A 60515-nucleotide genomic window follows, 5' to 3' on the forward strand; every position below is an offset into this window, starting at 1 on the left:
TACGAGCGATGTATCTCTTGGAGACATCATGGCACAGCTACAGCGCATGGATGCTCGCCTCGATACACTCTCCTCTGAGTTGTATCAGGTGAATGTTCGTGTTGGTCGTATTACACGACGACAGGCGACCAATAGTGGTTTTGCTCCTGAGGCTACTCCTTCACCACCTTCTCTAGCGGCTTCAGACTTTGAGGATGATGGTGATAACGATGATGCTTCGGATGATGATGATGGAGATGTTAGCTCTACTGATGAGATGTCTACATGACAATCTACCCTTTATCACTCGTGACAAAAAGGGGGGAGTAGTTTTAGGTTATGAGAGTAGTCATCTTAGGGGGAGAGTTAGTATATAACATTTTTTATAGGAGGAGTGTTGATATTTTGAGGGATGTAGTGAGGTTTTGATGTATCTTTTTCTTTTCTATTCTTTATAGATACATTGATCTTGTATATGAGGTCTTGTGACTAGTTTTACATACATTGTACTTATTTTCTCTATATGTGGATGTATGTTTCTTTCACCTCTCTTTCTTCATGTGTTGTTTCTTTTCTATCTTTATACACATGTTCATTATACTTGTATGCAATCTATTATTTCTGTTTCACACAAGATGCCTTGATGAGTTTTGTTTAAAGTGTTTCAGAAATACAGGTTGTCAAAATCTACTTGCCATAAACTCTTTTCTTGCAAAGTTTTTCAAGAGTTTGTGTTCGGATAGATTTTATTGTATTCAACAAGTGAGTATGAGTTGAGTGACTTATGACTTCTCTCATATATTCATTTGTTTGTTGTGGTTTTGTCACGGATTGCCAAAGGGGGAGATTGTTAGGACATATGTGTTTTTACTTGTCAAGAACATATGTCACTTATCTATGTAAATTGGCTAATCTTTTGACAAAACGCACTCTACTTGTAATTGGGTAGTTCTAGGTGTTTTTAATACTTCAAGAAACAAGGTTTCAAGATCAAGTGTTGAAATCATCAAGTCTGTCCAAGAAAAACAAGCTAAAGTGCAAATTCATTAAATCTCGACACTTGCTTGATAACTCCTCGACACCTGCTATCTGTCGAGAATTATAAAATCAGATTTTTTTATCTAATTTTCTTGGGATCCGTGAATATGCTTTTGGACCTTCTTTTCTCCAAACCCTAAACATATAAAAGGATTATTTGAAGAGCCGTCAAATTGGACACAAGTTGCAAAAGCATTGAGAAATCTCTGTTCAAGCAAATTATGATCAAAGACGAAGTTCTTGACCTAGTTCATCTTCTCTGAAGAAGTTGCTGTGTATTTTGCACCAAAGGGTTTTGTGACCAAGCATCTTCCTGATCTTCATCGTGTAGGATGAACTGAAAAACTTTGCAGCCAACCTCTTCTTCTAAGTTGGTGTTTGAAGTTGCGTACTAGAATCCACGCATTGGTTAGTCACGTACTTAGGAGCCGTGCATCAAAGGTGGGAACTGTCACTACAGATCAAGTCCGATTGGGTATTAGGGTGAGGGTTCAACTGTAAGTTGGTAAGGTACTTGGGATTCTTTTACTTGTAACTGCTTGATTTGATAATAATGGAGTTTTGGAAGTGGTAACCTGAAAATCACCCAGTGGGGTTTTTGCCGCAAGGGTTTTCCCCATTCGTAAACAAATCACCGTGTCTTTTAATTTCCGCTGCATATTTAGTTTTTGGTGATTTGTTTATGCTTCCACACGTTTGCATGATAAATTGATTAATTAATAACTTGGCTAATTAATTAATTGGTTTAATCACAAGGGGTCATTCAGTTTGTGGCCTATCAATATATATAATTTGTAGGCCTTAACCGGTAGGGAATACTCATGAAATTCCTAGATTTTTGAGATGCAAAATAAAGAAAAAATATGTGCCAAAGAAATAAATCACACAAGACAATATTTACATGATTCGTAAAATCCTAAAAAAAGCTGTAACACTTTTATATCGAGTCGGGTCATAATCTGAATCAAATACAATTAGGCTCTACACAGCTTAACACAACCAGTCTTGGTGTCCTTTCAAGATGTCTAATCATTTGAATCTCATTACATTTATATACAAAGAACAAATTCAATTATTTCTTGCATCTTTCATAATTTTTCTGCATTTTTTGTATGAACAATTTTTCTATATATCACACTTTCTTTTAAAGTTCTTTGAGTATTTGCAGATACCAAATCTACAAATACTTAGGTTTTGTTATGTCCTGGAGACTATTGGCGAAACCCTTAACAAACTAATTGGAGTGGGGACAAATATAATCTTGAAAAAAACATTTTACGTGCCTCACTCAAAACCTTCAATTTGTTCTTTCCTTACCAACTATATATTCCTAACATGTATTATTTTTTATAGTATTGGGGTGAACATGAGGTATTCTATCTAAGATAAAAGCTAGGACTACAAAAAATTACACAATTTTTGTCCTACTACAAAAAATGCGTGTTGTAAACGCGGCTTATTCTACAAGACAATAGCCCCCTGCGGGTGTATAGTCGCGTTTTTTTTTTTAATCGCAGCTACAAGTCTGAGCCTATAGCTGTGTTTTTCCACTCGCGGCCATAGGCTGAGACCCGTAGCTGCATTTGTACAAAACGCGGCTATAAACCCGCTTTGGGCTGCGTTTAAAACACAGTTATAGCCTGGCCCTATAGCTATGTTTTTCAAAACGTGGCTATAGACCATCTTTGGGCTGCGTTTATAAATGCAGCTAAAGCCCCCTACATTGGGTTTACCTATAGCTACGTTTTTAAAAACGCAGCTATAGGTGCTTTTTTTTTTTTTCTCTCTTTTTTTCCTGCTACATACAATTCCTACCCAAATAATTTACACTATGTTCTCAACAAACAAATTCTTGCCCAAATAATTTACAATTCTGCAAGCACTCAACAATTGCCAAAACCTAACAAGTTCCCAACAAATTGCAAGCAAACAAAACAAAACAAGTTCATTGCCAAAAGATTTCATTGCCCAAATAATTACATAAACAGATAATTTCATTGCCAAAAACCAAACAAGCTCCCAACAAAAGATTTTTACATCACAAAATGCATATATCCCTCAAGGATTTTTTACATCACAAAAAATGGTTAGCAAGCATCATGGTAATTGATCAGTCAGTCCAATGCCCGTAACTACAACCAATTACCTGTGAGAATGAGAAAACTGGAAATTAGGTTGAATTGGGCTTGCAAAAATCCCTAAGGTTTGACTAGGACAGAAAGCAAGATTAAATATATTCATTCTTCATTATGTGGACGAAGCCTACACAATTGAGAATGAGTCAGCAAAGGAAAAAACGGCCATATTTTGCATCAACTTGAGCCCACCCAAAATTGCACAAATAAGCTTGGAACATTTTTAAGACCATGTGTAATGTTAGGAATGTATACATACAGTGCAAACACTTGAAAACACTCATGCATCGTGGAACTATCAGCTACATTTAGCAAGTGTAAAAGGCATGTATATGTTCACTTGAAAGGTTTTTGGAACAAGGATACTTTGAAATTTTCTAATTTGATTTTATGTCTTATAGTACATCTCATTCCCTGCTTCTTGCTTCATATATACTGATGTGAGACCTTCAAATTGGAATAAAACCAACAAAGGCAGGAACATATCTGATTTTTTTTTTTTTTCCCAATATAGTTGTATTTGTTTTACCTGAGGATTCACAGTTTCATTCCCATGGAGAGTCCCCATCAAACATTGCCATGCTGAATATATTAAAGGCATCGTATTAATATCACATAACAATGCATTGTAAAAAGTAGTGTTTTGATAGATAACATTTGTTTGGTACCTGAGAAAGGCATAAATCACGCATACAAGGGCTATGTTGGGCAAACATTTCTCTCATATGCGTCATCACTTCGGCCATTTGCTGTTGGTGCCTTGCTTCTACTTAGGAAAGTTGTTCTTGATGCCTTGCTTCTACTTGGGAGAGTTGTTCTTGATGCCTTGCTTCTGATTAGGCTAGTTCCTCCCTAAGGGAAGTCTCCAACTTTAAAATCCTTTAGGTCGTTCTGCTTGACGACGATGGAGTCGAGGTAAATTGTGAAAGGTTTGTGTCACTTCTTCCGGATGGGGTGATTCCAAATCCCACCCCATGTACACGTCCAGGGTGCTCTGTACCAAACACCCGAGCATACGCATCATCTTTGGACCAGAGGACTCCACTACCAAGCTCTCCTTGTAGTCGCATGCGCTCTTAAGTCAAAAGTTCTTACATCCTATCATGTATGTTTTCCCATGAGAACCAAATAACATATTACACACCATAACAATACAAACACAAAATACACTAAAATTTGATTCAAATTGTGCTTACCATATTCTCATACGCATAGGGAGTAACAGCAACCCCATCTTTCCTAGAGTATACTTTTCGATACACATCTGCGCGCTCGCCTAGAATCCCATTAGCTTTCGCTTACACAATGAACAAAATTTCATACAATAAACACAATTGCTCTCATAATTGTCATGTTGTTTATCATTTGCATTGACTAAGGCATTCATGAATTCTATTTTATATCTACCACTAGCAAGAAAGTAAAAGACTATTTTCAACATTTAGTGTGATTCTAAAGAATAAAATCAGCTTATGTGGTACACGAATACAGTAGCACTTGTAATGCATTTCTTACCATGTCATTAGAAATTTGTGCAAAACTTTTGGGCCCAGACCTTGCTATCTCCTTCTATTTACCTCGACTCACCTTGTTCTTGTTATTTAATATCTGCAACCACATTACCATTAAAGTATATGAAAACAAAACATCTCTTGACTAAATTACCATTAAGATGAGATAAACGAATAAAGTAGCAGTACCTGTGTTTTGTCCAAAAACCAATAGTTAACCATCTCCGTCCACTGCACTTTGTCAACCGTCAATAATTTGTTGGCCAATACTTGTTCCTTTGTCATCCCACGTTTATAGTGATCCTTCTTCAACTTTGTCCTCCGATTTGTCCTTAGGAACCCGAGTTGATGCATTGCCCAAGCCATTTGATTGGGTGGTGTGACAATATCGAGGTCAATTAGATACCGTTTTTAAAATGTAAAAGTGGAGTTAGCAAAACACAAGCATGGACCCTACTGAATATGACATTTAATTAGGATAGCGGCTGTAAATGACTATTACTTATACTTTATTTTCATTTTTCCTCAATCTCAATCCAACAATCCTATTTAAATTTTTCAAGGACACTTGGCCACCCAGCAGGCGTAAGCGGGCATAATAAGCCATTCTCGCTAGGACATATGTGAATCAATGTTAGGAACATATGTCAATATTGAATTGGCTAAACCTTTGACAAAATGCACTTTACTTATAATTTGGTAGATCTAGGATGTGTTTAATGCTTCAGGGAATAAGGTTTCAAGTTCAAGTATTAAAGCCTTGCAAGTTTGTCCAAGAAACAAGTGAAGAAGTGCTAGACTTTAAAACTCGACAGCTAGTATCTATTGAGGTTTAAAAGGCTGTTGAAGCCCGATGCTCAACAGCTTCTCGATAGATAGGTTATCTGTTGAGGTTTATGAAAATCAGTTTTTCAGAGCTGATTTCACTTCAATCTGTGAATACATGTTTGAGCTTTCTTTTCTTATAATCCTAAACATATATAAGAATTGTTTTAAGGGCCGTAAAAGGTTGCACAAGTGTGAAGCAAAGTTGTGTTCATGCAAATTATGACCGAAGACAAAATTTGCCCTAGTTCATCTTTCTCTTGAAGAAGTTGCTGTGTTTGTACACCGTAAGGTTTTGTAACCTAGGAGTTTCATGATCTTCATTGTGTAATGAACTGAAAAACTTTGTAGCCAATATCTTTCTCAAATTGGTGAGTAAGCTGCATACTGGGATCTGCACATCGAATTGGTTAGTCACATACTAGGAGTCATGCATTAAAAGGAGAGATTATCATTACATAATAAGTCCAATTGGGTATTGGGGTAAGGGTTCAATTATAGGTTGGTATAAGGTACTAGGATTCCTTTACTTGTAATCGCTTGTTGTGATAATAGTGAATTCTCAGAAGTGGTGACCTTAAAATTACCCAGTGGGGTTTTCGCCATATAAGTTTTCCCCATTTGTAAACAAATCACTGTGTCAATTTATTTTCCGCTACACTTTAACTTAGTTGGTGATTTGTTTGTGCTACCACGCGTATTGCATGCTAATTGAATTGATTAATTAACTTGACTAATTAATTGTTTAATTCATCACAAGGGGTCAATACATTCTTGGCCTATCAAGTTCCCAACCACCGAACGAATATGCCACCGTCTACACCAATCGGTTGGCCTTGATCATTTAATGACAATGGGATTTTGTAATCACCATTCAATGCCCATATGTTAGGTAGCCTTGTAGGACCATGTGTTTTAGGCCTATTTTCCATTGCTGGGGTTTGTTGATAATCATCTGTATATACAAAACTACCAATATTATGACTGAATTATCAAATCTCACAAGTAGTGAAACATATCACACCACGAAAAAATTATTCATCTAGTAAATTTAATAATCAAAGTTTTATAATTTCATTTAAACAAAACATCAGTACATTTAGGCCTTTCTCCCACGCATTCATATAACCAAAAGGATGAACATGTTAGGCTACCCCTAGGCCCTCCCCTGATCCCTTATTCGATATAAATTAGATATCATTGAAATAGCAAAAACTACTGAAGTAGTGACACAATAGAAGATGTAATGTGAACTGTAAAGCCATTGAAGAAAGTACATAAAATTACGGAAGTCAAATTCTTACAATTATATTTTGCTTCAGGTATAAGTTGGTAGGTATTTCATAAAGCACATTAATTTTTGTTGTTTGGGATAATAAATGTAAACCTCTACTTTATGGTATACATAAATGAATGTTCAAATAGCATATAAAACACTATGAATGTTTAGATCCCCAATTACAAAATTATCAATTCAAGCTTAATGTCAAACAATATATGTGCAAAAAATGAACATAAACTTATAATAGAATTGATAAACAATCTAAACTAAATAAAATCACATCCACAGCAGAAATTAAATGGCAAAGATTAAGGGAAGAGAGATGTAAACACAAGGACAATACAACGATGTGTTATTGAAGAGGAAATCGAAGTCCTGGCGAAAAACCTCTTCGCCGCCCTCCAAGCGGTCAATAATCTACTAGAAAATGTAGTTGGGATACATGAACAGTAATAGACCCTCCAAGCCTAATCTACTCAATGTACCTAAGTCCTCCAAGCTTTTTGCTCCAACGAGGTTATGCTGAATCTTTTTCTTTTCTAGCTTACTAGATTCTGCTATAACCTATAGCATCAACCAATAACTATTGGTCCTTTTCTAACTGCTTCCCAAAGCACCAAAAAGTCTTCTCACAGATATGGGTATGGTGAGAAAAGGATTTGGGTAATGAACCTCTCAAGGATGTAACAATGAAGAAGAGTGGGAGTAGAGGAATTTGAAGAGTCTCTATGTAAAGATTGTGGATGAGTCAATCTTGTTTTTCTCTAGGGTTTCCCTCTCAAAATTCTCTCTAGAATCTCTCTACATTTCATAGGTATAAAAGATATTTATACTAGGGTGAGAAAGGAATACGAAGAATCAGTTTTTCCAAAATAGAACTGGCTAGCGACTTGATTGAGTTGCGAGTTTAAGCCGTGAGCTAACTGAATGGCCAATTTAGACTTTTTGTCCTGTAGTGCAACAGCTGGCATGACGGTTCAGCTTCTCTGCATGCTTTGCTTGTGTGAATCATCTGGCGGCTTGCCACTCGCGAGCCACTCGCGAGATCCAATCGCAAGTCCCTGCTTCACTACACATTCTTGAGCATTTCTTCACACCCTCTTACACACTACCCTTACATGATTCCCACCTAAATACAGGGTTTTTACGTGCTGAATTACAAGAAAATTGGCACAGAATAAAGCCAACAAGATGGTTGATTAAATTCAACATTACAATCTCCCCATTTGGCTATTCCGTGACAAAACTCTACAACAAACTCTAGACCTAATGCATAAGTTGGGAACAATTGAACAAAACTCACTCACACCTAACTCTAGAATCTGTGAAGCTCTTGAACCATAAGAACAAGTATCTCATGAAGCACAACAACACAGTATGATAATTGTATGCAGAAAACTTGTAATGCATATGGAGCAAGCACAATACGATCAAGCAAAAAGAATAAAGCAATAGACCATGGCTTGACCAAAAACGAACAATCACTATAAAAAGTGACCATAATGCTCATTCACACATGGAATGAACATTCGGACATGCAAGCTAATAAGCTCAATTGCAAAGTATCATTTGCATGTCTAACACTCAACCAATGCATAAACACTAGGTAAATGCATAAAGGATAAAAATCCAACAAGAGCACAAGAGTGATGTACTTAAAGAAAATGCATGACATTTAACAACAAGTACGAAAGCTACAAAGCATGGGTACAAATCCTAAAAGCTTACAGAAGCAAAAGGTACAAAATAAAAAGTACTTCCCCTATCATATCACTCCCACTATCAAGAATCATAGAAGCTGTGATGAACTTGGAACATATATACCTGTAACTTGAAACACTTGCACAAAACACATTAGACCCTCAAGGTAAAGCAAGTAATAAAAGGATAAGTATAATGTAACAAATAAATTGCAATCAAGTAAACATGATGTGAAACATGTGAGCAACTTGATCATACATCATACACCAAAACAAATTTTTCTTGTTAACATAATGTCTTCTCCCCCTTGGTATATGCATCTCCCCTATGGAATATCTCTTCCCCTACAAATGTGCATGAGAAATAGAATTTCTCCCCCTAAAGATGTGCACAAGAGTCATATAAAAATGACAAAACTCTTCGGTATACTCTCTAGAGTATACTCTCCCCCTTTTTGTCAAGAATGGACAAAGGGTCAAGGAAAAACAAGGGCAAGAGATGAAGGTACGAAAAATGATAACGATGCATAAGGGTTGCAAGACGAATAAGAAATGAAGCTTAAACCTAAGACAAAAAAAAAATGCTACAAAGCATAAGGTAAATATAACATGCTAGGATGAAGAAACAAGGTATAGACCAATACATGATAAGGGTAGCAAAGGTGTGTGCAAGAGGTGACTAAGTGCAATGCATGACCAATGCATGCAAATGTCAAGCAATGTGTGTTAAATATACAACCAATGAACCAAACATGTTCCTAATGAGGAACCATGAGAAACTCCAAAGTTTGATACTCATTAGAGTCCAAAAAAGTGAGAAAATGCCTAAGAGGCATTTTATCAAACACCTAGCATGCACACTATGAACAACAATGTGAAACAATGCATGAATAACATGAAATCCACCCTTAATACATGTTATTTATGCCACAAGGGGCCAACAACCAAAAGAAATCATCAAAAGAAATCAATCCCATACAAAAATTTGACAAAAATTAAGTTTTTCTCAACCCCTATGATGGAAATCCCAACCAAGAGCACAAAACTCACCAAAACATAATCCAATGATCCAAATCAATGAAAAGAGTTTAAAACTACCTTAGAGATGTTAATGGAATGAAAAACCATTTAAATTGGTTGGGTTTTGATGTAAAAATATTGAAAGAGGGGTTTTAGAGTGGATGGGAGAGGTTTAAAAACAAGTTTCCCGCGAAAAAGCTCTTTAAAAAGCTGTTTCTAAGCGTTTCACAACTGACGAGTTACGACCTGAGTCACGAGTGAATCGCGAAACCATTCTGTGTAAGCTCGTGACTGTGTCTCATGGCTTGCAAGTTGCCAATACGAGTAGCCAAAACTCGTGACTGGGTCTCGCGACTTGCAAGTTGCCAGAATGAATAGCCAAAAATTTTGACACTTGTTTTTCAACACAGAACATATTTAAACAATGAAAAACAAAGTAAGCATTAAACATAAACACAAAGAGTGATAAAAATCACTTCAAAAAACATATAAAATGATCAAAAATCTTTTTGGATTGATCCATATATAGTTGAGCACATACACATCACATTTAAACAAGTACAATCGAACAAATGAATAAGACATTCACTGAACATTAGGCATGCATGTTGTGTGTATGTATCAAGTGTGGAATAGTCCATAGTCTAGAGTGAAACTTCAATGATCAATTCAATCAAGTCATACACAACTAGTACTAAGTCAAATGGTTGATCTCAATTATAGAAATGAACGTATATGACCTCCCATAAGAAAATAATTACATATCTTTGAAACTTTTCATTTGGCTTCGCATCTGGATTCTTCAAAAAATTCCATTTTACCATCTCAAAAGCTACTTTATTAATTATACCATACCATTTTACAACACACCTAACATTTCAACTTTTATTTTTCTATTCAACTCATTAAAATAATATATACTACCCAATAAAAAAATACTAATCCAATCTCTCTCCCACCCTTCTCCTCCATCACTGTTTATCTTTTTATCTTTTTCTCACGGTCTCTCTCTTTCAACCACCCATCACCACCACCATGAAAAAACCCATCAGATACACCACCACAACAACATCCCACCCCTCCACCACCATGCATAGAAACCCACAAAAAAATCAAAGTAAAAATCCACAACTAAAACCCACATTTGCCACCATAACTAAAGACACCACCACAGCAACAACATACCTACCACCACCACACAGAAACCCACAAAAAATCAAAGAAAAATCCACATCAGAAGTTCAAAACCCATTTGAAGCTAATCTCCATGCCTCCACCGGCATTGTCTCCACGCCTCCCCGCCATCGGCTCCACACCTCCACACAAACCCAAATCAACCCACAACCTAGATCAACCTAGACCAAGCAAACTCACACAAACCTAGACCAACCCACACCATAAACCCAAATTAACCCACCATCACAGACCACCCCAAAACCACCAACTCAGACCCAGGTGCTCGGCAGTTGGTGTGTTGCTCTGTGGTGGTGGGTTGCCTGCCAATATAGGCGTGGGTTTGTCAGATGTTACTTTGATTAGTTTATTTCAGAGGAAGAGATAGTAACACACACACACACACAGAGAAATGATAAATAAATGGTGGTGGTGGTGGTGGTGGTGGTGGGCGTTAGAGAAGTTGTTCCAGGTTTGGGTTTGTGTGATGGGTGGTTGAGAAAGAGAGAGAGAAAGAAAGGGAAAGAGAGAAAAGAGATGGGAGAAGAGAGATAGGTTAGTTTTATATTTATTTTATTAGGTAGTTTATATTTGTGTATTATAAAATGAGTTGGTAAAATAGATAAAGTATTGTTTGATGATGTAAAATAGCTATTTTTTTTTAATTCTCAGATGTGAATGCTCTTATAGCATTTTCTATCAATGGAGGTGGTGATCAATTCCCTATAAGTGAGATTAATTTTTTTTTTTTTTTTTTTTTGGGATAAGCAAAGTGGGATGAAATTATCAGCACAACATCACCTCTTGTTGACTAAAGCGGTAGGCGTGATCTTATGATACTCGCCCGATACCACAGAGTGTTTCATGCCTTCTATAATTTAATACTAAAGAGTGATAAGTTAAACAAATAATGTTGATGAAATAGGATAGGGAACTTTTTTCATATACACCTTAAGAAGTGGGTCCACTTAATGACCAAGTGCAGTGCGACTTGTATGCACTTAGCTTGAAATACCTACACTAGTGACCTCCATTTTGGACCATGTTTAGTTGATGACCTAAAGGCTCTCCATTTGGATTGAGGGTGTTAGGACATATGTGAATCATGTTAGGAACATATGTCAATATTTTATGTAATTGGCTAATCATTTGACAAAACACACTTTACTTGTAATTGGGTAGATCTAGGATGTGTTTAATACTTCAAGAAACAAAGTTTCAAGTTCAAGTGTTAAAACCATGCAAATCTGTCCAAGAAACAAGTGAAGAAGTGCTGGATTTTAAAGCTCGACAACTAGCATCTATCGAGGTTTAAAAAGCTGCTGAAGCCCAAAATTTGACAGTTAGCTCAATAGATATCCTATCTATCGAAATTTATGAAATTCAGTTTTTCAGAGCTGATTTTCATCCAATCCGTGTGTATATGTTTGGGCTTACTTTTCTCAAAACCTAAACATATATATGGATTATTTTAAGGGCCATAAAGGTTGCACAAGTGTGAAGCAAAATTTTGTTCATGCAAATTGTGACAAGAGACAAAATTTGTCATAGTTCATATTTCTCTTGAAGAAGCTGCTATGTTTGTACACCTTAGGGTTTGTAACTAAGAAACTTCATGATCTTCATCATTTGATGAACTGAAGAACCTTACAGCTAACATCTATCTCAAGTTGTGATTAAGTCGCGTACTAAGATCTGTGCATCTATTGGTTAGTCACGTACTAAGAGTCGTGCATTGAAGAGGACAAATTGTCACTACAGAATAAGTCCAATTGAGTATTGGAGTAAGGGTTCAACTGTAGGTTGGTATAAGATACTATAATTCCTTTACTTGTACCACTTGTTTCAATAATAGTGGATTCTCGGGAGTGGTGACCTTAAAATCACCCAGTAGGGTTTTTGCCGTGTAGGTTTTCTCCATTCGTAAACAAATCACTGTGTCAATTTAATCTTCACTGCATTTATATTAATTGGTGATTTGTTTGTGCTACCACACGTATTGCATGCAAATTGAATTAATTAATCAACTTGGCTAATTAATTTGTTAATTCATCACAATGAGTCAATACATTCTTGGCCTATCATATAGTATCAAAGCAGGCACACTCTGATTAGGTTTTGATCTTTACTATGTGATCTATTGACCCTGTTTGTCATGGATAGAGGACAGTCTCTTATTATACCTACTTTGTTTGATGGCACTAACTGTGCATACTGGAAAGTATGCATGAAAGCTTTCTTGCAATCATTAGATAAAAAGGAGTGGCAAGCTATGGAGATAGGATGGACCAAGCCTACTGAAGCGCTGGCCGACTAGGATGATGCTAAGATCAAGCGACAAACTTCAACAGCAGGGCATTGAATGCTCTATTCAGTGCAGTCACAAATAAGGAGTTCAAAAAGATATCCTCTACTGAAACTGCTAAGGAAGCATGGACCATTCTCTAGACAACCTATGAAGAAACCAAGGCTATCAAGGATTCAAAGCTTTAGAGGCATACTTCAAGCTTTGAAGAGATTAAGATGAAGGAGGATGAGTCATTTGATGAGTTTTATACCAAGCTCAAGGACATAGTGAACTCAGCCTTTAATTTTAGGGAAACCATTCCTGAACCCAAGATTGTGAGAAATGTGCTCAGATCTCTACCCGAGAGATTTCATGCCAAGATCACCGTGATTGAGGAATCAAAGGATATTGATAAAATTCCTTTGACAGAGTTGGTTGGCAATTTGCAGACCTATGAGTTGGGTTTGAAGGATCGGGAAATCAAGCAAAAGCAAGAGCATGGCATTGAAGGCCAAGAGCAGTGACACTAATAAGTCTTCAGACGATGAAGATTCTAAGATGAAATCCTAAATCATGAGGCAGTTCAAGAAATTTATGAAGAATACCAACACGAAAGGATTTGACAAGGATCGAAAGCAATCCAGTTCTTCGTAGCTCAAAAGCCAAGACAAAGGGAAGGAGGATGCTAGGGATGGTGGTCAGTACACTGTTCCCTTAGGACCAAAATGCTTTGGTGTCAGGGTTTCAATCACATGAAACAAGAGTGCCCTACGTATCTCAAGACTATTGGGAAGAGCAAGGCACATACTGCTACGTTGAGCAACACTAAGCCTAAGGATGATTCTGATAATAAGGATGATGGAATCCTAAATGCCTTCACTGCCACGGTAAATCCTACTGGAAGTTTTGTTAAAGATGTGGATGAAGAAGAGGAATTGGTAGAGTCTGAGTTTGAATAGATGGATAAGCAAGATGACATCCATACAGCTTATGCAAAGTTATACAAGGTCTCGAAAAAGCATGAGAAACTGTATAGGTTGGCCACCAAGAAGCTTAACGAAGTGAAGCTTGAACAAGAAGAAATCTCCACAAAGTTTGATGAAGCAAATCAGACCATTGGAGCACTGAGATTTAAGAATAATTTCTTGGTTGAGAAGACCAAGAAGCTTAAGGCAAAACTGTTCCAAGTTAGAGCCCTGTTGGAAAGGACTTCAAATGCAAAGCTCGATAAGATGCTCAGTCTTCAGAAATATGCTTCCAATCGAACCAAGTTAGGGTATGATTTCTCTTCTCCTAGTATTGCTTCTACTAGTACTACTGTTTTTTTTCCTCTTGCTGATAATATTGAAACTGAGAACAATGATGTTAAAAATGAATTAGCTAGTGAGAACATAGACAAGGGTAAATCTATCTTAGGAGCACCCTCCCCCCCCCCCAAGCTTGATAAGAAAGAGATTAAAAACCTTAAGGCTAACAAGGGAAATACTCAAAAGCTCAAACAGAAAAAGCAACATTTCTACCGTCACTATGGCGCAGCTAGACATACTCGACCTAATTACTATAAGTGGTTAGCCACTCAATAGAGTAACAGCATGATTTCGTTGGGAAGCCAGAATCAATTTCCATCCTTTTTTGCTCCTCTTGGAGATCTTCTTAAATCCCTCATGTTCCTTTTGAACTTGAAAGGTTTCAACTCTTCCCTCTCACCGTCGATCAAGGGTTTGCTAAATAGAAAGGTTTTTCCAAAGTGTGGATGGAAAAATGCTCCAAGTGATTCTGTCACTTTTTCTCTCTCACCCCTTCTTATTTTTGTTTTTGCATTACTTGTGTGTTTTACTTTCGTGTTTTGAGTCAATCTAGTTTTATACATTGCTTTGTTTAATATGTTTTTGTTTGTTTACTTTTCAATTTTTCTTTATTTTTTTTCATATAAAATTAAATTAAATTAAAAATCAGAAAAATACAAAAACAGTGTATGATTGTGTACATNTGCTGCCACCATCGAGACCACCCACATCATGTCATCGATCACCGACCCAGACCACACCCACACCACCACCATCGAGACCACCCTACCTTAACATCGATCACCAACCTAGCATCCCAGCTCTGGTGGCATGCTTTGAACAAAAGAGAGAGATGTGAGAGAGGGAGTGAGAACTAAGGATGAAGAAAGAGAGAATCAGAGAAAAAAATAGAAAGTAAGAAGAGAACTAGAGAGAAGAGAGAGAGAGAGAGAGAGAGAGAAGAGAAGAAAACTATATACAAGATGCTATAGTACCGTCATAAAAGTAAGACAGTATTGTAGCGCTATTGTTAAAAAAATTTACAAGTACAAGACAAGTAATGGTCTTATTTTGTGCTTTGATGCTAAAATTTGCCTACATATACCATTTGCAATACCATATGTGAATGCTCTAATTGGTGTGTATAGGCTTTTGAAATCATAGCTCATTTGTGGAGGTAAAAGATGTATTTAGAGCATTAGCATTGGGGGGTTTTACAACACCCCCCCCCCCCAGTTGCTATTTTACATCCTCACATGCTCAAAACCTGGTTTAACCGGATTGCTATTGCTAACAAATTTTAGCAATTGTGAAAAATGGTTTCTTATATATACAATCCACTATAGCTTAAGATGTAAATTTTTTTGCAATATTTTATTCTCTCTTTTCCCAAAATAATCTTCTCTCTCATCTATCAATCTCTACTTTCCATCTCACTCTCATCAATTCTCTCTCAAGTCACACCAAACTCAAACTTTCCTCTCTCAACCTAGCTCCCAATCTCTCTTGTTTCTCTTCTCTCTTGGCTGGACCAAAATCATGACCTCTCTGTTAGTGGTAGCAACAATGACAGCTTTATGTGTTTAAATCAGTGGATTAGATTTGAATCAATGGATGGGTTTTTTTTTGAATCGGTTGCTGCTGAGGTTTGTTTGAGTTTTGGCATGCTAGGGGTTTTGGGTTTGTTTGCGGTGATGGTGTGGTGGTGGCTAGTTTTGGGTACCAATTTGAGTTTGAATTAGCAGTTTTGGTGCTGAGTGGCGTGTTTGGGTTGCTCGGCAGTGGTGTGTTGCTCTGTGGTGGGTTGCCTGCCAATATAGGCGTGGGTTTGTCAGATGTTACTTTGATTAGTTTATTTCAGAGGAAGAGATAGTAACACACACACAACACACAAGAAATGATAAATAAAGTGGTGGTGGTGGTGGTGGTGGTGGGCGTTAGAGAAGTTGTTCCAGGTTTGGTTTGTGTGATGGGTGGTTGAGAAAGAGAGAGAGAAAGAAAGGGAAAGAGAGAAAAAAGATGGGAGAAGAGAGATAGGTTAGTTTTATATTTATTTTATTAGGTAGTTTATATTTGTGTATTATAAAATGAGTTGGTAAAATAGATAAAGTATTGTTTGATGATGTAAAATAGCTATTTTTTTTTAATTCTCAGATGTGAATGCTCTTATAGCATTTTCTATCAATGGAGGTGGTGATCAATTCCCTATAAGTGAGATTAATTTTTTTTTTTTTTTTTTTTTGGGATAAGCAAAGTGGGATGAAATTATCAGCACAACATCACCTCTTGTTGACTAAAGCGGTAGGCGTGATCTTATGATACTCGCCCGATACCACAGAGTGTTTCATGCCTTCTATAATTTAATACTAAAGAGTGATAAGTTAAACAAATAATGTTGATGAAATAGGATAAGGAACTTTTTTCATATACACCTTAAGAATGGGTCCACTTAATGACCAAGTGCAGTGCGACTTGTATGCACTTAGCTTGAAATACCTACACTAGTGACCTCCATTTTGGACCATGTTTAGTTGATGACCTAAAGGCTCTCCATTTGGATTGAGGGTGTTAGGACATATGTGAATCATGTTAGGAACATATGTCAATATTTATGTAATTGGCTAATCTTTGACAAAACACACTTTACTTGTAATTGGTAGATCTAGGATGTGTTTAATACTTCAAGAAACAAAGTTTCAAGTTCAAGTGTTAAAACCATGCAAATCTGTCCAAGAAACAAGTGAAGAAGTGCTGGATTTTAAAGCTCACAACTAGCATCTATCGAGGTTTAAAAAGCTGCTGAAGCCCAAAACTTGACAGTTAGCTCATAGATATCCTATCTATCGAATTTATGAAATTCAGTTTTTCAGAGCTGATTTTCATCCAATCCTGTGTATATGTTTGGGCTTACTTTTCTCAAAACCCTAAACATATATATGATTATTTTAAGGGCCATAAAGGTTGCACAAGTGTGAAGCAAAATTTTGTTCATGCAAATTGTGACAAGAGACAAAATTTGTCATAGTTCATATTTCTCTTGAAGAAGCTGCTATGTTTGTACACCTTAGGGTTTGTAACTAAGAAACTTCAGATCTTCATCATTTGATGAACTGAAGAACCTTACAGCTAACATCATCTCAAGTTGTGATTAAGACAAAAACAGTGTATGATTGTGTACATTGGTACTTGTGTACCTTGGATGGCCATTGAAACAAAATTTTCTAAACTTTGTATCATTTATAGCTTAGATGAGCATCTCTATACACAACTAAGCAAGTGATGAGTAAGGTTAAGTAATCTCTTGTGCTTAACACTCATATCACTCTTTTTGACGGGAAGGACTAGAAAATCCTAAAAGAAATGCATAAATAACCATCTCACCACTATTACCCGCCAATCATGAAATGACATTTGTATGCTTCGGCATAGTAAAAGTGGAATGTCAAATGCTTAACATCATTGGGTATTTCTTTTCTATCTCTTATATGCCCATGCATGGTTTGCTTAAAAGAAAAATATGCAAAGAACAACAAAAAGCAAAAAGAATCAAAATGCTTTATACATAATTGCAAGTGTGTATTCTAAGAGATGTAGGAGTTATAGGATGTACCTCGAAGGTAATAGTCCCCATCAAACAGTTATGATTGTGTGTGAGTTAAAGTGATTTTCTCATATCTCAAATCGTCATAACATGAAGACACTTATGCAATCTTGCGATATTTTTCACACACAACACGCAAAATTCTTTACTACTTTTGATACATATGCAGGTACAATGTGATTTGGCCATCACAAGTGTCGAACTGTGTGCCTTACCGATCCATCCAACGACCAATTAGTGAAGGATGAGGTGGCACAAATCTTTTATAGCATTCGATCGCAGACCAAGCCCATTGGTATTAGAGTGAATTGTGAAATCCCTCACAATCCCTTCCTCACAATGCGGTTCCAACGACTCGAACCTATGACCTTGGCTTTGATACCACTTGTCAAACCGTGTGCCTTACCAATCCATCCAACGACCAATTGGTAAAGGATGAGGGGGCACAAATCTTTTATAGCATTCGATCGCAAACCAAGCCCATTGGTGTTGGAGCAAATGTGAAATCCCTCACAACAAGGAATATATGTGTTAATGTATGCTCACTAAACTGTCTTATGTTGTTTTTGAAATATAAAATTAGTTAGAATTGTTTTTTGTGTGTGTGTGTGTGAGTGTGTTTTGGATCTATGTGCTTGATATTTTTCTTATTGAGAGATGTTTTTAAGAGCTTAAAAAGCTATTTGGATTTTTGGTTGTGTAGCATGCTTAATTGCATTCATGTCTTTGTTTTTCTTTTCTTGAAAAACTGTTTTTAAGCAATCTAGATAGCTTCTTGATACCTCTCGACAGCTAGGTATCTATCGAGACCCTTCAGCTTCTTTTTATCGCATTCTCGATAGCTACTTCGATCCATCAAGAAACCTTCTAGATGCTCAATATCTTCTCAATAGCTACCTCGATCCATCGAGCCCCTCTTGCTGTGGACACCTCTCAACAGATCTTTGTTAGCTATCTCGATAGCTATTTCTCGCTTTTTAATTCTCAATAGCTCTCGATCCATCAAGAACTATGAACTTCTATTTAAAGGGTCAACGCGATTTTAGATTCACTTTTCTCGATCTCTCTCGATCCTTTCAGTCTCTTCACCTCCTAAAACCTCTCTCTTTCACTCCAAACCTCCAACCCAAGTGTTCTTCGGCCTTTGTGTGCTTTTTCAACTTCTGGTATGTCTCTTTTTCACTCATTCATCATGCATTACACGTTTTTTACCTAACTTTTTGGGTTTTTTGTTGAAAATTTGGGGTTTTTCAAAATTGTTGAGTTTTTCACAAAATTTTTGGGTTGGTTTTTGTGAAAATGTTTTAAAATCATCATGCATTGCATCTTATTTGCATTATAACAATGTTTCATGCATTTTAAATGTGTGTTTACTTTGTTGCAATGATTGTGTGCTGTTAACTTTGGATTAGGCTGAGCCCATGATGTATTTCAGTTTGCATGTCACATGTTCATGCATTTTCATGCATACATACCTTCAAGTTTTTATATTCTTATATATTTTTTCTTGTTGGTGCTTTTCTGATTGTCTCTCTATCTCTCCCTTTCTCTCTTTCTTGCGTTAGTCTGCACTATGGCACCCAAATGCAAATCCACTTCATCCCATAACCCTCTTCATTCTAGGGGATTTACTTCTTCTTTTGACCCTACACCTTCTCATGTACGGTTTTGTGATGATAAAGCCCAAAAGGACTTTTCAGAGAACTTCTCTAGACGAGATGTTCATTCAAAACGCTAATTCATCTTATCGAATTTTTCAATACTGACCTACCCACTGTCATCTACAGTAGGGTTTAGAAGTCACTGTGTGATGCCTCAGTCACATGTTGTTCCGTGATCATACGGGAGTTTTACTCCAATATGCACAAATTTGATACTTTTGTACCTCATTTCATCTCTCACATTCGAGATAAGCGCATCGTACTTACTCCGGAGATTGTCTCCGAGGTACTACACGTTCCTAAGGTAGCGCATCCTGACTACCTTGGCTGCGATCGTCTAAGGACTTTGTCCAAAGATGAACTCTCATCTCTCTTTTGTGAGACACCTTCTTCTTGGAGTGACCGTCAAAACACCTCTTGCTCGGCCTTTGCAAAAGGTCCGAGATTTCTTAACATGGTGATGACATTCATTCTTCATCCTTTGGCTCACTATAACACTATTACAGAGCCTCGTGCTCAATTTTTGCTATCCCTCTTAGAGGATATCTCTATCGACTTTCCTTCTCACTTCATTCTATCCCTCATAGATGTCTATAGGGATAAACTCATTTTTCCTTTGGCTATCACGCGGCTTCTTCACCACTTTTCTATCTCCTTTCCCAAGTCTCCTCATTTTCCAGTTATGAGTGCCATAGATGCAGCTACCGTTCAATGAAGCGAGGCATAGCTCAAACTGAGGCGGCCTCAGACAGAGACAACGACTCCTCCTGCTTCCACCTCTGCATCCACCTCTGCTCCTTCGTCTTCTGTAGGTGGAGTGACACTTGAGACCATCATGGCACAGCTTGTACGCACGGATGCTTACCTTGACACACTTAGTGATGAGTTGTGTTGGTGAACACCTGTGTTAGTCATATTGCACGACGACAGGCTGTCATGGGTGGTTTCACTATTGCTTCTTCTCCATCTCCACCAACTTCTGAGGATGAGAGTGACGATGGCTCCGGCAGTGATGATGATGATGAGGACGATGGTGCTAACTCACCCAGTGATGATGAGATGTCTACTTGATGTACTTACCCTTTGTCACTCGTGACAAAAAGGGGAAGTAGTTTTGAGATGAAAGTAGTCATACTTATAAGGGGGTTAGTATAGGAGATTTTGTGATAGGGGGAGTGTTTATGAGGGATGTAGTGAGGATTTTTGTATCTTTTCTTTACTTTCTTTTTAGATACATTATCTTTTGTACATTGGTCTTATGACCATATAGTGATAGCAAACATTGTATTATCTTTGATATATATATATATATATATATTTGATGATGTTATCACATTTCACCTATCTTTCCATGTGTTGTTTCTTTTCTCTCTTTATACACATGTTTCTTATTTAATGTATGCAATCTTATATTTCTGTTTCACACTAAGATGCTTTGATGAATTTTGTTTAAAGTGTTTTAGAAATACAGGTTGTCAAAGTCTTCTTGCCACAAACTCTCTTCTTGCCATAAACTCTCTTCTTGTAAAGTTTTTCAAGAGTTTGTGTTAGGATAGATTTTATTGTATTCAACAAGTGCATATTAATTGAGTAATTTATGACTTCTCTCATATGTTTATTTGTTTGTTTTGGTTTTGTCACAAATTGCCAAAGGGGAAGATTGTTAGGACATATGTGAATCATGTTAGGAACATATGTCAATATTGTATGTAATTGGCTAATCCTTTGACAAAACGCACTTTACTTGTAATTAAGTAGATCTAGGATGTGTTTAATACTTCAAGAAACAAGGTTTCAAGTTCAAGTGTTAAAGCCATGCAAATCTATCCAAGAAACAAATGAAGAAGTGCTAGATTTTAAAGCTCAACATCTAGCATTTATCAAGGTTTAAAAAGCTGCTAAAGCTTGAAGCTCAATAGCTAGCTTGATAGATACCATATCTGTCGAGGTTTATGAAATTCAATTTTTTAGAGCTGATTTTCATCCAATCCATGTGTATATGTTTGGGCTTACTTTTCTCAAAACCCTAAACATATATAAGAATTATTTTAAGGGCCATCAAAGGTTATGCAAGTGTGAAGCAAAGTTTTGTTCATGCAATTGGGTATTGGAGTAAGGGCTCAACTATAGGTTGATATAAGGTACTCGAATTCCTTTACTTGTAACTATTTGTTTTGATAATAGTAGATTCTCAGGAGTGGTTGCCTTAAAATCACCCGGTGGAGTTTTTGCCGTGTAGGTTTTCCCTATTCATAAACAAATCATTATGTCAATTTAATTTTCGCTGCATTTAGATTAGTTGGTGATTTGTTTATGCTATCATGCGTATTGCATGCAAATTGAATTAATTAATTAACTTGGCTAATTAATTTGTTAATTCATCACAATGGGTCAATACATTCTTGGCCTATCAAAGGGGAAGAAAAGTAGAGTTTGTTGGAGATTAGCCTAATTTTTAGACAACTCTACTATATTCCCCTTCGCTCTCCCTCAATCCAAACAAGCACTAAAAGATGCCTTTGGAAAGTCTATGGTGTTTTTTCTTGGATTGTTATAATTTGGGTTAATTTTTTGTAAGTAGATTTGCTATATGTTGGCTTAGTGGGCCTATTATGATTTTTTTCTCGTGGTTCTCACACTATTTGGGCCTCTCACATTTCTTCAACCGTAAGTATTTTCATTCCGGCCTGTTTTGCCTTATTTTTTTGTACGTTAATTTTCTTTAGAGTTTGTAGAGGAGATTTTTAATTGTCGTTCTCGTTCGTTTAATCATGGGTAAGTTTTTGATATCCCCAATTTGGTTGAATATTGATTAAGTGTATATTGTGTGGGTGTGTGATGAGTCCCAAATTGAGCATATAGTCGGTTGATATGGACTTAGCGTACATTTGCCTAAAAATTATTTTTTTCGTTTTGCATTTTTGGCTGGGTCCCACGGCACTGTTCACGACCTAGCCAAGTTTGTGAAAAATGTGCATAAGCAATAAATCTGGGTCCCTCGGCACTATTCATAATTTAAAAATTATTTTGCTATAATGTTTTCAGTAATAAGTTTTCAGTTTTCAACAAAATAAGCAGTATCCAAACAGACCCTTATTGTGACTAGACTAGTCTTTTGGGGATATAGGTATAGCGTAAATGTGGTAGCACTTTTCTTTGGGTTGTTACAAATGGTATTAGAGCTAGATCAGTAATCTCGTGTGGGCTAGGATACACTACCCTCACAAAGTGGCTCTTAACAAGGATATTAGGGATTTAAGTGGTGGAGATTGTGATGTCCCCAATTTAATTGAATATTAATTAAGTGTACATTGTGTAGGTGTGTAATAAGTCTCACATCGAGCATATACTAAATTGATCTGAATTTTATTAACAACTACTAGGAGTCTCATTATAACTAAATTAGCTCCTTTGGCAGATATAGTCTCACTTGGGTCATTAGAAAGCTAGTTAGGCTAGTTAATAGTTAATAGTTAATGCTGATGAGGTAATTCCTGCCTTTTGGTGCTTGATGATATGCACCCAAGGTGGGAATCCATAAATGTACACGTCATCCCTTGTTGTGGTGAGGTGGTGAGGAGAGAAGAGGCGAGGAAGTAGTAGGTAAAAAAGGCCAAGAGAAAAAAAAATTATAACTATTGGTGTAGTAAATTTTAATTTAAAAATGTTTTAGTAAATGCTATGACATGCATGACACACGATTTCATTTCCATTAAAAGAACTAGTGGAATGATAACTTAAGAATTAATTTGGGAGAAGGTATTTGGTATCAAATGATATCACGTTAGCAATATCAAAATCCAATAAGTGAGAGATATGCCTATAAAAAATAACTATCCCACTAAGAAATGAAAGACATGTGTTAGTGGATAATTATTTTTGCACACGTCTCTTGTTTATTGAATTTTGATACAGATGAAGATGTATCATTTGATACAAAATACTTTTTCTTGATTTAGGCACTTCTCATGCTTTGTGGATTTTAATTTTATATTAGAAATGTACTCTTATGAGCAGTTTTATCAGCAGATCTCAATGTATGAATAGGAGATCTACCGTCTGAGCTAGATGTTGTACTCCAAACTGATTTAGCTCATCTTTATTGTTGAGTCTTTCTTACCGATTCCTCAAAAATATATACATACATATATATATATACACACACACACACTCTTCTAGGGACATACAATTTGCCACAACTTGCACATTTGTCAATTTATGGTTGGATTTCATCATTTACACATGGGACCATTACTTAAACTTGGTGAAGAGAAATTCAATCAATACTTGACATATGCACAAATTATGGTAATGTGTGTGGTAAACATATGTCCATAGACTTTTTTTTTTTTTTTTAATTTCAATCTTCCTTTTGCTACACCTAAAAATAAAAATAAAAATAAAAATCTCCCTTTTGCTAGTCTAACCTTCATCAAGCGGCACTGTGGATTTTTTTTATTAACCAAAAAATTTCACAAATTCGAGATAAGAATCATGATACATAAATGATAAATATGAAGGATTTTATAACAATTGGTTTAGTAAATTTTAATTTAAAAATATTTTATTAAAATGCTATGAGATGCATGACACATGATTTCGTTTTCATTTAAAAACTAGTGGAATGGTAACATAAGTGTTGATTTGAGCTTTTCTCATAGTTCAAGGGTTTTAATTTTAAATTAGAAATATAAGTTTAGTTTGATTTTGACCCAAAGTTCATACTTTTTTTTCTTTTTCTTTTTCTTTTTTTGCTTTTGCTTTTGCTTTTCTCCATCATTTGAACAACTCTTCTAAGGACACACAATTTACCACATCTTGCATATTTGTCAATTTGTGATTGGATTACATCATTTACACATGGGGTCATTACTTGTACTTGGTGATGAGCAATCCAATCAATACTTGACACATGCACAAATTATGGTAATATGTGTGGTAAAGTGTGTGTCCATAGACTTTTTGTTATTTCAATGTTTCTGTAAGAGTCATATATGTATTGGAATATCCGAGACAAAATGCACTTTTCTTATGTTTGAGTCTTAAGTTCTAGTGCGCTCAATAAAATCATGAAGTGGTTTAACAGGTGTTATTATTGAAGACACAAGACTGCTCAAGAAATTTGAATTTGCAAATCCCGATACCTTCTAGAAATCTGTCGATCTATCAAGAATTAATAAAACTCAATACCTCTTGATCTATTAATCTACAAGAATTTTTTGTTTTTGTTTTAGCCAACAACGTTTTATTCTAGTGGTTTATTTTGTGTGGATTAAGATCAAGTCAATTGGGGATTAAAGCTAAGAATGGTAAAGCTTATTAGGTTCTACTATAGGGAGGTACTTTGGGATAGGCCAATGGGGTTAAGATTCCTTGTATTTGTAACTAATTGTTCTTAATTAGTGGATTCTTCGAGAGTGGTAATCTAAAATTCATCTAATGTGGTTTTATCTGCAAATAGTTTCCCTATCATGATCAAATTGTTGTGTCAAATTTATTTTCACTGCATTCTATTTAGTTTGGTGATTTGATTGTGACACCATTTGATTTGCATGTGATTTTACTAATTAATCAACTTAGATAATTAAATTAATTAATTCGGGTAGTTAATCTATAACCCAATACTTTCCTTTGTGCAAGTCAAACCTTCATTGAGAGGTACTGTTGGTTTTTTTTCTTTTTTTATTCATCAATAAAACTCCAATATTTGAGGTAAGAATCATAACACATTAACGATAAATATGAAGAATTTTATAACAATTGTTTTAGTCAATTTTAATTTTAAATGTTTTAGTAAAATGCTATAACATGCATAACACATGCTTTCTGGTTCACAGATTTTAATTTTAAACTAGTCACGGACCCCACATGTTGCGCGTGATAGAGTAGTCTCACTAATATATATATATATATTTCAATTTGGAATAATTTAATAAATAGTAATGTAATTCATAATCATATTTTCATTTATTATAGACAATCATGTAATACATATAATTTTTGTTGTACCAAAATCAAAATAATAAAATTTTTCTCAAGAATTAAAAAATTAAGTTAGTGAAAATATTAATATTTTAGTAAAAGTTATTTATAATATTTTGTGTATCATCAAAAAGTATATAAAATTTTGAAATTATTTTTTTAGTTTTAAACAAACTTTCTCAAACCCAATTTTTTCTACCATACAATAAAAAAACACCAAGAAATGTAGCTAAAAAAATTAATTAAACTCATCAAAACTACAATTTAAAATTTTTTTTAAAAAAAAAAAAGAAAAAAAATGGTAACCATTTTTCCTTTAAAAAAACAAAAGATTACAATTTCAAATGGGAAAAAAGTAGAGAAATTTTTCTGAAAAAAGAAGAAGTATTGTGTTAATACTGTCATAATCTAATCTAACTTCTAATCCAATATGTGAAAAATAAATAGAAAAATAAATAATTTTAAACACAAAATTGAATTTATTTTCTTAAAAATCTCAAAGAATACACTAATAAGATAAGGAAAATGAAGAATAACATAAAATATTCGTAAACACTTAAAACAATTACTAAAGCCTCTAAGAACATCATATAAAAAATACATAACAATTTACTACTAATTTGGTAGACAAAATATTTTTAAATAGTGAAAGGAAATTGTACAAAACCATCGTCTTCAACTAAACTAACTATTCTTCATCAGCTTGTTCAAACTATCGTGTAGTTTTCCAAACAAGCTAAGACCAAACAACAACACAAAATATAACATATTATAATATGATTTTTTTTTTTCCAAATTATATCAACAATAAACACCATTCATTAAAAGTATTTTTAGTGTTGTAAATAAAATGATAAATATATATATATATATATTTGCATCAAAGAACACATATGAATTAGTCAATAATAGAACAATAAGGGTACAAACCTGTAGTTGGAGATCCTCCTATGGGCAACTATCAGGTTGTATCTTTTCTACCATCAATGATTTAAGTAAGACCTGTGAATACATTTTTTATAGACAATTTAAAAATAAAAAAAAATCATTGATTTCGTTTTTTAGTTATAAACAATCAAAAGTAAAATTATAAATAAAAAAAAAAACATTATTATTCATCAATCTAAGGTATAAATGAAAGAAAAATAATAGTAATAAAAACCAACAAAAAATGAAAAAAAAAATTGAGAGAGAGAGAGAGAGAGAGAGATAACCTTTTTTTGTATAGGAAAAATATGCATAGAATGGAAGAGAGTGACAAATTTATAGTAAGAGGATGAGAAAAAGAAGAGCCAAAATAAAAGCAGATAAGAGGGAAAAATAATATTGAAATTTAAAACCATCCAAGAGGAATATATGTAGACAACACTTATGTTTTGATTTTCCATTGATTTGTATCAAAATTAAAGTAGATGAATATGTAAAGTTAAAACCGCCTAAAATGAATTTGTAAAGTCAATATATTTATATAGTTAATATTGTAAAAAATTTAAATTTAAAAAATAAATATAAAAAAGACTAAAGATGTGGCAGATGAGGTGGTTTAACAAGAGCGTAGCAACAATAAATGTTATGCTCCAGTTTTTAAATATACTAGTCGTTAACCCGTGCGATGCACTAGAAAAGCTATTGAAAGTAATTTGAAGAAAATAATATTATATTTGACCTTAAATGGATAGCATGCGTGCATAAATGCTTGTAAATATAAGAGTTAACAAATAATAAACTAACAAAATCATCTTTCCATTTAATAAAACATTTGAAAGATTCCCTCTAAATGTAGAATTTGTAAAATTACCAATACATTTTTGTATCTTCTTTGTGTCAAAACATTTTTGTACATTTATTGTACTATAATTTTCCCACTAAATTTCAGTTTCTCTATGTATCAAAACAAAAATAAAATGCAATAAACATCTAATACTCATAAAAATTTTCAATTAATAATGATCTATTTGTCATGTACGGTATAAATTTTTACTAATGTCTAGTTGTAGTTTCTACATTATGGATTCATGACTTGGTATTCACTTTCTAATGATTTTGCGCCATAAGCTATTTATTATATGATTGTAATGCCACAAAAATTTTTAAGTAACTTTTACATACTAATGTGACAATGAATATAATTATTCAAAAAAAAAAGTGACAATGAATATATTTACTTGTTTAATTGAAGATTAATTTATTTGTTTAGTGATAAATAATACATAAGCAATGCAGTAAAATTTGTAAGTCATAATATTACTCTATATACTAAATTATATTAAAAGTTCAACTTCATAACCAACTGCCAAAGAATCAATGAAATGTGAAATGTCGCTGAGAAAAAATAACTAATAAAATGACATAAAATGACAAAAGCATGTGTAGTTAAATAGGTTAACGTGTTGCCTAAAGGTGAGTTAAGTAGAGAATAGACTTTGACAAATAGACTCGCGTGGGGCTGTTGGGAGAAAGCAAGTAATAAGTAGTGATATGATAATATCTTACAAAGATTTTTAAAAGATAAGTAGTTCTGGGGCTTAGGAGAAAGAGAGAGAGAGCTTGGGGCTTAGAAGTTCGGCCTAATCCACTCCATCAACCACTTTCAGACTGCCGGACTTAGAAAGTACTGGTGAGTGATGAACTTTTTTTTTTTTTTTTTTTGGTTTTGAAATTATTGAGATAAATTTGGAGTGGTTATTTTGAATGGGTTCTTCACTTCTTCTCCACTTTGGTGCCTTCTGTGGTTTGAAAAGGAAATTGGGGTAGCATTAGCAATTTGCGGGATGTGAAAGAGTCCGGGAAAAAATTTAAATAACTTCTTAATCTGTTAGTTTTGTTTATGTGTTAATCATATGCATTAATCAAGCAATAGCAAATGAAGAAGACATTTGATTAAAAAATAAAACATGAGAGAAGGGAAACATTTGGGGAAACTGACCTTTGAACTTCTTTGGTGACTTTTTCTTGTAGTAATCGTAATATTTGCTTCTTGAATAATTCTTATCCCAAATAAGTCAAAACTTGTTTTTATAATTTTTTTTTTGGAGTTACGGAAAGAGGATTCCCTTTTATCAAAAAGGGTAAAATATCATTTTCGTCCCTAAATTATGACAAAAGTTCGTTTTTCATCTCTAAACTTTCAAAAGTTCTATTTTCATCCCTAAACTATCACAAAAGTTCGTTTTTTGTCCCTAAACTTTCAAAAGTTCTATTTTCATCCCTAAACTTTTCCAAACGTATTGATTTTCGTCCTTCCCACATCAGCACTCTGTCAAGCCACGCCAGCACTCCGTCAGAACTTTTGAAAATTTAGGGACGAAAATAGAACTTTTGAAAGTTTAAGGACGAAAAATGAACTTTTGTGATAGTTTAGGGACGAAAATAGAACTTTTGAAAGTTTAGGGACGAAAAACGAACTTTTGTGATAGTTTAGGGACGAAAATAATATTTTACCCTATCAAAAAAAGGTTACAGAAAGAGGTAAAAGAATGAGAAGAAACGGCAGTTTTTTGTAACTGCCCATGTAAACACAAAAGGATGCAACTCAAGTTTGGCAAAATTTGTAGACTACCAGAAGGAAATGTTTGATTGATATTTCATAACTACTATCCTAGAGACAGAATATTGTGTCTGTAATTTACCAATAGCAGTAGCATCATGGATACTCTATTTTTTGTCCACAACCTTCACTGGGTTTGTTCTCGCAGAGAGGAAAAAAACAAAAAAGGAAAAAACGGAAAGAAGAAAACATTAAGTAAACAGCGTATTTAAATAATAATAAGTAGTTACCCACTGAAACTAAATAAGCAAATCACCAAAAAGATACAATTGTTTAGTGTTTTAAAGTGAACATGTCAGCAATTTATATAGCCACGTGATGAAATGAGGAATGGTCAACGAAAAGTCAAACATTTCGACTATTAGTTATTATATAAATATAGATATAGATATAGATTAGAAATATATGGTCGGTTTGATTTTGACCTAAAGTTCATACTTCATACATGTTTTGTTACTTTTCACCATTATTTGAACAACTCTTCTAGGGACATATAATTTGCCACAACTTGCACATTTGTCAATTTGTGGTTGGATTATATCATTTACACACGGGACCATTACTTGTACTTGATGATGAACAATCCTATCAATACTTGACACAAGCACAAATTATGGTAGCGTTTGTGGTAAAGTGTCTGTCCATAGTTCTATGTTTCCCTTAAGAAAAACAGATTATATCATTTATTGTGTAAAAATTATTGTATCTCTAACATTACACTTTATTTAAATCAAAGCCTGATCAATTTACAAGGTTTCATTTCTCAAAGTAAAAGTGTAACAGAAACTCATGGCTTCCCCAACACTTCCCAAGATTCCAATTATAGATCTTTCTAAGGAAGGGACGAAGCCTGGTACAACTTCTTGGCTCTCTGCGTGCCAAAGTGTTTGCCATGCACTTGAAGAGTATGGTTGTTTTGTGGCAGTGTATGACAATGTTTCTTCAGAGCTCCACAACCAAATCTTTGGGGCCTTAAAGGATTTGTTTGATCTCCCAACAGAAACCAAAACGCAGGACCCTAATCCTACTGAATATTTGGGCCAAAGGCCTCAATTTCCTCTCTACGAAAGGCTTGGCATAGTAAATGCAGCGAGTTGGGAAGAAACTCAGAAGTTCACACACCTCATGTGGCCCAATGGAAATCACCATTTCAGGTACTCTTACAAGACTCAGTTTATTCCATAGTAAAATGTTTTCAAAATACTCCGAAAAACAGTTTCAGGTGTTTGGTGTAATGTGAAATGAAAACAGTTTCCGATCTCACAATGCATTGTTGATTCCTTTTCTCTCATAATATTTCATTTTTAAAACCTTGCTTATTTATAAGTCGCCTAGCTAATATTACCTTTTTCACTTTTGTTTAGTAAAACAGCTCATTCATTTGCAAAGCTAGTGATGGAGTTAAACCAAATTGTGACAAGAATGGTTTTTGAAAATTATGGTGTGGAGAATTACTATGACTCTCACATGGAAGACACCATTTACCGTCTTCGTTTGCACAAATATAGGGAAGTGAATGACAAAGAGACTAAACTAGGTCTTCCAGTACACACTGACAAGTCCTTCACAACTATACTTCATCAAAATCATGTCCCAGGATTGGAGATACAAACAAAGGATGGACAGTGGATTGGTTTTGATTCCTCCCCTTCATCCTTTTTGTTCCTCGCAGGTGATGCGTTCATGGTGAGTATCTATCTTCGATCTAAAGCATACCCAATAAATTCGGCAAAAAAAAAATAAATTCATAGCCAGAAGAAACAATTGCATAGCCAGTGGTAAGATCTAAAGCATAGCCAACTCCAGTATTCTTATCTAAAAGGGTTAAATAAGAAACATAAATTATACAAAATCTAAAATAAAAGTTTTTTTTTTTTTTTTTGGGTGGAGAGTCAAAACAAAAGAAAACTTGAATATATAAACATCACACACAAAAAATAATAAAATAATTGCAAATAAATAAAATTTTACAATTGTCTTTTTCATATTTGAAACCGTTGTAGGATAATTTTATTATTAATTTTACGTATACATCTTTTTCAAATTTGTTAAGATCTATTGGGATTTTTTGAAATTTAAAATAAAAAATTCTACTTTTGTTGTTGGACTTACTTTTTTTTTTCCAGATTTTATGTCACATTGATTTGTTGTTGGTTTTTTTTTTTTTTTTTTTTGGTATTTAAAAAGGCCAATATGTATATATTCAAGCTTATTTTAGTTGGATTTAAAAAAAATATGAATCAAAGTGTTCAAATTTTTATTTTAAGGGGGTCAAAACAATATGAATATATATATATATATATAATTTTCAAGCCTCAACCAGCCTTGGTGTCCTTCCATGATGTCTAATCGTTTGAATCTCATTAGAGCACTAGCATCAGGTTTATCAAATGTCAAATATTTGGCATTTGACACACGAAACACCACAAAAGTTCATTCATCAGATGTTTCAAATTCTAATACTTTTAGCACATATGGGTAAATAGTACCATTTCAAATTTGGAACAGTACCGTTCACAAATTGTAAAATTTTTATTATTGTTTTTACTATACTCTCTCTCCTCTCCTAACCTTCTGTTCACAAAAAGTACAATTTTTATTGTTTTGTATTGGGATGAGTTTTAAGTAAATATTATTTTAATATGTTGTATATATTATTTTAATATATAGAATTGAATAATAGAACATGTGATGTATGGTGTATTGTAAAATGATATGCTAAAATAAGAAAATAGGCTTTTGATGTGTTAAATTGGCATACTTTTGCAACAGCTAATGCTGATGCTGATGCACTTACATTTATAAATACATAACAAATTCAGTTATTTCTTGCGCCTTCAATAATTTTCTGTAGAACACATTTTTTTTAGAAGTTCTGGAGTATTTGCAGATACCAATTCCAAAAGTACTTAGGCTTAGTTTGTTGTGTCCTGGAGACCATTGGTGTGTAACCCTTACCAAAACTAATTGGAGTGGGGAAAAATCTAATCTTGACGAAAACATTTTATGTGCCTCAAAATCTTCAATTTATTCTTTCCTTCCCAACTATTTCCAACGTATATTATTATTGATAATAATGGGGTGAACATACGGTATTCTATCTAAGAAAAAAGCTAGTATTACAAATAATTACATAATTTTTGTCACAACTTATTATATGTTGAGTTGTGAGTAGTGGAGATGTAGACCCACCACTTTTTCTCCACAACTCATAGCTCACCAGATGGCGAGTTGTGTAATTTTTCATGTTCCTAGCATTGATCTCTATCTATCTTTCAAACTGGTTATTTTTTTGTAGGGTTTGTCTATTTGAAATTCTTACCAATTAAATTGCTATGCATTCTAATATAAATGATTAAGATATTCAAGACATGTAAGTTTTAATTGGTTTAGGTATGGAGCAATGACAGAATACGCCCATGTATTCATCGAGTCATCATGGGTGGAAATCAGGTGCGATATTCAATTGGGCTACAAACACACCAAAAGGGGTTGATGTGTGTTCCAGAAGAGCTAGTCAATGAGGAACACCCGTTACAGTATAAGCCTTTGGATCATTTGGGATTCCTTAATTTCCATCATTCCAATGATTATGGGCCAAAAATGGACTCTCTCGTCAAAGCCTACTGTGGTGTGTGACCAATATATTTTGGGCTGAAGAATCTCGTCATTTAGGGTTTTTATTTGTGTGACAACAAAGCTGGGCCATAACGAAGGAGAACATGGATTACATATATACTCTTTGACCCTCTCTCCTTTTTTTTTTCTTTTTTCTTTTTTGGAGAAGGAAAGCATAGACATTATTAAGAATAATTGCAAACTCATGTGATGCATGAGAACATATAACTATTTTAAGATGTGATATAATATATAATTTAGTTTCTAAATTTTATTGTAGATAATTTGCTCTCCCTACAAATTAAACAATTTCTAAAACTTATATCTCTCTATTTTTACAAATATATAATTTTATCATTTTTAGTGTTTTTGATTGATGTTATTCCTTTTTTAATTGGTTTATATTCTCCAAACTATTTTTATTATGCATTATATTTTCTGAATTTCTTTTGGGGCAATTAAAATTTTTCAATTTTATTATTCAAATTTCTCATTCTCTTAAGAAAATTATCATGATAATCGAAACTTATCATATAACTACAATTAATATTACTCGTTTCTCAAAAAAAAAAACAATTGATATTACTCAAATAATTGATAATACTCTCAACCCAAATTTGTTTTTTCTCATTCTTAAGTAAGTACACAAAAGTGGACCAAAATTGATCAAATTGGACCGAACTAGACCGAATGCCATGAGAAAAAAACCATATGACTGAATTTTAAGAGCGGAATCTAAAAAACAGCAGTACCTAAGTTTTGTCTGTTAGTAATAGTTATTCAAAAAATTAGACATGGCAAATGGTCGAGTCGGGTCAATCGAGTTGCAGGCCAAAATGGACCATTTTAAACGTGCTAAAAAAGGGTTGGGTCAATCATTTTACGAGTCAAGTCGGGTCAAGTTTACCCATATCTTCACTTTTAAGAAAAAAATTAAAAAAACAATTATATGCCAAATTTATAGAGAGAATGTATCAAATCAATCATCGCACCTAATAGTCTGATATCCTTTCTTTTTTTTTTCATTAAGTGGGCACCTACTATTATTTGACTATTTGTTACTAACTTACTATTATACATGTGAAGGAAAAAAAAATATACATACCAAAAAACCATAAAGCTTTCCATATTCTTGCAATTCCAAAAATTTTGAGAATAACTAAAATTCTTTATAGTCATGATAACAAAATTTTCCATGTAATGTTGTTAATAACTTACAGCCAGAATACTTATAATTACAAATTTACAATTTGAGAGAGAGAGAGAGAGAGGAGTACAAAAAAAGTATATATTCTGAATTTATACACTTCAGATTCAAAGCTCACTAATGATATCATTCTCAAAAAAAAAATTAAATTAAATGTCATGGACCATGTTAAGTTATCAGTCTTTTTAAGCGCACAAATTCCTGTTGCTATTATATTTTTGTTGTGTTTTGTGCTAATTAGACACTTAGACTTAGACTTTGTGTTGGTAATAGTTAGTAACTTAGTCTTAGATTCTGGCTAGTTGGCACTTAGTATTTAACTTAGTTAGTTTTAGTCTATTTGATAGTTAGTACTTAGTAGTGTAGACAGTATAGTAGACGTGTAGAAGTTGTAGTCTTGTAGATGTTTTAGTTTTGCCTTTTGCATTTTTTTTCCTTTCATTTAACTTTTTCCTTTTTTTAAAATAAATGGAGCGCACAGCTTTGCATTATGCCTTTATGTCAATGTTATGCACCTAGCACCTTGCCATGTAGTTTAAATAATTTTTAGGAAAAAAAGTTTAAAAAACAAGTTGGGTCACTGGTTAGTTGGGTCAGGTCGGCCCGAAAAAACAAGCAAGCCTCAAGTTGGTCTATTTTTTATTCAGGTCAAAAAATTCGGGTTCGAACTAGGTAAAAATAGACAGTTCCAATCTAGCCAGCAAATTTCAGCCCGTTTTGCCCTGTCCACAAAATAATCAATAATAACCCTAAGGAGCCCAAATTGTGAAGGGCTCCCAAATTTTATCTAATTAGATTAGTTCTTTGATTCCCCAAAAAAATGGGTTAATTAAATGAATAAATTATAGCCAAAAAATAAGGAAAACAAACATAGAGAAAAAATTTGGGGAAAAGAGGCTAATAAATTATACCCAAAATATAAAAAACAGAAAAGATAAATTCTTTATGACCTAGAAGCTAAAATCTCTCTCCCTCTCTCTTTCTCTTACAACAAAACATAAATAAATAAATAACTGCCAAAATATGTTAATCTCGCTTGATTTTTTTTTTTTTTTTTTTTTTAGTCTATGCCTTAGCCTCCAAAATGCATAGAGCTGCCCCTGTCATTTGGGTTTCCTTTATTTTATTTTGAATTTTTTTTTTTTTATGGGCGAGATATAAAACATTGGTAGATATTAGTTCAAACACTCTACGGAAACAATAGATTAGATTCCCTTGGTTTTTGTATAATAAAAGAGAATTAAAGTTGTGACCAAAATCTTCCCAAGAAAGCATATTCAAATTTTGTACTTTTGTTTCATGTTTCTGTTGGTATGTTGTAAAGTTATTATTTACAACATCATGTTTTGTTGGTTTTTATTCCGTGCCAAATTTGATTGTATTTTTATTCAATCTGTTGTACCCTGTATTTATTGTGGCACTTCATTGTAAAGGTTGTGTAATAGAGAGAGAGTGTGTGAACACTCAAGCATTTGAAGACTGAAGATTTCTCGCAAGTGTATCGCGACTTAGCTACCCACGAAATGACTCATGTGCCCTGCACGTGCTGGAATGCGAAGAGTCAGGCCAAATGGAGACAGTTATGTCTCACAAGTATCTCGCAGGTAAGGCCTTCCCGCGAGACACCTGCGAGGCATTCTGTTCTGCCAACTTGTCCAGTCTAATATGAACTTTCTGTACCCACACTATATATACCCACATTACCCACAAATGTTGAGGAGTGCTTCTAAGAGAAAACCCTAGGCAAACACCTAGACAATTAGAGATTTTCATACCGACAATCCTCTACACATTTGCTAGTGAAAATTCCTCAACTCCTACCTCTCCATTTCCATATCATTGAGAGGTTGATAGCCCAAACACTTATCACACCCTTTGAGAGTGTCAAGTGAAATTTTGGTACTGCTGGGAAGTATTGGAAGAAGCCAAGGATAGCAGATGCAACATGGAGCTTTTTGCGGGATCTGGAGAACTAAGACAAGACATGGTTCCGAGAAGTCTTGTTGAAGTAGGAGCTTGGAGGGCTTAGGCACATCGGTAGATTAGACTTGGATGGTCTCTTGCTCACCTGTGTATTCCAATTGATTGTCTAATGGATCAATTTCTCCTTGGAGGGCGGCAGAGAAGTTTTTCGCCGAGTTCTTTGGTTTCCTCTTCGATAATATGTCTCGGTGTTATCTATGTTTGCATCTCTTTCCCTACTCCTGTTCATTTCATTTTTACTGCTGTGTTACTTTAAATATGGATTAGAGTAGTTCTCTTACTTATACGCTTGTGTTTACACTATTCCGCACTTAGTATTAAGTTAGTGCAAAATCAACCAAGCCGTATCTTTAATTTGGGGGTCTAAACAGCTCTTGTGTTTTCGACACATTTTCGAGCTTTCATATGTTACATATTAGGCATTGAACTAGATGAAACGAGGATAGAAAACACTGTAATTACCACGTGCTACTTGTCTAGAAAGTAATCAAGTTGCAAGACTAGTCAACCTGAAACTCACTTGTGGTGTTAATTAAAGTTTTAACTGTTGCAGGCTTAGCTATTTTCTATCATTGATTAAACAATAAATTATTTGCCAAAGAAGGAGGCCGCTAGTTCTCTATATAAGAATACAAAGTGTGATGGCATTGCAGTGCAGTATAAACAAAGGAAAAAGAAATTCACCCAGAGAGAGAGAGAGAGATGAATATTAGCTTGAGTTCCTTCTTAATCCATATAATAACAGTGTTTGCAATTGAAGAAACTTGCCATGGAGAACCATTAATGAGGCAAGATTATTTCAGGGAGTGTTGCCTTATGTATTGTGGAGGACATCCGACATTGTCAAGGAGGTCACTTGGAAATATGTTGCACAGGATTTGACTTTGGTGGCCACATTACTGAGGCTACATTGTCATGATTGTTTTGTTAGGGTAATTCATGCATGTCTTTCTATAAATATATATATATATATATATATATTATACTCTACTATTAACTCATGATAACATTACACATGCATCTCTTCAATTTTTTCCTCCAATTATCACTATTCAATCCACTTAACGTAAACAAAAATGGAATATAATGTTTCGGATACATACAATATCACACTCACAACATACGGGTCCAATCTACCCATAAGAACCACACACTGTAGGTGTGACGCTACTTAAATTTGTAACATTAGAAGTTGCCTCCCTTTAAACTATCAGCATTTCATTTACTTTCAACTTTCTAATGTTTTGCTCTTTTTGCAATGTTAGGAATACAACTTTTTTAACAGTCTATTTCACAATATATTAAAGTGATAAGCTATTATTGTTATAATATCACTTTTATATAGACTCATCACCAATATCATTTTTACTATGTACTAATTGTAACATATCATCTCAAATTCTTAATTATTACTGTGAAAAAGGTTGTTAAAATTCTATGCCAATATCTGCTCTTTCATTACTTAATCCTCTTTTCTTGTCAAGAAATCATCACATGTGATGGACATGCGAACAATAATTTGTAAAATTAAAAAATTAAAAAAAAAATTAGAAAGTGATCTTGCAAATTTTCTTAATTAATTTTACAAAAGCCTATCGAATGTATATATATTTTCATGGTTCTCATGAATCAATAGGCTAAAAGTCTTGGGCGTTAACGATCTGCAGGCTGAATCCTGAAAATAGCAAACAAGTAGTCAGAGGAGACCGGTGGAGGCCGGCCAAAGATCCTCCGATGATCAAGTCAGTGAATTTGTAATTCTCAGTAAAGAGAAAGAGAAGTATTTTTCCTATGGAAATCTCTGAATGAATCTTACCTTCCTGTAGAAGAGCCTTTATATAGTGTTCGCTTGAGACAGTTATTTCTCCTACTGTTGTGGGTTTCGGAGGATTCGGAGATAACTTCCATAATCGCCATGGAAGTTACATTATTTGGGGTTTATTGACTATAACCGTTTTATTGGAAGGAACAGTTAGTCTAATAGGAAAATGGAGTTTGCTTAAAGGGGAATGTCCAATACACTCGTCCATCTTACTAGATTGATGGACAAGTCAATACTTGGATGACTATACATCCGGTAGACGGATGGACGAGCTTATAGCCAACTTATCCCTTCCCTGTGAACGAACCATATGGACGAGTTAAATAGTTTAACTATTTTATAACATCATCATATTTGACCTTGAAAGTCAAAATGTGTAGAATCCTTCCTATGTATCACATTTATTTAAACCATGATACTTTGATAGTATTTCTAAGCATGTATGTCTTTTGAATTATATGTTAGGGTTGTGATGCCTCGGTATTGCTTGACTCTACAACACAAAATACAGCTAAAAAGGATGCACTTCCAAATCAAACCCTGCAAAAAAAAGTATTCAACATGGTAGACGATATCAAAGCTGAAGTAGAGAAGAAATGCCTTGAAATTGTCTCATGTGCTGATATCATGGCCTTAGCTGCTAGAGACTCAGTTTCATTCCAAGTAAGCTTTGGAAAATTATTTAGTAATCTGGATCAATATTTGGACGCAGTTCCATTTTTATTTATGTACAGCGAAATTATTAAGCTTAATAATAATGTTCTATGGATATGATCACTGCAGTATAAGAGATCATTGTGGGAAGTGCCACTGGGAAGAAGAGATGGAACCATATCACATGCTTCAGAAGCCATTGCCAACATCCCTCCACCAACTTCCAATTTTGATCAACTCAAACAAAACTTTGCAGGCAAAGGCCTCGACGTTCTCAATCTTGTAGTTTTATCAGGTAGAACATAGAAAGAAAGAAAAGTTTAAATTAAATATTTGATTATCAAACCTTTGTTTCAAATTGTCTTTATACTTTAAAATATTTTATTTTAATCCAAATACAAACCCAAGATTTCAAGCTAGGGGGTTCGAGTACAATAATAAAAAAAACAAACAAACAAAAAACTCTAAATAAGTATCTATATAGTATTAACAAACTATCAATCAAGATAAATACACAGAATTATTGTTTCTTAATACATTTAGATGCAATCATTTATCAAGAAAGACAAAAAACACAAAACACTATCATTTTTTAATACATTATAGTGCAATTATCTATGCAATCTCAATTTATAGATTTTACTAGTTTTCAATTTATAAATTTATCTAATTTACAAATATTGGTTGCAGTAGCAGAGTTAACAGTATGGGCTAATGGGCTAATAATCTTGGAGGGGAGAGGTCCAACTATAAAAATGAAAAGTTTATACCTAAAAAATAATATATATATATATATAGGCTGTATTGTAGATATCATCAAAAGAAATTGATAGTGGAATATATAGGTCAAGGGGGCCCTGGCCCTTATGCCCACCACACCCCACCCCACCCCCCAAGGTCCATCCCTGCTTTAGTCCATAATAAAATAGTTTTTTTTTTATTATTATTAATAAACTATTTTAAAAATAGTAGGTCCATCCCTGCTTTAGTCCATAATAAAATAGTTTTTTTTTTATTATTATTAATAAACTATTTTAAAAATAGTTTCAAAACTGGCTCTATTGTCATTTTATAGGGAAAAAACTAATCATCACAAGCAAAATTTATACCGCATCATCAAAGAGACTTCGATTTTATGAATTCTATGTAAGTATTTTTTATCCATCAAATTACAATAATAACTTATAAGGCCTCAAGTTAATGTTGAAGATCAAATATGTTATAATTTAGCCACACCCAAACAAACAAACAAACAAAAAAAGTAATACAAAACTAGAACATCTATTTTTGTATAACTTTTATGAGATTCATATAGGTTTGATTTTTTAACATAGATAGCCTAATAAAGAAATTTATGAGAATTTCAATCGACCTAGGCTCTAACAGAAAAACGATCATCTTTATTTAAAATGGATTAATTTATGATTCGGATTAAAAAAATTAAATATAAGTGCATAACATTATTTAAAATTTTGAATGACATGACAATCTGTTAATTTTTAGGTTTAAGAAATAAATTCTAACTATAAAATGGTCTCTCTCCTTTTCAAATGAAATATCATGTTCTAACGTTAACTTATTAAAGCCAAAATATTAAATAAAGTTACCAAGTTTCATTTAGTCTAGCTACTCGGCTATCAACTATACCATTATTACTATTGTAAGGGCACGGGTGTCCTTGACCCTAAGGATGAAAGGATTGAGGCCCAAAGAGCCCAACACAATGAATTTGTAGAGAGTGGACTTGAAACTAGACTTCAATGAGTTGGACAACAATCAGATTGGGTTAAAGATGATAAGAAAGCCAAAATAAACAAGTTTTGTGTAAAGAAAACCTTCCTTGGCAAAGTCCGAGGAGAGTGGTTCTTGTATATATTTCTCTTAGACTTGATTACAATTACAATTCTTGGTGCTACAGTGTTTCTTTATGGATTCTCTGATGTCCCTTTTGTAATGGGGTCTTTCTTCCCTATATTCTCCTGTTTTGCTTCATCTCCACCCTCCACGTGTAGGTCAAGTTGCTTGTCTTAATCCTTATCCCATCAGCACCTTCTTAAAGTCTTTGGGAGTAGCTGTAAGGTTGAATATCACTGTTCAGGTATCACCTCTACATTAATGCGGCCAGAAAGTTAGTTACAGAGCATTTAATGCGATGGTAACAACTTTCTCTTAGATATAATTTCTTAGCTTCCTTTTGTCCTATTCCCTCCCGATGTTTATCCTTACCAATAGAATTTCCTGGAGTATTGCTTTTGATGGCAAGTTAGCTCCTCTGACCTCTACTATGTTAAGCCAAGGAGGCATTTCTCCTCTGACAATCTTCCCAAACCCTCATGACTAAGATCTTTTCATAACTCACTAATTTGCTAATGTCTACCTACCCTCATACTAGCAAATGTCCTCGGACAAGGCCCACGACCCAATATACATTTTCGGGCCTTTCATCCCTACAACTATAATCTTTTCTATTCTTCTTTTTTGTGCTTCTTCTTTCTTTCTTTTTTTTCCCCCTCTCACCTTCCATCTTAGTTTAGCCCAAAACTAAAAATTTATCTATTGTTAGGTGCACACACCATTGGAGTTTCTCATTGCCCTTCTTTCAGCAATTGACTATATAATTTTACGGGAAAAGGATATGGTCAGGACCCTTCTCTAAATTCATCGTATGCCGATTACTTGAAAACCAAATGCATGAATCTCTCAGACAACACAACTACAGTACCAATGGACCCTACAAGCTCTGAATTTTTTTATACCCGTTACTACAAAATTTTGCTAGAAAATGAAGGTCTTTTTCAATCAGATGCTGCACTTCTAACTGACGATGGATCTTTAGAAGAAGTCAAAAAATTGCTTTCCTTCGAGTATTTCTTAGAGAAGTTTGCTCACTCTATGAAGAACATGGGAGAAATTCAAGTGCTTGCTGGAACTAAGGGACAGATATTAAAAAAAAAAAGGAGGGTGGTGAACTGAATTCTTGAAAGTTGTTTGATTTAATAATGTGAGAATATGTGTTTTATTTATATGAAGATTTCTGTTTTTCATTTTATCGAATTGTGATAAAGAATTTGTGATATATTTAAGCACAATGTGAGGCTATAGATTTGTGAGAATAATAATCAAGAGGCTCAATGTTTGTAAGTGTGATTTGAAAAATAAAATTTTTCTTGTTTTTAAGAATATGCTCTCTCTCTCTCTCTCTCTCTCTCTCTCTCTCTCTCTTAATATAATTTTGTTTTATAAATTTTTGCAAAGGTATTCATTTAAGTGTAAAATTTATAATTCAAGTAATACAATGGCTAAAAATATCATACAAACATCAAGTTATTTAACCACCTATTTTTGGAATGTTCTTTTGCACAATCTGTTTGGTTGCAAACTCAATTCTGGAATGGTCTTCGGCTACCACAACCGAACAGTTTTATTGATGCAATGGAGGCTGCTTTAAACAACTTGAATTCTGCAGATTTTGATACTCTTTGTATTGCTTGTTGGATGATTTGAAACTGCAAAAACAAGCTGATATTTGAGAATAAACCTCCTTCATCAAAGGATTTATGGGCTCGAGCTGAACTTTACAGGTTGGAATTCATGGAAGTGCAACAAAAACCAAACCGGCTTGCTGAAGTGCAGAATATGAAATGGCAGCCCCCAATTTATGATTCAATCCGTAAACTCAATCTAGCAATTTCCCATTCGAAGAAGAACACTTCTATTGGTTTTGGTTTTCTTATAAGGAACAATAAGGGTGAAGTGTTAGCGGTATCAGGTCATCGTCTGCAGAAGAATTTAAACCCCCTATGTACAGAAGCTACAGTGATGAGATTGGCTCTTTTGTTTTGTCAAAATACCAGTTTCTATAAGATGATGGTGGAATGTAACTTTGCGGAACTTGTAAATCTTTTGAATTCAGATAGAATCCGCTGTTTAGAAGCTGCCTGGATTATTGAAGACATTGGTTTAATTAGAGATAGTTTTTCTTTTATTTCTTTTCATAGTATACCTTTGCGATGTAATCGTGCTGCATTAGCATTAGCTAGTGCTGCAAAAGAGAATGAGGAGGCCATTGTTTGGTTAGAAGAATGCCCCTATTTCCTCTTCTCCATTGTACAAAGTGATTTAATTGAATAAAGTCTACTATCGTTTTCTCTCAAAAAAAAAATCACATCAAATAATTGTTATAAAAAATTTAAAAAAAATCACATCAAATAGTTGTGAAAATAAGTGTGGAACGGGTTATGGTCTTAGAATTTTGAGAAGTATTATGTCTATAAAATTTTCACAACAGTTTTATAACAAATCATAAATGGTAAGTTACTACTGATCTCAATTTAAACCCACTAATAAAATTACTTATTTATCCAGCAATAACTCCTAATAACAACCTGTCACGTAAAATTTTTTGTAAAAATATTGTGAACATCATAGCATTTCTCGACAATTTTTCATCCCAAAAAAAAAAAAAAACCTGTTTATTTTCCGACCCAACATTATCGGCACCCTTGTGAATGATTCGCTTCTCTATAACGGTATAACTGCCCAAAAATCACTAAATTCCTAAATTACCCTTATCGTTTAAAGCGTTCTCTTTGAACTTTTCCAATTACCATGCATTGGTTTTCTTCTCTATTTCTAACAGTTCCGATGGGAAAGAAAAAGAAAAAGGACGAAGTACCCGATAAGGTTTCTTAAATTATATTTATCATAATATCACCTTTTTTTTTTTTGGAATTTCTATTAAGAATCTTAGTGACAGAAATACATTTTCTTAATTATTTTTCAATGTTTTAGGTTGTTGTTGTAGAATTCAAAGTGTCAATGTATTGTAATGCATGTGAAAGAACCGTTGCCAAAGCCATCTCCAAATGTAAAGGTACTCTTTTCTTTTAAAACCCATAATTTTTTTTGTTTTGTTTATGGTATTATATTTATTTGTGTGTTTGTTAATATTATATTTTGTAAGGGGTGGAGAAATTTACGACAGACATGAAGAAACACAGGGTTGTGGTGACGGGTCGGATTGATCCACAAAAGGTTTTGAAGAAATTAAAGAAGAAAACAGGGAAGAAAGTAGAGATTATAGTTAAGAAGGAAGATGCATCAAAAGAATCTAATGAGGGTGTTTCAAAACTTGATTCTAATCCACCAATTTTGTTTGATTGTTGCAAAGATGATGAATGGTTAATGATGTTTAGCGATGAGAACCCAAATGCATGTTCCATCATGTAGATCAGATATACATGTTTATTACAGGTGTACTGTTTTTTTTATATAGTATCACTTAATATACAATTTAAATATTTTTTTTATTCATTTTCTCATTAGAGTAATGTGAAAATAATGAACCAAAGATTTGATTTGTCTAGAATTTTTCCAGGAAATGTCCTCTCTTTTTGCATTGCTTTCCACTTAATTTTGTTTTCTCTGTTGTGCACCTTATTCCATTTCTTTTTAGAATTATTCCATTAAAAAGGGTTATTTTTAATAAATGGCATTCCATGACTGTAATTAAAAAAAAAAAGAAACAATATCCTGAAATTGTATATTAAGTATTTTATTATATTTTAAGGAGGGGATTTGATTCGAACCAAGTTCTCCTCCAATAAAAAATTAGGTTATACCATAGAATTAGGAAAAAATTCTATATGCTTAATTTATAAAGTGAATTATGCCACATGTTATATTAGACAAAATAGGCCATATGCAGTATGTGAAGTGGACAATAATTTTTTTTTCTTTTTTTTTAATTTAATAGTCATAGTGGAGGTTGATATTTGAAAACTGGATATCTTAATTATAAACATAGAGAGTGTCAACTAGTTAAGTTACAAAGTTTTTAACAATCAATTCTTCAATCATACATTCCAATAAAAAATGCTAAAATAACTTCCAATTTTAAAATACTTATAAATTGTAATACACAGAAAATTCACTATATTTGCAAGACACCAGGCATAATTTATAATTTTTTTAAAATAAAAATGGAAAGTTTTCATAAAATCACTCAAAAAAATTTCTTGTAGCATATTTACTTGAACTCATTTTTTTGTGAGCATCTTGTCATATCCGCATCAACACTTTACTGATGTCAAATGCTAAGTAAACCACAAATCATCATTAGGCTTCTTTTGGTTATGGAAAAGTAAGGCAAGGAAAAGTCAATAATATCTTACTTATGCTTTTTTCCAACCAAAAAAAGATAAATAAAAACATAGCTCAAATCGTTAAGGTCACTTTACCAAAGAGTTCATCTCATCCTCTAATTTGGAAAAAATTAAGATAGACTAAGCTACAGCTAGCACTCAAGTAAGAGTTTCTTAAAAAATTTATCAAATTTCACCAAATAACTTAGCATATGCTCCACTTGGTAGTCACAAATCCAAAATTACAATTGAGAAGTTAACAAGTTAAACCTCATATTCAAGCAGCACAAGCAAAAACACTAAGAACAAAGCATAATTACAAAAAGAAATGCAGAGTCCCTAAAACATCAAAACTAGTCAAAGGTAATAGATCTAATTTGCAAAGAATCAATCAAATACCTTGAATCGGAGAGAGCCTCCAGAACCCTACCATTGAAAACAAAGCTAGGGTCTCTCTCTCTCTATATATTTAGATTTTCAGCTCCAACCAAACCATTTATACGTTTTGGTTTGCTAGATTTAAAATTTATTATTTATTCTAATTATTTTGATTATATATTAAAATTTTATTTTCATATAGTAAAATTTACACACCATACACCAAATGATTGATTATATGTATGTGTTACATATTATGATTTTTTTTTTTTTTAATCATGTAACTTGTCAAAATTGTTTAATTTACTTATTATTAATATAATTTCTATTTATTTATATATAATTTTAGGGTAAATTACATATTTTGTCTCTATCCTATACATCATATTTCAATTTGATTACTAACTTTTTAATTGTGTCAATTTGGTCCCTAACCTTTTATAACGTGTCAATATAGTCATTGCCGTTATCTTTTGGATAAAAATTGACGATATGACTAATAGCCAAAATAAAAAATTAGCTTCCATTGATGTGACAATAAACTAAAATTTTATTTTCGGCGTTTGCTATGTCAACAATTTTCATCCAAAATATAACAGCAATGACTAAATTGACATGATACTTAAATGTTATAGACCAAATTGTCACAATTGAAAGATTAGATACCAAATTGAAATATGGTGTAAAGGATAGGGACCAAAAATGTAGTTTACCCCAATTAATTTTTAATTAAACTATGCATTACATTGGAAATTGCAACTTAGGACTTTATTTTTTTTATTTTTTATTTTTGGAAATGTTAACTGATGCCCTAAGGGCATTCATTAGTGGACCATTTTAGGAAAAATTTTATGGAAAAAAAAAACAATTAATATGTTGACTTCTTACCTTTTTCTCCAAAAAAAAAAATTAATGTTTTGACAATTTTTTTCAATTTTCCATAAAAATTGTATAAAAACTTTTCTAAAAATGGTTTATTAACAATTGTCTTAATGATACCCATTAACATAACCATTTATATATATATATATATATATATATATATATATGGATTGGTGCTACTGTTTCCCCACTAATAAATGCTGGTGGATAGTGGCGGTGGAGTTGAATAAATAAGAAAGAGAATGTGTTTTTATTAAGTGCTGAAGAAAGAGTGTGTGGTCTGAAAGTAGCGGAAGTGTAAGACACTGCTTCAAACACCGAATTCTGGTCTGCCAAATCCTAACTGGTATAAACTTTTGTAAATTTTGCTCCTATATATGGGAAAAATTGTAGGACCAGCGCCATTTCAAGGACCTCTATGGCTGGCCAATTCTCATTGGACCACGTCACCAAAAATCACAAACAGATAGATTGAAAGATATGAAAGGTGGGCGTGGGGGAGATTGTAAATAGCAATGTTTCCGAGACAATAATTTTTGTAATATTTTTTATTATAGTTGAATCGACAAAATTTTAATAATTATTATTTTTATTTATAGTTAGTATGGTTTGGATCACTGTCTGCGTTTGATACGTTTCAGCCGTTTTTTTTTTTTTCACAACTAGCCCTATTGCATTGTTCATGGGACACGAACAGTTCAAATAAACAAATGCACAATATTTTCATTAATGAACAGTAATTGAGAAATTTTTTTTTTTTTAATTTTCAGCAAAATAAGTATTATTCAAACGCATCCTTAATATCATTTTTCAGTTATTATAAAAAAAAAATGTAAAATTTTTGTCTTTATATGTATACGTTTGAAAAATGATTATTTTTTGTTTCATATTACTTTCCTTTTAATTTTTATTTTAAATTATTTAACTTTTAAATTTTTAAAGATAAACTATTTTTTTAACTTTTTGTTTCGAGGAAATAAATTATCAACAATAAATTATTCTCGAATATAGTACATGTAACTTGTAAGTCTTGCATTACTTTATTTGATGAGATAGTCTACTCCTTTAAATAATGGTAGATTTGACTAGCATGTGTATTGTTATTAAAGTGCCTAACAAAATGGACATTGGCATTGCATGAGAGTTTGTGCTTCTTCTTTTTTTAATGCTATAGAATTTTTTTTTTTTTAGGGGAAACATAATTCATTTAATTAAGAAAAATTGATAATATCAATTTAGACAATAGAAAGAAAAATTGGTAAAAAATTCTCCATTCATATAACAAAATTCAAAATACATAAAACATGTCGAGTTAAGTTATGAGCAACGTTATTATCTTCTCTCTTTACATGAGAGTAACGTAATTTAGTAATGATGATGCTAAAAATCATTAGTGAGTTACATGGTCCTCACGTGCTTTAGACAAAACCTATAAAACAGAAACAAAGAAGGCTTTAGAAAAAGTACCAGTGTGGTACCGGCCAAATACCCTCCGAATTTTAAATTCGAGAGAATTTCTACAATTCTAGAGCGTCAGAGCTGAGAAAATTACGCATCCCTTGATTTGTGAGGGCTTTTGGGTTTTTATAGTAATGTAGAGCTGACTTTCGTTTCTTGATAAAGAAGGCATTTCCTTGTAGAGAAGATTGTCATGAATACTCGTGTTTTACGAAATCCTTTCCTTGTAGAGATTCCTTTTGAAAGTTCAAATAGCATTGAAAACACTATGAACGTTTAGACCCCCAAAATACAAATTATCAATTTAAGCTTTTTATCGAACAATGTATGTGCGGAAAATTATTATAAACTTATACCAGAATTGATAAACAATCTAAACCAAATAAAATCACATCCACAACAGAAATTAAATAGCAAAGATTAAGGGAAGAGAGATGCAAATACAAGGACAACACAGCAATGTGTTATCGAAGAGGAAACCGAAGCCCTCGGCATAAAACCTCTTCGTCGGCCTCCAAGCAATCAATAATCCACTAGAAAATAAAGTTGAGATACATGAACAGTAATAGACCCTCTAAGCCTAATCTACCAAGGTACCTAAGCCCTCCAAGCTTCTTACTCCAACGAGGTTACACCGAACCTTTGTCTTTTCTAGCTTACCGAATTTCGCTGTAATCCATAGCATCAACCAATAACCATTGTTCCCTTCTTAACTACTTCCCAAAGCACTAAATAGTCTTCTCACATATATGGGTATGATGAGAAAATGATTTGGGTAAGAACCTCTCAAGGATGTAACAATGGAGAGGATGAGAGTAGAGGAATTTGAAGAGTCTCTATGTGAAGATTGTGGATGAATCAATCTTGTTTTTCTCTAGGGTTTCTCTCTCAAAATTCTCCCTGAAAGCTCTCTACATTTCATGGGTTTAAGGGATATTTATACTTGGATGAGAAGGGAATGTGAAAAGTCAATTTTTCCCAAACAGGGTGGTCTGGCGGCTTGGCCTCGCGACTTGACTGAGTCGCAAGTTCAAGCCGCGAGATAACAAAACGGCCAAGCTGAAATTTTTGTCCTGTAGTGCTCCAGTTGGCGCAACTGTTCATCTTCTCACACGCTTCACTCATGTGTTACATTTGGCGACTTGCTAGTCGTAAGTCACCCGCGAATTCCAGCCGCGAATCTCTGCATCTTGCACAATCTTAAGCATTTCTTTACACTTTTTCACTCACTACCCTTACATGATTTCCACCTAAATACAGGGTTACTAATTGCTAAAATACAAGCAAATTTGGCACGAAATAAAGCCAATACAATGATTGATTAAATTCAACCTTACACCTCTGATTAGGGTTAGGCATAGAATACAAGATATTTCCATGTATAGACATTCACTAGGACCGTCTATTTACTTGACTTGTCAGTCTTATGGTCTGTCGTTGCTTTGCTTCCCATGAATGTGAGGCAAATGAGCCTCGTCGTTGTCCACCTAGTAGCTATCGTCGGCCTATCAAAGGTCCCCCGTCACCTTAAAGCTGATGACCATAAAAATAAAATAAAATAAAATAAAAAAACCTCGTCAACCTTGCATGTTGAAAACCTCCCCATCAACTGCCTCCTACTTAATCACTCCGTCGGTTCCAACTGACGGGTCATGAAGTATAATCATTAACTACAATCTTTTTATATTATAATTTATCTTTTTGAAAGAGGTGTCATTAATTGTTCTTGAGCANTATGTATATATATAGAAAACAAGACATTCTGTGACGGGGCTTAAGTGACGAATGCAGTTTTGTCACCTTATGTCTTTGGCGATGAAATAAAGACATATTGTGACGAAAGATTTCGTCACCATAGCCCACTTTTGTTGTAGCAACATAATGTTGGACTTGAAACTTCCCTCGTACTTTCCAATGGAGAGAGATGGAGAGTGCCATAGAGACCAACTCATAACCTTTTTTAAAAACAATCCATAACCATTAGTATTAAGTAATTAAGAGGATTTATGAAATTTAGGGTTTAATTATTGCTTAGACCAAAAACTAATTAGTACCTCCGATAATAAAAAGTAATCATCATAAGCGGACACCATAAATTAAAATTATCTCAAAAATAAAATTAAGAGGCGTATAATGAAATTTGTTCATAGCACGTGGTTACATGGCTGCAATAATTTATTTTGGAGAGGAGGCAGTGATAATTTCAAGGGCATATAATAAGGAGTAAATGAAATCACGTGAAAATGAAATCACGTGATCACATTTCAAATTTCAAATTTGTCTGAAAATTTTGAGGAGCTTTCCACGTTTGGAAATCGAGTTTCAGCGATCCTTATTGGTCTCTCTTTCTGTCACTCGAAAATCGAAATGGTGTTTCAACTAACATAAATTTGGGATTTTCGTATAAGACGCAATTGCGATGGATAATGTTCAATCTCCAAAACAGTGAGACTCAGTACTCACAAGAGGCCATATCTTTATTTTTTTGGCTTAATGTGGTAGCAAATCAATTGCTTGTGTTTGCCAACAAGATCTTCTTGCAAAATAGTTTTGGATTTTTGCTCCTTTTCTATTGACAATGTCAGTACTACTGGTATGAAGATTCTTCCACCTCATGAATTCCCTCAAGAAGCTAGAAACTTTGATAGACAAAAGATGCTACTATTTGTCTCTTCTTTTTTTTTTTTTTTTTTTTGGCAAAAATACAAAACTAACATTCTAACTTTCACTTTTTTTTTTTTTTCAATCCTCTAATTTCAATTTTGTTAATTCAGTCCTCTAACTTTCAATTTTTGTCAATTCAAGGTTTCGTTAAAAATCTGTTAGTGTTGCCGTTACCCACACCAAAATGACGTCGTTTTTCATGTGATTTTTTTTATTTCGAAAAAAAAAAAAAAAAAAAAAAAAGGATTCCATCCCTAACTTTGAGAGAGAGAGAGAGACTAAGTTCACCAGCGACCGATCATGTGGGTTCTGACATTTTGAAATTCCTGAACTTCTAAGGTTCTGGATCAGCCGAGTTCGATTCTGGCGACGCTCCCGCTAGGGTTTTGAATTTCCCATCTCCTGAATCGGGCGGGTCAGAGAGCAGCAGTGGTAGGTCGGTTTCATTGCAGGGATCAAGGAACAGGCCACGGTCTCCGAATGTGATTGTTGTTGATCAAATGATCAAGGTGGAGGAGGAAACAGCGTTGAAGAATTGCATTTCGAAGAGGAAGAAAGAGCACGTGGAAGAAGGAATCGTTGCGGATTCGAGGACCCCCAAGTACCGAAGATCGTTGAAGAATGTGGCCGATTTGGTGAGTTTCGAGGCAACACTGGCGAACGAAGATGAGGAGAAGAGGAAGGCGAGGCTTATTTTGTTTTGTTTTGATTCAGGGGTCGTCATTTTGATTCAACGAGGTGGTTTTTTTTTTTTTTTAATTCCGAATTTAAAATTTAAAAAAAAAAAAAACACACAGCAAAACGACGTCGTTTTGGTTTGGGTAACGGCAGCACTAACAGATTTATAACGGAGCCTTAAATTGACAAAAATTAAAAGTTAGAGGACCGAATTGACAAAACTAAAAGTTAGAGGACTAAAATGAAAAAAAAAAAAAAAAAAAGTTAAAGGGTCAGTTTTGCATTTTTGTCTTTTCTTTTTTTTGAGAAAGATCTCATATTTTAATTTATAGAGTTGTTTCAACAAATTTTTTTCATTCAACCAAAAAAAAAACTTGAACATGTGAATACATTATACAACTATCAATAATATTAAAGAATATAAATAAATGATGTAAAAAAAAAGATATAAATAAATTAAAAATAGCATCTTTTCATTTCATAATTATTGATGTACTAATACATTATAATTGGAATAACGTCAATTCACATGGGTCTAATCCTAAAACAATTTTTATTAGCATTAGATAATCACAAATTCAAAATATATCATAATTATCATGAAAAAAAAAATCACAATTTATTATATCTTTAATGTAAAAACGATTGTAAAGAATTTTGTGTCCTAACTCCTCCAAGACCCTAATTCTAGAATAAATTCAACTCTCTATCTCATAATTAAGGCTGATATGTGAGTGATGATGATAGATATATCATAATCAAGGCTAATATGATATATTAGCCCTTTTTTTTTATATATGCGAGTGATGATGGTAGATATATCATAATAAAGGCTAATATGATATATTAGCCTCCCTCTTTTTCTTTTCTTTTTTTTTAATACCTATATAATAGCCTTGATCATGATATATCTATCATCATCTCCCACTATTTTTGTTTTTGTTTTTGTTTTTGATAAAATTATCTCCCACTCACTAATAAACACGTCGTTATTGGAATGGAAAAGGTCCACTAATTATGTGACACCTTATTTTGTTGGCACTTAGGCTTAAAGATACATGACATGACAATTGACAATGGCCATTGTTTCAACTTTCAATTTCATGGCCGTCCCTCCACTCATTTGTTGCAAACCTGCGATATACGTGTGTGTTGTGTCAATGAACGGATATATCCATGCACGAATGAAATTTGATTTGCATCTAGCCGACCTGTCTTGAAATGACCTTTCACTGTGTAAGCAATAAGCAAACACTACTCTTCTATGTCCATATTCATCTAATCCCACCCAAATAGATGGTGGGGTTGGGAGACTTCATATATTGTTGAGAATTATGAACCTTTCAAATCAAAAGTGGTTTTAAATTGAGAACATGTAATTCCATAAATTTAGCACACGCGGCAAATTTGTTAGGTAAAAAAAAAAATAGGCAATCACGCAGCCTACCACTTTAAAGTTATGATAATAAAAAATAAAAAAAATAAAAAATTGTAATCCTAAAAACCACTATTTAAATTTGGTCATATAAGGCTGCATTTGTTTCAGTGTAAAATATTTTTGGGTATAAAATATTTTCAGGTGAAAATCTTTTAGAGAAATGAAAATATTTTCAAGTTTTTTGTTGCATTTCAAAAAATACTTTGAAAAATATTTTCTAGTGTTTGGTTGTATTCTTGAAAATACTATAAAAAAAACATATTTTTTACTTGTTGCTCACATTTTTTCACATTTTCTCAGCTTCCAAACAAATATATAATATTATTTCTCAATAGATAAACACAAAAGAAACAAAACCCAACAAAAAAATTCATCATATCCGGTCAAATTGAGAGATGAAGGAAGAGAGAGAGAGGCGACTAGGTTCGATCTCGGCGTGGCGGAGGCAAGATCGCACGGTGGGTCGCTTGTCTTGCGGTGGTTTGCTCGATATGGGTAGAGAGAAAAAGGGTAGATCAGTGACAAATTAAGGGAGAAAGAGTGATAGATTGAGGGAAAGAGAGATAGATCGACAGTCGAGAACGATGGTGGTCGAGAACGAGAATGATGGCAAGAACAGCTGCGCCGATAAGCTTTAGGTCGAGAACAAGATCGGTTTTGGGTGGATCAGTCTTGGGTGGTGACGATCTAGTCAGTGCTAGGGTGTGACGATCTCGCCGGTGCCGGGGTGTGACTCGCTGGTGCTTAGATGTGCAATCGAAGCTCTTGTCGGTGCTTGGATGTGCGATCGGAGCTCTCGCCTTTGCTTGGATGTGTAATCAGAGCTCTTGATGTTTCTCTCTCTCTCTTCTATTTTCCTGGGGTGAAAATCAATTGAAGGTAAAATTCAAGTGTAAAATATTTTACAGCGTTTTGGGGCATGATTTACAGTCAACGGAAATCATTTTCTGTTTGACTGAATTTTCCGGGACAACCCAAACACGCCCAGTGGTGTAAAATATTTTCCGAAAACTTTTTACTGCCGAAACAAACGCACCCTAAGTGTATGTTTCAATGTGATTTTTTGCTAAAAGCTTTTCTTTTTAATTAAAAAATAATAATCAAAATGCTTATTTGTTTATTAGCTTAAAGTTGGTTAAAGAATAATTTTATGTCTACAAACAATGAAAGTTTAAAAATTGTATAATAAACAAATAAGCTAAAAACTTAAAAGAAAATGTTATTACCAAATAGACACTTATACAGGAATGTCAAGCTTCCATCTATAAAAATAAATAAATAAAAAGGCAACAACAACAACCAGCCCCATAAAGCAGTCTTCACATATGGGATCCACACATTTGTGGATCTCCCATGCTATGAGAAGATGGTCTTATGAAACCAACGGTCTTATGAAACCGCCCCATGGAACACCTCCTTGCAAGTAATGCATTATAAAGTTTCCATTGATCATATAGTACCTCTTTACTCGTTGTTGGTTAAGGATCCCAACTCTCCCAGAATCATGTATAAGACTGTTGCCAATCTCTAAGCAGCAGAGGTATATGACAGTTGCAAAACACCCCAACAGAACTAGTGCACAGAATGCACAAGCTCAAAGACTTAGCTAACTGTTTGACAAAGATTTCAAATGATTATTTTCATGTCTTGTTTGTCTAGAGCCTATAAGAGAAAATATACGCCTGTTATATTTGGTGAATACTTTTAAACTTTCTCTTTGTTTCACTCCAAGACTCTGGCTCTAAATAGAAACCAAATCTTATTAATGCAGTAAGAAAGAATACAAGAAAATAATACATCAACTATACTCTGTTGCATGTATACAAGAGTAGAGCTCTGTAACTAACTAAGAAACTGAATCCTAACTAACTACCAGTTGCACAGTAGAAATGATTTTGTTAGTTTTTAGATCCCTGTAAACTAGATTGTTTAACCTAGTTATTTAGTCAAATAATTACTTAGATAAAAAAAATCAATTCTAGATTAACACAATAAAATCATATCATGTAAATAACGTGGAAATATAAAGAACACAACGATATGATAACCCAGAAAAATAAAACTGGTAAAAAAATTGAGGAGAATTTAACCTAGCTATCCTCAAAGTAAAACAGATCCACTATAAAAGAATTAAAGTTTGTATAATAGAACTTAGACCACTAACATTCTATTGCTACCTCAAGTAAAAAACTTACTACTAAAACCACATGATAGCTCCGAGTCCACGGACTACTTCTTTCCTTGGCCTTTGCAACACAAACACCCACACTTGTGATAAAAAGAACACAAACTCTCCTGTTTGTGACTCCAAAACCACCCTTGAAGATTTAGATCATCAATACCTTTGATGACTAGAGAATGCAGCAACTTCTACAACATTGGATCTTGAGATTGTTCAAGGAATAACACCAATAGAAGATATGAGAGAGTTTTTTGATACAAAACCCTAGATACAAAGAAAGCACACTCTTCTCTCTCTAAAAAGTCTTATAAAAACGTGCTTAGAGTTTCCATTATATACTAGTAGTGTTTTACTTGAAACCCAATACGTTTAAGTAGAGTTTAGGTTGAAATAGAATTCTACAGATACGTATTTCGATCAGTCGAGCCTATCTTTCGATCGATTGAACTAGGCAGTTTTTGAAATCTTCTTTCTGCAACTTATATATTCTTGAATCTTGACTTGTATCACCTTGAACATTATCTAATAATACGTAGTGACTCTAGAATCTATATCTAAACAAGTTTGTGTTCATGATTTGCCAATTGTTCTAAACTTTTAGAACCTAACAGATTTTACGCTACAGTTATGGCTAATTACAAATGGAATTAAAGCTTGATTAACATGTGCACAGATCCCATTGGCTCAATTAAGTTGATTACGGTTATCGTGGGATTGCTAAATCAAAACAACTTCGTGTTGGAACTTTGGGGGCATCTGCCGGTCATATAAGTAGCTTAAGCGACATTTACCTTGAATGTGAATGTATGGCAAGCAAATATTTGCAATCCACAATTATGAAGCAGTATTTATCAAAGACTTTACTCTTTCAAAATTGACATGATTTTTACTATAGAACACATAACCAAGGTTTTGAAACACGAACCGTTCATTGAACCGTAAAAGAGAGAGATTCAAGGTTTTTGAGGTCGAATCGAGGTTGAACTGAAGTCGAACTATGATGACGTCATAATTAATTTAATAATTATTTAAATTATAAATAATTATATTTGGTAAAAAACTTAAAAATAATTTAATTGTTAAGCTCATAAATTGTAGAAAAAATGGAAAAAAAAAAATATATATATATATATATAATACATAGAAGTCTTAAATGATAATACATTGGGGTACGTGTTTACTGTTCAGTGTTTGGTAGAAATATATTTAAAAAGTAGTGAAAGTTATTGGTGATAAGACCAAAGGAATCAAAATTAACTGGTAACGTGTCTTTCTAAAATTTTCACATGTTCCAAGTAGTTTTTGTCAGTTATTTTACACTACACACGTTAACCTTACCTGAGTTAACTTCTCACTTCAAATTTTTTAAAATTTTCAGCTCTCTTCCCGTCAGTTCTATCTCTCTCTCTTCCATCAGTAACCACTTATTTTTAGATATTTCTCAGGCTCTCTCTCAGGTGAGGCATTCAGCTTTGTTTCGCTGACCCAATGAAAATTGGTACTGTTGTTCACTGCTAGTCACCGTCGTCATCCCCGCCAAAGTGAGGCCGAGATGAACAAATCTGAGGCCGATGGGTTACTACAAGCGTTAGATCTGAGTTTAGGGTGAAAAATTGCAAAACAATCCTCATTTTTCTTATATTAGATGAAGAAAGCTTGGTTTTTGTTTCGGTCCGGTATCTAATTACCGGCCGAAATCCTTCCGATCTTTGTTCTTCTTCGTACTCTTTCATTTCTTCTAGATTTGATCATAATTTCATACTGGTGTATTGGCCAAAATTCACCCAAAAAGCTGAAACAAAAAAAAACCGTCCAAACCTCAAAAATCGGTCACAGTTCTCAAAACTGTACTGTCCGACCACGGTTCGCACGGGTCCCTGCTTTTTTCCCATAAAGCGGTTCTTAAAGCTAAAAAAATCACAAAACTGAGAGGTTCACGATTTTTCCGGTCGGACTGTACGATCCGGTCCGAGTTTCAAAACCATGCACAGAACTAGATCGCCAAACATTTTGTACCTAATTAATTAATTGACCATGCAAGAGGCTTCAATTAGCTATGTTTTACACCTTTGATGCTTTTCCAATTAGAGTACCCTGGTTGTTCATAACAAGTGGATGCTGTTATTTGATGTACTGGATTGGATAGGTCCAGTATAGATAACATTTATAAGTTGAAACTACTTTACAAAAAATGATAGAAGAAAGTTACATTACAGCTTTAATTTGTACATTGTTGGAAGGGTAAAACCAGGACCTCTTTTTAAGTTTTCTTTAAGACATGATCTCCAGTGCCTCTCTTGTTTGTCCAATTATATTGAACACTGTTGCTGCAATATGATATGGTGTAAGGCCCGCTTCAGTCAACTGATCCGCAGGTGATCCATGGTCAATGTACCGATCAGGCAGAACCAGAGGTCTCCACTGCAAAGGTGGCACAAAGTGAGTTATCATAAGCTGAGTTCACCACTAGTGTTTTCATAGAAATATCAGAGTGTTTCAGTTCAATTTCTAAAATTGCCAAAATTCTGCAACAATATTTAGATTTATACCTTTACTTCGCCATCAAGAAGGCCATCAAGGGCCAGGAACTGAGCAACATGAGACCCAAATCCCCCAATTGATCCTTCTTCAACTGTAATTAAGTACTCATGTGATTTTGCTAAGCTGCGAATAAGGGCACGATCCAATGGTTTGCAAAAGCGTGCATCTGCAACTGTGACTCTTAAGTCACGGGATTCCACTAAAGATGCTGCAGCCAAACAGCTCTGAACTGCTGTTCCATAGCCCAAAAGTGCCACTCTTTCACCCTCTATCAGCATCCTGCCTTTTCCAACCTGTAAGAAAATGACAATCCATTTCCAATTTGTTTAGAAGTACATTAAAATATTTCTTGACTATTGGGACAGATAGCAGACTCTCAGATGAAAGTTACCTCAAGGGGAATGCCTTTATTTCCAGGTGGTAGCTGAACACCAACCCCATTCCCTCTTGGGTATCGGAAACAACTGGGCCGGTCATCTATTGCAGCGGCAGTGGCAACCATGTGAAAGAGCTCTGCCTCATCAGAACGCATCCTTAATATCATTTTTCAGTTATTATAAAAAAAAAATGTAAAATTTTTGTCTTTATATGTATACGTTTGAAAAATGATTATTTTTTGTTTCATATTACTTTCCTTTTAATTTTTATTTTAAATTATTTAACTTTTAAATTTTTAAAGATAAACTATTTTTTTAACTTTTTGTTTCGAGGAAATAAATTATCAACAATAAATTATTCTCGAATATAGTACATGTAACTTGTAAGTCTTGTATTACTTTATTTGATGAGATAGTCTACTCCTTTAAATAATGGTAGATTTGACTAGCATGTGTATTGTTATTAAAGTGCCTAACAAAATGGACATTGGCATTGCATGAGAGTTTGTGCTTCTTCTTTTTTTAATGCTATAGAATTTTTTTTTTTTTAGGGGAAACATAATTCATTTAATTAAGAAAAATTGATAATATCAATTTAGACAATAGAAAGAAAAATTGGTAAAAAATTCTCCATTCATATAACAAAATTCAAAATACATAAAACATGTCGAGTTAAGTTATGAGCAACGTTATTATCTTCTCTCTTTACATGAGAGTAACGTAATTTAGTAATGATGATGCTAAAAATCATTAGTGAGTTACATGGTCCTCACGTGCTTTAGACAAAACCTATAAAACAGAAACAAAGAAGGCTTTAGAAAAAGTACCAGTGTGGTACCGGCCAAATACCCTCCGAATTTTAAATTCGAGAGAATTTCTACAATTCTAGAGCGTCAGAGCTGGGAAAATTACGCATCCCTTGATTTGTGAGGGCTTTTGGGTTTTTATAGTAATGTAGAGCTGACTTTCGTTTCTTGATAAAGAAGGCATTTCCTTGTAGAGAAGATTGTCATGAATACTCGTGTTTTACGAAATCCTTTCCTTGTAGAGATTCCTTTTGAAAGTTCAAATAGCATTGAAAACACTATGAACGTTTAGACCCCCAAAATACAAATTATCAATTTAAGCTTTTTATCGAACAATGTATGTGCGGAAAATTATTATAAACTTATACCAGAATTGATAAACAATCTAAACCAAATAAAATCACATCCACAACAGAAATTAAATAGCAAAGATTAAGGGAAGAGAGATGCAAATACAAGGACAACATAGCAATGTGTTATCGAAGAGGAAACCGAAGCCCTCGGCATAAAACCTCTTCGTCGGCCTCCAAGCAATCAATAATCCACTAGAAAATAAAGTTGAGATACATGAACAGTAATAGACCCTCTAAGCCTAATCTACCAAGGTACCTAAGCCCTCCAAGCTTCTTACTCCAACGAGGTTACACCGAACCTTTGTCTTTTCTAGCTTACCGAATTTCGCTGTAATCCATAGCATCAACCAATAACCATTGTTCCCTTCTTAACTACTTCCCAAAGCACTAAATAGTCTTCTCACATATATGGGTATGATGAGAAAATGATTTGGGTAAGAACCTCTCAAGGATGTAACAATGGAGAGGATGAGAGTAGAGGAATTTGAAGAGTCTCTATGTGAAGATTGTGGATGAATCAATCTTGTTTTTCTCTAGGGTTTCTCTCTCAAAATTCTCCCTGAAAGCTCTCTACATTTCATGGGTTTAAGGGATATTTATACTTGGATGAGAAGGGAATGTGAAAAGTCAATTTTTCCCAAACAGGGTGGTCTGGCGGCTTGGCCTCGCGACTTGACTGAGTCGCAAGTTCAAGCCGCGAGATAACAAAACGGCCAAGCTGAAATTTTTGTCCTGTAGTGCTCCAGTTGGCGCAACTGTTCATCTTCTCACACGCTTCACTCATGTGTTACATTTGGCGACTTGCTAGTCGTAAGTCACCCGCGAATTCCAGCCGCGAATCTCTGCATCTTGCACAATCTTAAGCATTTCTTTACACTTTTTCACTCACTACCCTTACATGATTTCCACCTAAATACAGGGTTACTAATTGCTAAAATACAAGCAAATTTGGCACGAAATAAAGCCAATACAATGATTGATTAAATTCAACCTTACACCTCTGATTAGGGTTAGGCATAGAATACAAGATATTTCCATGTATAGACATTCACTAGGACCGTCTATTTACTTGACTTGTCAGTCTTATGGTCTGTCGTTGCTTTGCTTCCCATGAATGTGAGGCAAATGAGCCTCGTCGTTGTCCACCTAGTAGCTATCGTCGGCCTATCAAAGGTCCCCCGTCACCTTAAAGCTGATGACCATAAAAATAAAATAAAATAAAATAAAAAAACCTCGTCAACCTTGCATGTTGAAAACCTCCCCATCAACTGCCTCCTACTTAATCACTCCGTCGGTTCCAACTGACGGGTCATGAAGTATAATCATTAACTACAATCTTTTTATATTATAATTTATCTTTTTGAAAGAGGTGTCATTAATTGTTCTTGAGCAGTGTTAGTACAATGCGAATCATGTTAGGAATATATGTCATTTAAAATTGGCTAATCCTATGACAAAACGCATTTTACTCGTAATTTGGTAGATCTAGAATATGTTTAATACTTCAAGGAACAAGAGTTCAAGTCCAAGTATTAAAGCCATGAAAATCTGTCCAAGAAGCAAGTGAAGAAATGCTAGATTTTAAAGCTCGACGTTAGCTTAGCAGATAACATCTATTGAGGTTTAAAAGGCTTGTTTAGCCTGATACTCAACAGCTGCTCGATAGATAACCTATCTATCAAGATTTACGAAAATCAATTTTTCAGATCTGATTTCACACTAATCCATATATACATGTTTAGACTTTCTTTTCTCACAACCCTAAACATATATAAGGAATATTTTAAGAGATGTCACAGCTGATGCAAGTGAGTGTAACTTGATGCAAAGGTTTTTCACAAACATATTGTGACCGAAGACATATGCCGTAGTTCATCTTTTTCTTGATGAAACTGCTGCGTTTGTACACCATAGGGTTTTATAACTAAGGAGCTTTGTGATCTTCATCGTGTTAATGAACTGAAGAACTTTGTAGCTAACAATCTTCTCAAGTTGGTGGTTAGTCACATACTTAGATCCGTGCATCAATTGATTAGTTACGTACTAGGAGCCATGCATTGAAAATGACAGATTGTCACTACAGAACAAATCTAATTGGGAATTGGGGTAAAGGTTCAATTGTAGGTTGATATAATGTATTGGAATTCCTTTACTTGTAACCGCTTGTTGTGATAATGGTGGATTCTCGGGAGTGGTGACCTTAAAATCACCCGGTAAGGTTTTGCCTTGGAGATTTTCCTTATTCGTAAACAAATCACCATGTCAACATTATTTTCTACTACATATTAACTTAGTTGGTGATTT

General features: G+C 33.9%; 3 protein-coding genes and 1 pseudogene across 3 annotated transcripts; 3 read left to right on the top strand and 1 right to left on the bottom strand.

The window, feature by feature from the left end:
* Window positions 1–29768: 29768 nt before the first annotated feature.
* On the top strand, window positions 29769–32914 carry LOC112009238 (2-oxoglutarate-dependent dioxygenase AOP2-like). The gene is made up of 3 exons (XM_024041577.2): window positions 29769–30181; window positions 30392–30713; window positions 32421–32914. Exons 1-3 carry the CDS (start codon window positions 29817–29819, stop codon window positions 32664–32666), a joined length of 933 nt encoding a protein of 310 aa, XP_023897345.1. The 5' UTR covers window positions 29769–29816; the 3' UTR covers window positions 32667–32914.
* A 2468-nt stretch (window positions 32915–35382) lies between these two features.
* On the top strand, window positions 35383–41284 carry LOC112009218 (peroxidase 3-like; annotated as a pseudogene).
* A 1525-nt stretch (window positions 41285–42809) lies between these two features.
* Window positions 42810–43618, top strand: LOC112009215 (heavy metal-associated isoprenylated plant protein 19). The gene is made up of 3 exons (XM_024041558.2): window positions 42810–42994; window positions 43103–43184; window positions 43275–43618. Exons 1-3 carry the CDS (start codon window positions 42920–42922, stop codon window positions 43538–43540), a joined length of 423 nt encoding a protein of 140 aa, XP_023897326.2. The 5' UTR covers window positions 42810–42919; the 3' UTR covers window positions 43541–43618.
* Window positions 43619–56184: 12566 nt separating this feature from the next.
* On the bottom strand, window positions 56185–57196 carry LOC112009233 (probable 1-deoxy-D-xylulose-5-phosphate synthase, chloroplastic). The gene is made up of 3 exons (XM_065775395.1): window positions 57067–57196; window positions 56684–56968; window positions 56185–56555 (listed from the first exon to the last, which is right to left on the bottom strand). Exons 1-3 carry the CDS (start codon window positions 57175–57177, stop codon window positions 56406–56408), a joined length of 546 nt encoding a protein of 181 aa, XP_065631467.1. The 5' UTR covers window positions 57178–57196; the 3' UTR covers window positions 56185–56405.
* Window positions 57197–60515: the final 3319 nt, after the last annotated feature.

The sequence above is a fragment of the Quercus suber genome, unplaced genomic scaffold (genome assembly GCF_002906115.3).
Source record: "Quercus suber isolate HL8 unplaced genomic scaffold, Cork oak 2.0 scaffold_8, whole genome shotgun sequence".
NCBI lineage: Eukaryota > Viridiplantae > Streptophyta > Magnoliopsida > Fagales > Fagaceae > Quercus > Quercus suber.

Coding starts and splice junctions, on each gene's coding strand:
- LOC112009215 (XM_024041558.2), top strand. CDS start 42,920: ATGCATTGGTTTTCTTCTCTATTTCTAACAGTTCCGATGGGAAAGAAA. Junction 42,995..43,102: donor AGGACGAAGTACCCGATAAG/GTTTCTTAAATT, acceptor TCAATGTTTTAG/GTTGTTGTTGTAGAATTCAA. Junction 43,185..43,274: donor AGCCATCTCCAAATGTAAAG/GTACTCTTTTCT, acceptor ATATTTTGTAAG/GGGTGGAGAAATTTACGACA.
- LOC112009238 (XM_024041577.2), top strand. CDS start 29,817: ATGGCTTCCCCAACACTTCCCAAGATTCCAATTATAGATCTTTCTAAG. Junction 30,182..30,391: donor AATGGAAATCACCATTTCAG/GTACTCTTACAA, acceptor ACTTTTGTTTAG/TAAAACAGCTCATTCATTTG. Junction 30,714..32,420: donor TCGCAGGTGATGCGTTCATG/GTGAGTATCTAT, acceptor TAATTGGTTTAG/GTATGGAGCAATGACAGAAT.
- LOC112009233 (XM_065775395.1), bottom strand. CDS start 57,177: ATGGTTGCCACTGCCGCTGCAATAGATGACCGGCCCAGTTGTTTCCGA. Junction 56,969..57,066: donor ATAAAGGCATTCCCCTTGAG/GTAACTTTCATC, acceptor ATTTTCTTACAG/GTTGGAAAAGGCAGGATGCT. Junction 56,556..56,683: donor TTCTTGATGGCGAAGTAAAG/GTATAAATCTAA, acceptor CCACCTTTGCAG/TGGAGACCTCTGGTTCTGCC.